Raw genomic sequence first — 72,089 nt, 5'->3', positions numbered from 1 at the left:
TCTTTTTTTTTTTTTTTCTTCCCCTCCCCCATGGGTTTCTGTTAAGTTTCTCAGGATCCACATAAGAGTGAAAACATGGTATCTGTCTTTCTCTGTATGGCTTATTTCACTTAGCATCACACTCTCCAGTTCCGTCCACGTTGCTACGAAGGGCCATATTTTGTTCTTTCTCCATTGTGTAGTATTCCATTGTGTATATAAACCACAATTTCTTTATCCATTCATCAGCTGATGGACATTTAAGCTCTTTCCATAATTTGGCTATTGTTGAGAGTGCTGCTGTAAACATTGGAGTACAAATGCCCCTATGCATCAGTACTCCCGTATCCCTTGGGTAAATTACTAGCAGTGCTACTGCTGGGTCATAGGGTAGGTCTATTTTTAATTTTTTGAGGAACCTCCACAATGTTAAATACAAATCAAAACCACTCTCAGATATCACCTCACGCCAGTCAGAGTGGCCAAAATGAACAAATCAGGAGACTATAGATGCTAGAGAGGATGTGGAGAAACAGGAACCCTCTTACACTGTTGGTGGGAATGCAAACTGGTGCAGCCACTCTGTGGCAATTTCTTAAAGACATCAATGAAGTCTGCTGCATTGATCAACTCTTTTATATATATATATATATATATATATATATATATATATATATATAACTCTTTTATATATATATATAACTCTCTTATATATATATATATATAAAACTCTTATATATATATATATATATATATATATATATATATATATATATATAAAAGATGTGCCATGTGATACTATTTGATAGTATTTTACCCACAGTAGAACTTCTTTAAAAATTAGGAGTCAGTCCTCCAAAACACTGCCACTCTTTTATCAATTAAGTTTATATAATATTCTGCATCCTTTGTTGTCATTTCAACAATCTGCACAGCAACTTCACCAGGAGTACATTCCACCAAGAAAGGACTTTCTTTGTTCATCCATAAAAAGCAACTCCTAATCCATTCAAGTTTTATCATGAAATTGCAGCAAGTCAGTCACATCTTCAGGCTACACTTTTTTTGTTTGTTTGTTTTCAATAATTTATTTTTTATAATTTACATCCAAGTCAGTTAGTACATGGTGCAACAATGATTTCAGTAGATACCTTAAGCCCCTTACCCATTTAGCCCATCTCCCCCTCCCACAACCCCTCCAGCAACCCTCCATTTGTTCTCTATATTTAAGAGTCTCTTATGTTTTGTCCCCTTTCCTGTTTTTATATTATTTTTTCTTCCCTTCCCTTATGTTCTCTGTTTTGTATCTTAAAGTCCTCATATGAGTGAAGTCATATGATATTTGTCTTTCTCTGACTAATTTCACTTAGCATAATACCCTTTAGTTCCATCCACGTAGTTGCAAATGGCAAGATTTCATTCTTTTTGATTGCCAAGTAATACTCCATTGTATATATACACCACATCTTCTTTATCCAGTCATCCATCAATGGACATTTGGGCTCTTTCCATACTTTGGGTATTGTTGATAGTGCTGCTATAAACATTGGGGTACATGTGTCTCTTCGAAACACTCAGGCTCCACTTCTAATTCTAGTCCTCCTGCTGTTTGCACCACATCTGCACTTACTTCCTTCACTGAGATATCAAACCTGTCAAAGTCATCAATGAAAGTCACATTCAACCTCTTACAAGCTCTTGTTTCTTTTGATATTTTGACTTCCTCTCATGAATTGAAAATGTCCTTAATAGCGTCTAGAATGGTGATTCCATTGCAGAGGTTTTCCATTTACTTTTTTAGATCAATCAGAGGAATCACTACCTATGGCAGGTATAGCCTTACAAAATGTATTTTTTAAATAATAAGACCTGAAAGTTTACATCACTACTTGATCTGTGGAGTACAGGTTGGATGTTCTGTTAACAGGCCTGAAAACAACATGAATCTCATCGTACATTTCCATCAGAGCCCCTGGGTGATGAGGTGCATTGTCAATGAGCAGAATGATTTTGAAAGGCTTCTTTTTCTCTGAGAAGTAGGTCTTAACAGTGGGCTTCAAATAATCAGTAAACCATGTTATAAACAAATGAGCCGTCATTCTGGCTTTGTCGTTCCATTTTTAGATCAAAGGCAGAGAAGATTTAGCATAATTCTTAAGGACCCTGGGATTTTTGGAATGGTAAATAAGCTCTGGCTTCTATTTAAAGCCACCACCTACATTAGTCCCTAACAAGAGTCAGCCTGTCCTTTGAAGCCTTGAAGCCAGGCATCTCCTCTCTGGCTATGACAGCCCTAGATGGCATCCTCTTCCAATAGAGGGCTGTTTCACTGATACTGAAAATTTGTTGTTTAAGTGTAGCTACCTCCATGAGTTACCTTAGCTAGATTTTCTGCATAACTTGCTGCTGCTTCCACATCAGCACTTGCTGATTCACTTCACATTTTTATGTTATGGAGAAAGCTTCTCTCCTTGAACTTCATGAACCAACCTCTACTAGCTTCATACTTTTTTTCTGCAGCTTTCTCACCCTTCTCAGCCTTCATAGAATTGAAGAGAGTTAGGGACTTACTCTGGATTAGCCTTTGGCTTTCAGGGAATGTTGTGGCTATTTTGATCTTCTATCCAGACCACTCAAATTTTCTCCATATCAGCAATAAGGCTACTTCACTTTCTTATCATTCATGTGTTTATGTGTTTACTGGAGTAGTACTTTTAATTTCCTTCAAGAACGTTTTCTTTGCATTCACAACTTGGCTAACTGGTACAAGAGGCCTAGTTTTGAGCCCATCTTCGCTTTCAACATGCCTTCCTCACTAAGCTGAATCATTTCTAGCTTTCAAGTTAAAATGAGAGACACGTGACTCTACCTTTTATTTGAACACTTACAAGCCATTATAGGACTATTAACTGGCCTACTTTTTTTTTTTTTTGAGAGAGAGCATGCAAGTTGGGTAGGGAGAAAGGGGGAGGGAGAGAATGAATCGTAAGCAGGCTCCATGCTTAGTACAGAATCCAACTCGTTGGCTTGATCTCACAACCATGAGATCATAATCTGAGCTGAAATCAAGAGTCAGATGGTTAACCAACTGGGCCATCCAGGCACCCCTGGCCTAATTTTATTACAACAGTAACATTAATGATCACTAATCACAGTTTGCCACAACAAACTTAATAATTTAAGTTTGAAATATTGGGAGAATTACCCAAATGTGATACAAAGTAAACAAATCCTGTTGGAAAAATGACACTGACAAACTTGCCTAATGTAGGATTGCCACAAACTCTCAATCCTTAAAAAGAAAAAGAATAAGCAATGACTGCAAATCACAATAAAGCAAGTATGCCTCTACTGTTTTCATATACTGATCTTTGTTAGGAGACAAAAAAAATATTACTTATGTTATTTTAACAGAAAGGGTTTAATATAAAGAATTAAATGAGGTAATAGATTTTTCTTTTAATTTTTTTTAATGTTTGTTTATTTTTGACAGAGAGAGAGACAGAGAATGAGTGGGGGAGGGGCAGAGAAAGAGGGAGACACAGAATCTGAAGCAGGCTCCAGGCTCTGAGCTGCAGCACAGAGCCCGACGCAGGGCTCGAACTCACAGACTGCGTAATCATGACCTGAGCCGAAGTTGGATGCTCAACTGACTGAGCCACCCAGGAGCCCCAGTAATAGATTTTTCTTAACTGGAGAACTGAAAACAAAAAAATTAAAAGAACAATAAGGTATCATGGGGCACCTGAGTGGCTCAGTCAGTTAAGTGTCTGACTTCGGTTCAGGTCGTGGTCTCACGGTTTGTGGGTTCAAGCCCCACGTCAGGCTCAGTGCTGACAGCTCAGAGCCTGAAGCCTGCTTCTGATTCTGTGTCTCCCTGTCTCTCTGTCCCTCCCCTGCTCATGCTCTGTCTCTGTCTCTCAAAAGTGAATAAATGTTAAAAAAAAATTTTTTTTAAACAATAAGGTGTCATGAAACTAGCAACTGCAGGAAGCATCTACCACCACTAGTGTTAGGAAAATAAAGAGAAGAGGTTGGAACTATTAAAATTTGAACAAAAGGCCCCATAGAGCAGATACTCAGAAAAGGGAATATTCCTTAGCTGGAGCAGGTATCTCTGAATTTGGCAGAGGAAGCCCAAAGGGCATAGAATCAGACTTCTCAGAAGGGATGTTTAATGGCAGCTTTGGTGTCCCTGAGAGACATGGTGAGACCTGGTTCTTCAAAGGTTGGAAAATCTGCAAACTGGATTCAATTGCTTCTCTAAAAATAAAGTCTCACTGACAGATTGAAGAAATGAGACTGTCATGATACTAACAAGAACCCAATTTGACAGCAAATAGGATGGACCTTTTTCTTCTTTCTCCTTCAGCTTGCAGTTACCTCTAGTGCCTCCTTTTGTCAGAGTCTCAGAGCCAGCTAGCAAAGAAATCCTCTTAGCAGAATCCAGCCTTGATATCACAAAGCAGGGATTAAATGTGAATTTGGACCTGAGACATAATTGCTGAATAACTGCTGTCATCTCCCCCTTTGGCCACTCAGCATCTATTCACACTCTTTCTACATATATTTGAACTTTCATGCAACAACAAAAGCAAACTCCCTATTTGCACCTAACATCATGGAACTATCCCTTAGACAAATGATATCATTTCATCCTCTCCCCAAAATAATGAGATTCAAAGTTCCATCAGTCATTGTATTCCTGAGCTATGTTAATTACACTTCAAATTCAGTCACAGCCACATGTAAACATTCTATATAAAGACTAAATTGTAAATTTTACCTCCAAAAAAACTTACATACAATTCTAAAGAAAAGGAAAATAAAGGAAAGTGTATATGTAACACACACAAGAAGATATATATAGCTGCTGCAGTCTTCATTTCTGTAATGGACATGCAGCTCTCATTGATATTTATAATCCCTTTCTTCTACATCTCATTCATGTTCCTTTGTCCCCATCAGGGCCTCGGCTGGTCAGGATCAAACCTTCATTTATCAAGATTCTCAATCTCTATTTGTCCTATCTTTTTTAAATTTCTGTAGTTTGCTATCAACTTAACCTTTTACTCTTGGACAGGAAGTACCAATAAAACTCCAAAGAATTTCCTTGGTTCCATATGCCTCTGCCATAGTCTGAATTTTTATTTCACACTACAAAATTTACACACTGAAAACCTGATACCCAAGGTGATGATATTGAGGGGGCGGGAGGCCTTTGGGTGTGATTAAGTCAAGAGGGCAGAACCCTCACAAATGAGATTAGTCCCTTTATAAGAGATATCCCTTGCTTTTCTGCCTTGTGAGAACACAAGAAGTCTGCAGTTCTAAAGAGGACTTTCACCTGCCCATGCAGACATCCTAATTTCAGACCTCCAGCCTCCAGAAATGTGAGAAATAAATTTCCGCTATTCATAAGCACCTCAGTACTTGGTATTTTGTTATAGCAGCACAGAAAGACTAAGAAATGTTCATTGCCCCTCTTGTGTAGCAAGGACCCAATTTTCCATTGAAAATCAGGATGAGTGTCCCCCAAACAGCAGAGTAACCTCCTTCTTGGCCTGTTAATTCAATGACATAAGGACCCAAGCAGCTAAGTGACAGTCTCAACTTTTAGTTTAATACAACCATTGTTGGGTCCCCCTTGGGAATCAAGACCACCAAACCATCTGTAAACCAGGCCCAAGGTTTTCTCCTCCTCAGACATAAATTCATAAGGAATTCTCCATGAATCCATAGGTATAGAAGAAAAAAAGGACAATACAACAGCAGTCAGTGTTGAAGAGTCAGGTATCTGCTCACACAACTTCCTTGTGCCTTTTGGCATAAGCTCAAACTCAATTTCTTATTTACCATTTCTATTTAATAATTGATTTCTGTGGCCCATGCCTAAATTTATGGCTTGGTAGCTCAGAGAACACCAAGTTTATAATGGGAATCTTAGGGCACCAATCACTTGATATCCAATGATTAGACATTCAGTTTCTATGGAGGCCTGGTAGCAAACCTGGAGCTATTCCCCAAAAGAATAGTTATCCATAAAAGAAAGCACGGATTTTCTCGAAACTCTAGACTTTTGCCCTATAATTCTCCTAATAGTACTTGCCAAAGACTCCATAGTGTATCCCTATACTCCACAGGCTTTTCAAGCATCATCAGATCTGTTTCATAAAGCTTAAGTGGAAAAGAAGTTCTCATTGCAGCCTGGACTTGTTGCAGAGCCTTTTTCTGCACTCCCCATTCAAAACCAACAACCTCCAGGTTATTCATTAGGAGGTATCATAAATACTCAAACATGTATATGTTGCCTCCAAAATCCAAAGAATTCTATCCAGCATTTTGCCTCTTTTTGTTGGTTGCTGGTACAAGATGCAGTAACTTGTCATTTACCCTTGAGATGGTTTATCTCAGAAATTTCACTGAGCTGGTGAGTCTCTGAATTTTCATGGGGTTTATAACATATTCTGTTTCTCAGGTGTCTTACTAAGGCATCTAAAGAACTTGCTATTTCCTACTCATCAGAGACAATGATCTCACCAATGTAGTGGAGAAATGTTAGGTTGTTTAAAATGTCAAGACAATCACTGTAGAAGATACTGTAACAGAAAGCAAGAAAATTAACATAGCCCTGAAATAGGAAAGTATATTGTTTTTCCTACCATTTAAAATCAAACTACTTTTTTGTGTGGTTCTTGCAAATTAATATGGAAAGAAAAGAGCATTTTTCAGGTCAATAGCTTCCCACCAATGTTGATTTGCTTCAGTTAAAGACACCACATCTCAAGCAACAGCTGCAGTTGAGCTGATTAAATATATGATATTCCAAGGTCACTTTCCAAGATCCACCATACTTCTACAGAGTCTAAACAAGAAAATTAGAAATCTGATTTGTTTCATTACACCGGCATGTTCCAAGTCTTTGCTAGTGGTAATAATCCCTGAAATTTCTCCAGAGATGTATTACTTTTGTTTACCATCCTGGCAGGGAGGGGCAATTCTAGAGGAATTCATTTGATTCTTCCTACCTAATGTCTTTACTTCATGAGTCAGAGAACCTTTGTAATGATTCTTCCAGTTTACAAATGTAATCTATCCAAATTATACATTCAGTAACTTAGGAAAGAACCATAGGAGTCTGTGGGTCTATTGAGAAGAAAGTAATTCAAACTTAGGCCAAATTACAGAGGTAGAGATATATCACTTGACCACCATGAGCCCTACCTTGACTAGTGGACCACAGTGGCATTTTGTTTCCCTTGGATTTAGCATCAATTCAGAGCCAGTGTATAACAACCTCTTCAAAAGTCTGGGTATTTCTTTTTTCCTAGTGTCCATTCACTCTAATAAAATGCTACAATTCCCTTTAGAGAAAGCTTAGAGGAAGATTCACACTACCTATCTGAAAATTTTTCTGAAGTGATTTTATAGCTCAAAAATATGTGGGGTTTTTTTGTAAAAGCATTTATGGTAGAGCAAAAAGATGACAAAATGTTCATTTTCTTTCATTGAAAATGTATTTGTTGAGTGCCCCCTGTGTACCAGGCCTTGTTAAAGTTGATGGATATAAAGAAATATCCTCATTGATCTCATGTTTTAGTAAGCAGAAAAAAAAAAATATCTCAGATAATTTTAGATTATGATAGGTTCACCAAAAGGAATAAAGATGATATGATAGAGATATCAAAGGGAGATTTGGGGGGAGACACATCAGATAAAATGGTTGGCAAAGGCCAATCTGAAAATGTAAGATTGAGGTTAAAATGTGAAGGAAACAATGGAACCAGTCATGAGAAGAACTGAAAGAGGAGGTTCCCAGGCAGAAAAACCAAGTCTCTCAGAGACCCTGAGTGGGGATGTGTCTGGGTCCCTCAAGCACGGTGAGCCAGAAGAGTAGTATGAGGTGAGGTAAGAGAAGCTGAGGGCAACATGTAGGTCCTTGTAAGTAAGAAACTTATGTAGTTAATTCTGGTATAATAAAACATATGCATTTCTAAAAACCACTCTGCAATGCAAATCAGACAAAAAAAAACCATGGGAAAACACAGGGCGAGAGGTAAAATATTTAAAATTTTTGTGACACGTTAAAAACTGATTAAAACCTAATAATAACAGCACATTTTTGCACACTTGTAATGATTAACTACATAAATACTACAGTAACCATAGCATACTACCTTAAAAAAGACCTGAAACTTGTTCATGGAAGCGGGCATCGGAAGCATTGCAGCGCTGAATTCTGGGTAGCGGAAGGAGGGTCGTCTGAAATCCAAGGGCAAATAGTAACACCTGATGTGGACAGATGTGGCCTATAACACACAGTGAACTGAGGAAGCTGGTGGGGGGGTGATGAGCTTGCATGCGTGCTCCATTCACCGAGTGCAGTATCTGCTTTGGTGTTTTTCAAACATTAGCAAATGTGAAACTCACAATGCTCAAATTGTTCTTAATATATCTGTCACTTTTTCAAAACAAGCATTATAGCAGAACGAACTGTATTTTACTCTAATTGTGGGAGACGCCACTGGAAGGTTTTAAATAGCAAAGTGGCTTCCTGAGAAACTTAACAGAAGACCATGGGGGAGAGGAAGGGGAAAAAAAAAGAGGTTAGAGAGGGAGGGAACCAAAACATAAGAGACTCTTAAAAACTGAGAACAAACTGAGAGTTGATGGGGGGGGGGGGGGGGGGGAGGGAGGAGAGGGTGGGTGATGGGTATTGAGGAGGGCACCTGTTGGGATGAGCACTGGGTGCTGTATGGAAACCAATTTGACAATAAATTTCATATTTATAAATAAATAAATAAATAAATAAATAGCAAAGTGCCATGATGTGATTGTGTTTTTAAAAGATCACTGGCTGATCCCTGGAGAATGATTACAGACCAGGATGAATGGCATTTTTACTGAATTGGAAAAGACTGAGAGAAGAGCAGACTTCAAGTGAAAGGGTATAGTGAGAATGATTAAGTCGGCAGGTGGATCTGCCTCCAACCTCACTGCAAAAGTCAGAGCTAGAAATATAACCTGCATCTGTAGAGCATCTAATGTAATGGGACCACCTGAGATAATCTGGGGGCGGAGGATGTAAAAGGCCCAGGGCCTTTCTCATAGCCACAAGTATGAATTAGAGATGCTATGTAGTTCTACTTATTGTGTTTGGGTGTCCAGTTTCTACATATGGTGACACCAAAACACAGAAAAAAGAGAGAAGGAAAGACTGAAGGGGACAGAAGTAGGGAAAAGACGAGAAAGAGAGAGAACACTGTAAGAACCAGGTCTCTGATGTATAATACAGTTTATAGAATAAAGCTGCAGCAATGGCATAACAACATTAATTGGTAATGGTCAATGCATCTACTATGCCTTCCTTCTATACACAGTTCTTTAACCCATTATTCAGTCTGGGATATTTTGTGGGGTTCTGAGAGAAATAAATACTGTTGTAGAATAAATAAATATATATGTATATATAATATGATATATAAATATATATATTTTTAGTGAACATAGGTGAATTTTTTGCCTTGAAACCTTTTCTTACACATTTGCTTATTCCTAAAGTAATCAGTATTGGGGCGCCTGGGTGGCGCAGTCGGTTACGCGTCCGACTTCAGCCAGGTCACGATCTCGCGGTCCGTGAGTTCGAGCCCCGCGTCAGGCTCTGGGCTGATGGCTCGGAGCCTGGAGCCTGTTTCCGATTCTGTGTCTCCCTCTCTCTCTGCCCCTCCCCCGTTCATGCTCTGTCTCTCTCTGTCCCAAAAATAAATAATAAAAAACGTTGAAAAAAAAAAAATTTAAAAAAAAAAAAAAGTAATCAGTATTAAAAGTTTCTGAAAAAATAAAGCAGTCACCTCAAAAAGTTTGTAAAATGAACCACTCTCTCCTGAGATAAGAGCTTAATAAAATAACAATATACCAATTTCATAAATTGTTTCAGAACACTTATTTTGTCACTGATGATGTTGCAAACAGCCTCCATTTTTGACAACCATTATCATGACTACAACCACCCAGATAAGCCTGTTGCCCAGTTCATGCACTGGTACATCTGCTCTATCTCCAGCCCTCTCCCTAATACTGGTTTCATCCCATCCCAGCTTGCTCTTCTTCTCCCATTCCTATGATACTTGACATTTTTTAATCTTTTATTTGTTTTTACTAACTTTTTATCTTAGAATAGTTCTAGAGTTTCAGAAAAATTGCTAAGATAGTTCAGAGAGTTCCCATATTTACCATATATTCCAGTTCCCCTTTTATCAATATTTTGCATTGGTTTGGTATCTATGATGTAATTAATAAACTAATATTGATATGTTATTACTAACCAGTGCCAATTCTTTATTCAGACTTCCTTAGCATTCACCTATTAACCTTTATCTGTTCCAGAATTCCACCAAGGATACCACATTACATTTAGTTGTCATGTCTCCCTGGCAAATTTGAGGATTATTGATCAGGTATTTTATAAGATGCCCCTTAACTGAAATCTATCTGATGTTTTTGTCACCACTGGAGTTATGGATTTTGAAAAGGAAGAGCACAAAGGGAAAATGCCATTTTCATCCCATCCCATCACGAGTATATACTATCAACATGACTTACTGCTGTTAATGTTGACTTTGATCACCTGGATGAAGCAGTGTGTGTCAGATTTCTTCACTCTAATTTTTTTTCCTTTTTTCCATACTGTACTCTTTGGAAGGAAGTCACTCTGTGCAGCTCATACTTAAGAAATGGGGGATTATGCTCCACCTCCAGGAAGAGAGGGCAAAATGGTACTTTTTGAGCATGGCCACCACCCTCTTCTAATACTATCGCCCTGCAAGTCCTAGGAAAAAGTAAAATTATGTTTTTCTCTGAAAGTTGGTCCATTGAGAATAATAATGAATGGAAAAGGCAGCCATGTATTACTAAGAGGGTAGGTCTGGTATGTGATGCCAGGTGACAAGATGAGAGCACTTATGTTGTTACATTAGCATCACTAATGACAAGCGCATCACATTTTCAGACTGGGCTCCCTGCATCTAATCTTCAGCCTTCCTTTCCCCATAGCCAGAATCATTTGACTTCTACATGCTGGCTCTCCCCTTTCCATCTCTAGGTACAATCCAGACCTTGGCATTCTGGGGCAAGCTGAACCTCAGCATTCAGTAGCAAGCCAATCTTGCCACCAAGCCTGGTTTCTTTAGCCCCAATTCTAGTCACTGGTCACTATCCCATGTCTATTCTGTTTTAGGATCTTCCCTTGTGACCCAAACTCTCTAAGACAGGTGGTCTGCTTTGCTACTATCATTAGATTCTTCTTTCCAGGTACTTTTCCTCATCAATTCAAGATTGTTAACACAAGTCTCTAATATCTATCACTCATCTCCCTTGACTTTTAATAACCTCCTATTTCTAGATTCCATATTGATGGCTTGTATACAGCTGCTGGGATACACAGTCTTCCTTTAATATGATACAGTCTCCCTATTTTATACCACTCACAAAGACTAACTCAAAATGGGTTAACTCAAAAAGACTTAAATGTAAGACTGAAAACCATAAAACTCCTAGAAGAAAACCTAGGAAAATAAAAAGCTTTTTGACATGGATTTAAGAAATACATTAAAGCACAAGAAACAAATTAAAGAATAAGTATGTGAGACTACATTGAACTAAAAAGTGTCTGCATAGCAAAAGAAATAATGAACAAAATAAAGACAATGTATGAAATGGGAAAAAATATTTGCAAACCATATATCTGATAAGTGGTTATTATCATCCAAGTTACATAAGGAACTCATGCAACTTGATATCAAAAAGAAAAAAAATCTGAATAAAATACAGGCAAAGGAACAGAATAGACATTATTCCAAAGAAGTTATATGAATGGCCAACAGGCACATGAAAAGGTGCTCAACATCACTGATCATTATGGAACTGCAAATCAAACCACATGCCTGTTAGAATGGTTCTTATTAAAAAGACAAAAGATAACAAATACAGGATGTGGAGAAAAGGGAATCTGATGCACTGATGGTGAGATTGTAAGTTGGTGCCATTACTATGGAAAACAGTTTGGAGTTTCCTCAAGAAATTAAAAGTAAAACTACATGATTTGGCAATTCCACTTCTGGAAATATATACAAGGGAAATGAAAACATTATGTTGAAGAGACAACTGCACCCCCGTGTTTATAGCAGCATTATTTATTATAGCCAAGACATGGAAACAATCTAAGTGTCTCTTGATGGATGAATGGACAAAGAGGATTATTTACACACACACACACACACACACACACACACACACACAAAATGGAATACTACTTAGCCACAAAGAAGAATGAAATCTTACCATTTGCAACAACATGGAAGGACCTAAAGGGTATTATGCCTAGGGAAATAGGTCAGACAAAAACAAATATCATATTTCAATCATGGGTGTCATCTACAAACAAATACTAAAAAAATAAATAAATAAATAAATAAATAAATAAATAAACCCTCGTAGATACAGAGAACAGATTGTGGTTACTAGAGGGGAAGGGGAGTGGGGTTTGGGTGGAAGGGGTCAACCCTCCACCATCCAATGGTGATGGATGGTAACTAGACCTTTGGTGGTGATCACTTTGTAGTGCATACAAATGCTGAATTATAAGGTTGAATACCTGAAACTTACATAATGTTTTATATATCAATTTTATCTCAATTTTTAAAAACTTGTTGAACATATACTGGCCAAGAATAAGATAAATAAAAATAGTAACCACTAATATAGGAAACCATATATAAAAAGATTCATGAGTCCTTGTTGGAATTAAATTCCAAATTCGGGAATGTAGTTGGACTATCTGTGCTCAAGAGCATTCTGCCCTCTAAGAGTAAATCTTGGTGCTTCTCTCTGAGTTCCTCTTCATTCATCAAACAAATAATTTATAAGCACTTCCTTTGTTCCAGGCACTGTGCTGGGCCCTAGGGATATAGGGATGATCAGACAGTTGTAATTACTTCCCTTAAAAAGCCTGCAGTGTAGCTTTTTACTTCTGTTCCTTTCTCAATAGGAAAGATAATTATTCGGTCACATTCTTCATTCCAATCACTAAATGTGACTATTTTTTCTCATATATGCTGTCTGCTTATAACACTTGTTATTATTTTAAGATAGTTAAATTATTTTATTTACTGTGAGAGAAGAAATATACTACAGAAGATCTTTTGTCCCTCCTCCCCACAAAGGCAGAACAAATTAATAGCCATTTTCATTGCCAAGAAACTCAAATGATTTTCTACCTCTTTAAAAATTATATTTAATGAAAAGAGTCATTTGGATTTCTTAATTGGAAAAAATGCAGGTATTATTTGTTACCAAGTGCATTTCATATTGCCTTACATCCAAAACTCAGGGCTGTTTCTTTGTTGATCATACTTTAAAATTAACTCTTAGAGCAAGTAAATACATGAAAATATTCATGGAATTTATGGAGGGTCTTAACTGAACTTGGCCTCATTGCCCTCTCATTTCAGTATCTTTTTCCCAACAAGAGCTTGGTACCAAGGCCTGGAATGTTTCAATGCAATTTTCTTCCTCTCTCCCATGCTTGTAGTGCTAGTAGTCCAGATCTAAACAAATAAAATAGAAATACCAGAATTGTACATAACAGAGTGTCCCAACACTTAACATAAAATTAATATTGCAGAGAGATAAGGGTTATTTTCAAAGTTAAATTCAACTTCACAAATCTCTTTTCCTTTTAAAATAATTAGACTGCCCAAATACTTTTTGTGTCAAAAATTCAGGTCTATAAAAAATTATGTCGAACATGCCCAATGCAAAATATTTTGCTTCCATTAAACATATTTATACAAACAATTGACCTAAGTGTGAGGGGAACTGTAATAATAAAGGTTTGATTGGAGAGGAAGATCCACTAGTACAAATATATAAAAGGCTTTTATTTGGAGGGTTTATCCCTACACAATTGTGGGATCTGGTTAAACAATCTATGTGAGGGGTGCCTGGGTGGCTAGGTCGGTTTAAGCATCCAACTTCAGTTCAGGTCATGATCTCACAGTTCATGGGTTCGAGCCCTTGGTCAGGTTCTGAGCTAACAGCTCAGAGCCTGGAGCCTGCTTTGGATTCTGTGTCTCCCTCTCTTTATCTGTCCCTCACCCGCTCATGCTCTCTTTCTCTCTCTCAAAAAATAAATAAGTGTTAAAAAAAATCTGTGAGTCTGTTGTTTCTGTGGTTCCTGAAGTCCACAGGGTGGGCAGTTGGGAAGGGAAGATGGACATGAAGTGGGAGAAGTAAGGGCAAACTAGAACCTGCTGCCAGAGTCTAGGATTTTAACCCACTTTCAACTAATAGCTTATTGTTCCCTGGATTGTAGTACAAGAACCTATACTCCAGGGTCAGAGATAAAATACTTGTTACTCACAGTACAGCAAGTAGCAGAAACATCATGCTTGTCTCAGTTCCTCTCGCTGCCCCGCAATTCCTATGGGTGCAACACAAAGGTACTCAGATGGATACTGCACAGGCAGTGAATTTGCTTCACAGGTGAGAAACATTGAATGTGGAGAATTCACCAAAGCACATATAATAAGCAGTAAGCAAGTCTATTCTTCATCCCAGAGTAAAATATTGTCTAATCATCAAGGTTGCTCACAGTAAATAAACACAACCCTGAGAAATAGCCAGGTAGGAGGAGACTTGTATCCTCGGAATACTCAGCAAGAACATCAAGGGACACCCAAGCCCATTGTGGATTGCCTCTTCCAATATTTTTAAGGCTTAGCTAGAACCCATATAGATGGGCTGGAACATGCCTTGGTCTTTCACTACCTCTGGGTCTTCAATTTTGTTGGTGAATGTGTCCTGAAGAAGACACTGGTATGTTTCATCACGAAGGTAACCAAATATTTGGCCCAGGAGTTGAGGAGGGTGAGGCAGGAGCTACAGTTAAGCAAGCCCCACTGCTGACCTACGCTAAGCAGATGAACCAAGGGATAAGTGATAACATGCTTGATCTACAACAGCACCTCACTAAACTTTACAGCAGAAAAAATCAAGATAACTGCTGTTCCGCTTTTGCCTTCCAAACCTTGTACAAACTAGTTCTCCTGACTCGTGCTAACCTAAAACATACAGGAAAGGGAATTCTAAAAAACACAATTTCAGACTAGTTAATACAATCTACCAGAGTCTATTGACAAATGGCCTCCATGTTACCTTCCGTCCAGGTCTGTTAAGTCTCACTGTCCTTCTTCGGGCAACAAGACTCTTATCACTCTCGTTTCATGAAGGAATGGCTGAGAATCAAAGGGGCAGTTGAAACCACTAGCTATGTTATTTCCTGGTCCCTGGCACCACCCCCACTTTCAGTGATTCTCTAGGGAAGATTCACAGGTCATACTCACAACTAGGATTAAGTGCAGTGAAAGGATACAAAGTAAAATCAGCAAAAGAAAAGTATGGGAAAACATGTGGAAAAAAACAGGCACAAACTTCCAAGAGTCTTCTTTCAGTTCCAGTGGAGTCCCACAGGATGCATTTAATTATCCCAGCAATTAGTTGTATCAATACATGTGAAGTATTGTGTGCCAGGGAAGCTTATTAGAAGCTCACTGACCAGGGTTCTTACTGGGGGCTGCTCATGTAGCACTCTCTGCCTAGCATGTACCAAAATTTCACACTGCCAGAAGGAAAGCGAGTGTTCAACATAAACCACATTATTTGCATAGTTTAGGCAGAGTGAACAATTCTTATCAGCTGAAGGCATGATGGGAACTCCCAAACCCAAGTTATCAGATGGTAGTCAGAAGCCAAACTTGCAAGCAGCCCTTTTTAGGAGAGTAGTCTCAGTGCTGCTATGTTAACTCTTTTTCTGTGCATGTGTCTTGATACAACAATAGCCAGCTCCATCAAAACACTGAATTGTTCTGTTTGAGTTTTGAAATACTATAATCCTCTTTTTTTAAACTTGTAAAAATAAAACACTTTTTCTACTCCCATTTTCCATAAGAAGGATTTTTCTCTAAGCTCCCATTAACTTCCCCTTTTCCCTTTACTCAACACTGGTCCTAAAGAGGTAGAGTGAGTTATGTGATTGCTAGATTTAGGAAGAATAACTGGGTGTGCTTGGCTTGCACCACCCTTGGTACTGTCCTGGCTCCAGGGCAATGATGCTCCTCTGATGTACCAGGGACTCTGCCCCTTCCTGAGAAGGACTTCTCCTTCCAGTATGACTGGTTTGCCTGCCTAATTCTGGGGTTCAATATTAGCAAACCCATGTGGCATGTGAGGGGCACATGCAATGCTTACAGCAGCACTATCAACAATAGCCAAAGTATGGAAAGAACCCAAATGTCCATCAACAGATGAATGCATAAAGAAGATGTGGTATATATATACAATGGAGTGTTACTTGGCAATCGAAAAGAATGAAATCTTGCCATTTGCAACCACATGAATGGAACTAGAGGGTATTATGCTAAGCGAAATTAATCAGAGAAGGACAAATATCATATGACTTCACTCATATGAGGACTTTAAGACACAGAACAGATCAAAATAAGGGAAGGGAAGCAAAAATAATATAAAAACAGGGAAGGGGACAAAACATAAGAGACTCAAATATGGTGAACAAACAGAGGGTTACTAGAGAGGTTGTGGGAAGGGGGATAGGCTAAATGGGTAAGGGACATTAGGGAATCTACTCCTGAAATCATAGTTGTACTATATGTTAACTAATTTGGATGAAATTCAAAAAATAAAATTTAAAAAAAAAGAAATGCTCTTGGAGGACAGTCTATTGGGGAAAAGATCTAAGTAGATTAAAATCACAAAACAATAAATACCCATCTACTTCATGATATAGGTAAGATATACTATTGAAACATAGAAGAAAGGGAGGTTCCTTTTGGCTGAAGTGGTTAGGAAATATTTAAATACAGAGCTGGGGTTTACCTGGGTCTTGAAAGCTGAATGGATTTTCATAGGGAAGAGATGAGGGAAAGGCAGTCGGGTAATAGACTGGTAACAACAAAGTAAGAAAGCAGGGGCTGTGGTTTGGAGTTAGAAATAGCAATTTAACTAGAGAGGATGATTTATGTAGGGACAGAAGTGGGAGCTAGGACTGGAAAGATAGTTGGGAACAAAATATGAAGAGCTGCAAACAACAGAATAAGGAATTCAGCCTTTATAGACTTGATCATGAGAACTACTGAAGGTTTCTGGACAAGTGCACACATAATGAAAATGGTACCCGAGTAGTAAACTTAAAAATTATAGCAGTGTTTGTGGCATCTGGGTGGCTCAGTCGGTTGAGCGTCCAACTTCAGCTCAGGTCATGATCTCACAGTCCTTGAGTTCAAGCCCCACATCAGGCTCTGTGCTGACAGCTCAGAGCCTGGAGCCTGCTTCGGATTCTGTGTCTCCCTCTCTCTCTGCCCCTCCTCCACTAATGCTCATGCTCTCTCTCTCTCTCTCTCAAAAAGTAAATAAAAAATTTTTTAAAAATTATAGCAGTGTTTCTTTTTTTTTTTAAGTAAGCCTCACGCTCAGTGTGGAGTCCAATGCAGAGCCCAACTTGAGGTTTGAACTCACGACCCTGAGATTAAGACCTGAGCTGAGACCAAGAGTCAAATGCTTAACCAACTAAGCCACCTATGTGCCCCCATAGCAGTGTTTCTTAACCTTTTTAAAAAATTATTGCCTCCTAACACACAAGGAGCTTTCATAGACATTTTTTTCCTCATGGCCACCTGTGAAATTTTAATACTGCAGATATGCTGTTTATCTATTCATGTACTATATGTATATATCTGTGCTGTATATTTAAAAACAGTAAATTTTTTTGGCTCCCAAAAACCAATTTCTACCCTCTTAAGGGTGTTAGTGTCCCCACTCAGGACATATAGATTGTAGAATAGGTAGAATTGGAGAGTGATATATGAACAGATGAAAGTACAAAAAATCTGTTTTCCTCATAGCAGTCCAAGCAAGCAAGAGGTGGAGAAGTTGGTGCCTAATGAAAGAAAATATGCTATGTCAGAGCACAGTTGGTGGCAGATTGAACTAACAGCAGGAAGGGCAACCAGGAGGATAAGGAAGCATTCAAAGAGGTGGCCACCTCAGGGGACATGCAGACAACAGTTTGTAGATAGATTTCCGGGAGAAGATATTGAGAGCCCAGTAACACAGATAGTATACAGTATCAAGGAATCTGCGATGGTGATTGGAGCCTGATAGCCCTGATTACTAGCAAAGTGACTCACAAGACCACCAATGGGCAAAGAGAAGAGGCCAATACAAAGTTGCTAGAAACAAAGAAAGCAGATGTGAAGTCTCAGGAGTCCCAGGAGAAGTTATGTTCTCTAGACAAATCTGGGATCCAGAGATCAGAACTAGGACTCCTGTCCACAGCCCAGCAGGACAACTATGATCATCCTCAGTGAGGGAGGTACAAAGGTGGTTTAAATACTACAGTTGTCCCTTGAGCAATGTGGGGGTTAATGGTGCTGATCCCTGTGCAGTCAAAACTGTGTATTAACAGTGTATTAACTGTGTATTAACTTTTGACTTCTCAAAAACCCAGAAGACTTACTCCTAACAGTCGATTAACACATATTGTATAAGTTTTATGAATTGTATGTTGTATTCTTACAATAAAGTAAGCTGGATAAAAGAAAATGTTATTAAGAAGATCATAAGCAAGAGAAAATAAATATACAGTACTGCACTGTATTTATAGAAAAAAAATAAACATATAAGTGGATCCACACAGTTCATACCCATGTTGTTCAAGGGTGAATTGTACCTTCTTTTGGTCAACCTCATTGGCATGATAATAGGAATAAGACTGAGGATTCTGGAAGGAAGTCACACCAGTCACACAAAGGGAAATAAGGTTGACAAGGGGATGGGAAATTAGGCAGGACTAGTAGAAGACACTATAAACAGCATGGGCACTTAAGAAGTCATTTTAGGACATTCAGTTCAAGATGGCAGTCTGAGCAATTATAAGCCCGGGACACTATTAAAATGAGGATGAATGCATTGAAAGTCTGACAATAAAAAGAATGACAGGGAAACCACCAGCACAAAAGAAATGTCATCAGATTTCTGGGAAATGGAAAACTGAAGGAAAAGTGATGTCTGATGAAGCCCTAACTGAAAACACACACAAAGGAGGCTACAAGTGAAGGTTCTAAGTGTGGATCTCCAGAAAATCTTGTGACATAGATATTAAGTGGCACAGAGGTAAGAATGACATGCAGGACCTAAAACAGAAGAATTAACTGAAAATCCAAATGTGAAACAAGGTTTATATACATACACACTATACCTTGGAGCTTAGAACCTCTCTTGCCAACCTTCTACCCCTGCCCTCAGCCAGAAAGAAAGAAAAGAAAGAAAGAAAGAAAAAGAAAGAAAGAAAGAAAGAAAGAAAGAAAGAAAGAAAGAAAGAAAAAGAAAGAAAGAAAGATGGATGGAAGGAAAGAAGGAAGGAAGGGAGGGAAGGAGGAAAGGAAAGGAAGGAAGAAGGGAGGCAAGGGGTGAAGGGAGGTGAGGGAAAGGAAGGGAAGGGGAGGAAGGGATGGAGATAGGCAGGCAGGAGGCCTAGAAAGAAAACAGTCAAATCAAAGGATTGAACTACAGGAAAGAAATCCCAGGAGAAGAAATTTGGCAAAGGTGCCATAGACTTCACAAAATGCTTATATATTACAGTGTATTACAAACACTTAAGGAACAATAAAGACTCATATCATGAGTGTGGGAAATACAAGGACAAAAGAAGAGAAATGAAATTATAAGTTAGCTATGAGTTGATAATCTGAACTTTTCTAATTCCAAATTGTAGAATCAACATATTGACAAATAACTATACTGACTTAATTGAGATTATAGAACAGAATATAAACAGAATCAACGCTGACAATTTAAAAAGCAAAATTACAGTTGACCAAAGTTGGAAGATGGAAAGGGGAGAGGAGATAGGAAGGGTAGAGTCTCTAGTACCATAGCCTTTCAAAATGAGGAGTCGAAAGATTCTTTCCATAATTGTTGGAACAAGAAATAAAATTGCAAACATATTGCTTAAAGGTACACAGGTAACCACGAGAGGAACTAAGAAGAATAAGTGTGCTGAGAGGAGGTAGAAGAGAAGATGAAAGGTGAGTACAGTAAATTAATCAAGATCTATTATAGCAGGAAACCAACTTGAATTGGATGAAACTTGAATGAAGGAGGAAATCGTCATTTCTATATATAACATGGAAATATAGGTAGAACCACCTGGAAGAAAATTAAAATGGAAATAGATAAAAATGTTTAAACTTTTGACACTTCCCTCCTCCCCTGAGTGGGTAATGGAATGGGGATGAGGAAGTAAAAACATATGGACTTCCCCTTTTCCTTGTGCTTCTATGCTAACTGGCTTTTAAAACTGGCGTGTTTATTGCTCTGATAAAAATAAAATTTTTCAAAAAAAAAAGTCATTCATGTAGTTCAAATAAGGTAATTTGTTCCAGAAACAGGGGAGCAGCAGGAATGGAAAAGCAGATGTAATAGACATAATGAAGGAAGAATTGTCTAGAATTGATAATTAATTTAACATGAAGGACAAAGAAAGAGTGAATATAAAATGCTCCCAGAGTTTTGAGACTGAATGAGCAGAATTTTAGAGCTACTACCAAAATTGGGGAATTTGGAAGGGCAAACTGTTCTGCAGGTGATACGATGAGTATAGTTTGAGACATCTGTGTATGAGAAGATAACAATGTTTAAAAAAAGGTGAACTTAAAATTTTAAAATATTCCTTCATTTTGAAAATTTTTTAATGTTTATTTTTGAGGAAGAGAGAGAGAGACAGAGTGTGAGCAGGGGAGGGGCAGAGAGCAAGGGAGACACAATCCGAAGCAGGTTCCAGTCTCTGTGCTGTCAGCATAGAGCCCGATGGAGGGCTCAAACTCCCGGACCACCATGAGATCATGACCTGAGATCATGACCTGAGCCGAAGTTGGACCCTTAACCGACTGAGTCACTCAGACTCCTCAAAAACATTCCTTCATTTTGAATATCAAAACCCAAGAAGCAAATTCATTCTTCAAAAGCGGATACTTTTTCCCCTATGTGCACCTCTGGTTGTCTAGAATTGATAGGTAGCAAAAATTGAGAAAAATACATCATCCATTAAAAATATCCAAAGTTTTTACAAGAGGAGGAAATGTGCTCTGTGCTCCATTGAAAGGTTGGGAGAAGGAAAGAAGGTGGGAATGAGATTTCAAAATATCTTGGGGAAAAGGACAAACCAGTGTTTTGGGGCAGGGAGAATGCTCTAAACCGGAGAAAATAGGATGATACTAAACCACAAGCAACAGATGATAAATCAAATACGGGATTAAATTTTAGATTGAGTTTTTGTCTGAGTGGTAGCGTGAGGAAGACTGTATAGGAATACCATGTGACACTGAAAAATTTTAAAGTTTGCTGCTATTAAATGGAAGTGGTTTGAATGTGATGGAAGTTAAGTTTATGCCAACAGCACCACCCACTGGGCATAAGAGAGACTGCTGCTGGTTTGGCAGATTCTTCAGAGCGCGGGCAAACACCCACACCGCCCCCCGCCCCCACACACACAGGTATATGAGGAAGGAAAAACTTGTCCCCGGAGGGTTTTGATTATTGAAATGAAGTACAAGTAAAAAATAAAGTAGAGAAATGCTTTTCCTTACTTATGTTAGCAGAATTAGCAATAGTACACTAAATGGCAGTTCTGCTTATACCTAGAATGTAGGGCAGAATTACTACTCTAACAGAGACTGTGTAGATTACAAAATCATTTTCTGAAACTATCTGTGGAAGGCACTAAAATGTCCCCCACCCAATATATATATATATATATATATATATATATAGCTCCATGGCTTATATATAAATATATATATATATATATATATAGCTCCATGGCTTATATATATATATATATATAGCTCCATGGCTTATATATATATGGCTCCATGCCTTAATCCTCAGAATCTGAATATGTGAACTCCTATTGACAAAAGGGAATTTACAGATATGATCCTGAGATGAGGAGATTACCCTGGATTATCCAGATAAACTCAGTATAATCAACAAGGGTCCTTTATTTTTTTTTTTTTTTAAATTTTTTTTTTCCAATGTTTTTTTTTTTTTATTGATTTTTTTTGGGACAGAGAGAGACAGAGCATGAACGGGGGAGGGGCAGAGAGAGAGGGAGACACAGAAGCGGAAGCAGGCTCCAGGCCGTCAGCCCAGAGCCCGACGCGGGGCTCGAACTCACGGACCGCGAGATCGTGACCTGGCTGAAGTCGGACGCTTAACCGACTGCGCCACCCAGGCGCCCCACAAGGGTCCTTTAAAAGGGAAAGAGTTAGAGTTGGAGAAGGAGATGTGAGGACAGAAAGCAGAAATTAGAGAATGAATTGATTGTGGGCTTTGAAGCTGGAGGAAGGGCCCCAGAGCTAAGGAATGCAGGTGTCCCCTAGAAACTGAAATAGAAAAGGAAATGGATTCTCCCCTAGAGTTTTCAGAAGGGAATATAGCCCTGCCAACACCTTTCTTTTATTCTTTTTTTTTTTTTTTTTTTTTTTTTTTTTTTTTTTTTTGGACAGAGAGAGACAGAGCATGAACGGGGGAGGGGCAGAGAGAGAGGGAGACACAGAATCGGAAACAGGCTCCAGGCTCCGAGCCATCAGCCCAGCAGAGCCTGACGCGGGGCTCGAACTCACGGACCGCGAGATCGTGACCTGGCTGAAGTCGGACGCTTAACCGACTGTGCCACCCAGGCGCCCCTATTTTATTCTTTTTCTAACACCTTTATTTTAACCCAATGAGACTGATTTTAGACATATGACCTCTAGAACTATAATTGTGTTATTTTAAGCCACTAACTTTGTGACCTATATAGATATATGTTTGATGTATACATATTAAAAATTATATACATTTGATCTTTCAGTTTAAAACTTCCCAAAAAAACCAAGACCCAAATGACTTCACTGGAAAATCTACCAAACATAAAATTTTCATGCCAATTCTACACAAACTCTTACACAATTCAGAACAGGAACGAACACTTCCCAACTCATCTTATGAGGTTAGCATTACTCTGATACCAAAACTGGACAAAAACATTTCAAAAATCAAAACTGCAAGCCAGTTGCCCCGTGAATACAGCAAAAAAATTTCAAAAATATATTAGCAAAACAAGCCCAGCAATATTTTTAAATGATAATACATCATAGCAAAGTGGAATTTATCCTGAGAATGCGAGATTGCTTAACATTGGAAAATCAATGGATATAATTCACCTTATCAATAGAAAAAAGAAGAAAACTCACCTCCTTCCACAGACACACCAATCTACTACTATGTATGGAACAATTTCCTCCAAAAAACAATCTCAACATCAAACAAACCTTCAGCACTTCTCCCTAGATTTGAGCCCCAGTAAAGGATTTGAACCCCACATTTGGCACCCCAACTTTTAAGACCTGTGCTTGAGAGATGTGCCCCCAGGACGTCTAGCTGTGAAAGCCAACAGGGTTGCATCCCCAAGACCCACAAGGCTACAGCGAACTGAGAAACACTTCTTCAAGGGCTCATGTGGACTCACCCATTCCAGGGCCCAGAGTGGAGGCAGCCAATGGAAAGGCACCCAGACTTTCTGTGAAAGAGGCCTATTTGTTGATCTTAAAGCATCGGCATGGAGGGGCAGAGATCTAACTGAACACACACCTAGGGAGCTACGGAAGTAATCTCCAAATATGGAGGTCTATGCTCTCCTTCTGCCTCACTCCAGGTCACCAGTAATCCCAGAAAGTCACTTGTACAGTCGCGTGGAGCCCCGATTTTTGCTTTGTCACCCAGGGGACACCCTTAGTTCACCTAGCTCTGGTGGATAGCAGGGCTTATGCTCACAGGTCCTCAAGGTCTATAATCAACAGAGAAGGAATTCTTACTGGGGACCACCCCCAGGGTACAGTAGAGAGACAACAGACTGGGGAGCCTAGACTCTGCTGAAGAGGCCTATTAGCTTATCATCACAGCTTCAAGCTGAGTCTTGGAGATGTGAATAAAGTACGCCAAAGATGGCCGACGAGGCTAAAACAGACTCTGGTCTCTAGCGTAGAGACCCCTCCTCCGGTTTCTTCTTCCTATGTTTGCTGTGTGCACAAAAACCCCCACAGATATGGAAGCTGACGACTATAAGTTACCCTCCCCACTTGCATTCGGCACTCAGAACTTTGGAGAAACAGTCTCCTCTGAGCCCACCAGTGTTAAATAAATCTCTGATACACCAAGATCTCCGAGTGCCGCTTGGTTTTTCCGCCAGTGTTCCAGCCTCGTTCTGTAAGGTACTTGGTTCCCTGACCGGGAAACCCAACCGTGCTGGCCCATTCTTGCCACTGGTTTGGGAGAACGGCGAGGTGGTGATGGAGACAGGGATCGCAAGGGCGAAGGCGAGCCTGACTGAATTTCGGCAGTCTCCTTCTTGGTTGCCTTGGGCCAGCTCTGCTCCATTGTTCCTGCCGGACTCAAAGAGACCTGGTAGGTGAGGACCTGGACCCGACGTCGGAACCAGTAAGGCCGGGGCCCCAAAGAAGTCAGGTCCAATCAAAAGGGTAGTAGGGGGACCTGATCAATTCCCAGAGGACTTAATAGGTCTCACAGGTAGAAAATTTTGCAGGAGGGAAGACTCTGGTGTGTGTGTGTGTGTGTGTGTGTGTGAATGTGTAGCTCAGCCAGGCTTGCCAGTCGAGTTCGCATTTGTGGCTCCACGGACAGTCACCCTTAAAGTCCCCAAAAGTCTATGGAGTCTGAATGGGCTCTCTTGTGTCATGGTGAGAGTATAAGGTCTAGGGCAGTACCAGATCAGATTCCGAATGCAAGTCACAAAGCTGAGTCTGCTACAGCCAAACCTCACCTAAAGTTTCCCTTGGGAACGCAACCAGAGGAGTATCTGATTAGTCTTCTCATCCAAGGGGATACCCTCCCCTTGTCTGTCTTTGTGACACCAAACACAAGAAAGAAATTAATAATGGGATAAAAACAGAGTAAGCCTATGATTTTAGAGGTCATTCTCAAAAATTTTAAAAAGGGATTTTCAGGCAATTACAGGATGAAAATGACACCCAAGAAGTTAAGGAACTTTTGTGAACTAGAATGGCCCATATTCAATGTAGGATGGCCCCCAGAAGGGACATTAGATTCTCAAATAGTGCAGCAGGTTTGGCTAATAGTCACTGGGAACCCAGGCCACCCTGATCAATTTCCATACATCAACTCCTGGCTTGAAATTTCCCGAAATCCCCCGCCTTGGGTGTGATTCGTTAGCAAACAGAGCCAGGCAAAGGTTTTAGCCACTTTATCTGGAGGCTCACCCAGGGAGCCAAAGAAGCGACCCACCACTCCTCTAAATTTAAAGGAGATGCAAAGGAAGATATTGTCTTTCCACCTCCTTATGACTTGCCAACCTCCCTCCCTGCTCCCCCTGAGCCCCTGCCTCTGCATTCCATGCCGCCCATCTCCCCACCCCTCTTGGACCCAGAGAATCCTCCCCCACAGGGGCCAGCAGCCAGAGTGCACCCCAGACCCAGACCTAACACTCTCCAAATGCCTGCAAGGGAGACAAGAGAGCCTGAAAGATAGAATGAGGACAGAACAGTCCAGCCCAGCCATTCCATGATGTACTTTCTCTACAACTGACCTCCTCAATTGGAAACACAACACTCTATCATACTCTGAAAAGCCACAAGCAATGGTCGACTTGATGGAGTCCCTCTTCCAGACCCACTGACCGACTTGGGAAGATTGTCAACAGTTACTCCACACTGTGTTTAAGAGAGAAGAAAGAAGAATGAGAGAAACACAACAGTACCTAAAAGATCACTTACCTCTGGGGATTAATGACCCTGCTGTCTGGGTTCGAGCTGCTGCACCTAAAGAACGCCCAACATGGGATTTCACCACAGAAGAAGGACAGGCCCACATCCGATGATACCAGGAAGCCCTCCTTCGGGAAGTCCAAGCTGGAGCCAAAAAGCCCAAGAACATGATTAAAATATCGTCAGTCACACAGCACCCTGGGCAGTCTTCCGGAGACTACTATGAAAGATTATGTGAAGCATACCGCGTATACACCCCATTTGACCCCGAGGCACCAGAAAGTCAACAGATGGTAAATACCTCTTTTGTGGCACAGGCTGCCCCAGACATCAGAAGAAAACCAGAAGTTGGAGGGCTTTGACGGGATGAATATCGCTCAGCTGATAGAGGTCACCAATAAAGTTTTCATGAACAGAGAAGTCATAGCCAAAAGAGAAGCAGAGAGAAGACTAAAAAAGAAGGCCACCCTTCTCGCAGCAGCACTAAAACAAACAGATGCCGCTAAGATAGGAAGGTCCCAACCACCAAAAGGGGGAAACCCAGAGCCTTCTTAGCAAGGGACCAATGTGCATACTGCAAAGAGAAGGGACACTGGAAGAATGAATGCCTGAATCAGAAGGGGCCCTCAAAACCCAGCCAATATCAGGAGGAACCTCGAGGCGAGAACCTCGTTGGTCTGGCCAGGGTAGAATCAGACTGAGGGAGACTGGGTTTTTTCTCTCTTGGCCCCCATGAGCCCACGGTTGAAATGAAGGTAGGGGGCCTAACAATAATTTTCATGGTTGACACTGGGGCTGAATACTCCATTGTTACTTCCCTGGTGGTGCCCTTAAGCCAAAAGACAGCAACCATACTTGGGGCTACTGGGACACAGGCGATGTAGCAGCCGTTATGTCAGGCTCGACAATGTGAACTTGAGGGTCACAAGGTCCGGCATGAGTTCCTCTACTTACCTGACTGCCTGATTCCTCTCCTGGGCCAGGATCTGCTCTCCAAACTTGGGGCCCAGGTAACTTTTGAACCCACTGGACACACTAGCCTCCAATTAAACCCAAGGCAGAAGGAAACCCTGGTCTTGGCGATTACCCTGCCAAGAGAAGAAGAATGGAGACTATTCTGCACCCAGGGTTTACCCTGGGATTCAGAATCCAGGTTTACATTCCCCTCTGTATGGGCTGAAGATAACCCACCTGGACTAGCTTGGAGTTGGGCCCCCATCATGGTTGACCTGATCCCTGGAGCCCAAACTCAGAGACAAAGGCAGTATCCCCTTCCACTAGAGGCTAGAATGGGTATACAAGAGCACCTGACCAAACTCAGAGAAGTAGGTATTCTAATTGAGTGCCAATGGGCTTGGAATACCCCACTCTTGCCAGTCAAGAAGCCAGGAGGAGGAACTGACCAGTACGGGATTTGAGGGCCATTAACAAAGTGACTGTTTCCTTACACCCAATGGTTCCAAACCCGTATGCTTTCCTCAGCCAAATACCAGGGTCAGCCAGATGGTTTACATGCCTCGACCTAAAGGATGCTTTGTTCTGCCTCCACCTGGCTCCTCAAAGTCAACCATTGTTTGTCTTTGAATGGGCTGAGCCTGTTACAGGCTCCAGATGCAGCTGACCTGGACACGACTTCCCCAAGGTTTCAAGAACTCACCCACTCTTTTTGGGGAAGCACTAGCTGCAGACCTCACCGACTTCCCAAGGGAAACCACAGGGTGTGTCCTCCTCCAATATGTAGATGACCTTCTCCTTGCCAGCAACACCCAAGAAGACAGTATGAAAAGTACCAAGGCCCTCCTGCAGCTCCTGTCCTACTCGGGGTATCGGACCTCTTGGAAGAAGGCACAGATTTGTCAGCAGCAGGTCCGATACTTAGGCTTCCTCCTCACAAAAGGAAAAAGAGAACTAGGACCAGAAAGGAAGAAAGTTATCACCACACTGCCACAGCCCCAAACAAAACAAGGCTTGCGTGAATTTTTAGGGGCTGCAGGGTTCTGTAGCATTTGGGTTCGCAGATTCTCAGCCATAGCGAGTCCAGACCAGGAGCCCCTCGCATGGACTTCAGAGGCAAGGGCCGCTTTCACAGAAATAAAGTTGGCTCTGGGATGAGCCCCAGCCCTGGGTTTGCCTGACATAGAAAGGCCCTTTAACCTCTTCTTACATGAAAAGGACAAAATAGCCCTTGGAGTGCTCACTCAGAGCATGGGGCCTTGCCAATGGCCAATGGCCTACCCATCAAAAAAAAACTTCATCCTGTGACTAAAGGACGGCCACTGTGCCTCAGAGCGCTGGCAGCCACAGTCCTGCTCATCAAGGAGGCAGACAAACTCACACTGGGACAAATGCTTAATGTTAAGGTCTCACATGCAGTCATGTCCCTCATGAGCACCTAAGGATATCGTTTCCTCTCTAATTCTCAGCTGACATAATACCAAGGCCTTCTCTATGAAAACCCACGGGTCACTCTCAAAACAGTAAGAACACTAAACCCGGCCACCTTCCTTCCCATGGAGGAGGGAGAACCCGACCACGACTGTTCCGAAGTAGTGGATGAAGTCTACACCATCCGCCCAGACCTCCAAGACTAGGCTATAACAAGCCCGGAGATCACCCTGTTCAGCAATGGGAGCAGCTATTTACAAGAGGGCAAAGAGCAGGATATGCGGTAACCACAACCACTGAAATTCTGGAAGCCAAGGCCTTGCCAGAAGGATGGTCGGCACAATGAGCTGAACTGTACGCCTTAACCCAAGCCCTCATCCTTAGCAAAGGTAAACGAGTTAACATCTACACTGATTCCCGGTATGCCTTTGTTACTGTGCGTGTACACAGGGACATCTGTAAAGAAAGAGGCTTCCTTACTGCTGCAGGGAAAACTATCAAAAATAAGGAAGAAATACTAAAGATTCTTGAGGCCGTATGGCTGCCAGACAAGGTAGCTATCCTACACTGTAAGGGACATCAGAAAGGAGACGACCCCATAACTCAAGGAAATCACCTGGCTGACAAAACAGCCAGAACGGCCACCTGTGGTGACCCAGGCAAAGCTCCTACCTACACTATGACTCTTGCGCCCCAGAGAGAAGACTCCCCTCCCCTGTACATAAACGAAGAAAGAAGTTGGGCCTCAACAGAAGGGGGCACACTAAGCAAAGAGGGATGGTGGGTCATGCCAAATGGACACATCTTTGTCCTGCCAAAGATGTGGGAAAACACATAGTGAAGGAATATCACCAACTCACGCACCTAGGGAAAACTGCACTAGAGGCCCTCCTCAAAAAGAACTACTGTATCAGCCAGCTGCCGGCATTATGCTGAGCTGTCAGTGAATAATGTGTAATGTGTGCCAAAAACAATGCTTGGTCTGCCCCACAGCCCCCGCCTGGCACACAAAAGATGGGGGCTGCCCCTTTCGAAGACTTAGAGGTGAACTTTACTGACATACAACCAAATAAAGGGTTCAGGTACCTTCTTGTAATAATCTGCACATATTCAGGATGGGTCAAAGCATTCCCGACCAGAACAGAACAAAGTCACGAGATGGCCAAAACCCTTCTACGGGAGATTGTGCCTCGGTTTGGTCTATCTTTAACCATACACAGTGATAACGGACCTGCATTTGTGGCAGACATTATACAAACCCTGACAAAGTCCCTCAACATTACCTGGAAACTACACACTGCTTACCGACCCCAGAGCTCAGGGAAAGTAGAGCGGATGAATAGCACCCTCAAGGAAACCCTGGCTAAGTTCCACCAAGAGACTAATCTCCCATGGCCAGATTTACTACCGCTGGCCCTCCTGCGTGTCCGATGCATGCCTGGGGCACTGAGATTCTCCCCTTTTGAGTTATTATATGGGTGACCCCCTCCATGTTTAGGAAAACTCCCAGGAGACCTACACCAGCTTGGAGAAAAGGGAATAAGAGAACAGCTCCAGACCTTGGGGGCGGGACTAAATAAGTTACAGAGATACACCATAGAGAGGGCCCCAATTTCCTTAGGGACCCCTGTTCACCCCTTTCAGCCAGGACACTCTGGGTGGGTTAAAGATTGGAAGAGGGAACCTCTTAGACCACAGTGGACAGGGCCTCATACTGTTATTTTAACAATTCCTACAGCCTACAGGCTGTACAGGTCATACTCCTACAGGTATCATCCCATGGGTCCATCGCTCCAGAGTTAAGAAGCCCAACTCAGAAGAACCCACAACCTGGCAAAGTGATCCAGATCCAGTCAACCTGCTTAAACTGACCCTCAAAAGGGAAACTGGCCCCTGAGACCTCCAGCCCTGCTCCAGCCACACCCCGGAAGCTGGCTGGCCTGCGCACGGCAGAAGCTTGAGGAATCAATGCATGAACCTAGCCCAAGGGTTTGGATGCAGCTCCGCCAGCCCTTGCCCCTTACTGGTGTAATAGCCCTAATCTTACTTCTTACTGTTTGGGCTGATAGAGACTACACTAACAAGCTAGACGTGGGACAAAAGATGCATACTGGGTCTCACATACCTCCTCTGGATGGGAGGATTATTAAGTATTTCCTGTATATTATGATAACTTCTCTCACCCTTACAACTGCCGCTTACCTACTTTGCCCCCAGGATTGTTATATGACAATAACAGGGTCAAGGGCGTTCAGCGCCTTCACCTCCCTCCACAAAGATTGCTTCAAGGGAAAAACACCCACTCTCTGTCAGTCACCTGGTGCCCCAAGGACTAAGTATTGGACCATAGAGATACCCCAAAATGTCAGGAACCCATTTCACAACAAGGGCCTCCAGAGAGGGAAGTGAGCTTGCTACACTTACCTTCCTCAATGGGGGATCTCAGACAGGGGAGGAGTGAAAGACAGGGCCCTTCAAAAAGTTATAAAAGACACCCAGGATAGGGTAATACAAGCCATAAAGGTGACCACTCCCCCGGCAGCCTACCAAGGTTTGAAACTTTCAGCCATCAACCAGATGCTTACCAATTCCCCATTCCAGCATTGGGCCAACACTACTCTATAAGTCCTCAATAAAATAGATAATCACACCCAAACCTGCTGGATGTGCTTGCCCCTCAGCCAGAGGGCTTACTTAGCCATTCCCATCCCTTTGACCTGGGAAGCTCCTGAAAATCTCAAAACCAACACCTCTGTCTTAATTGGACCCCTGGCCACTGGGATCTTTCTCACAAATGCCGACAATCTAGTCTGTACAGTCCCTGAAGGTATGAACAGTACCTCTCTATGCAGAAGAAATATAACCTTAAAGAGGAATGCAACCCTATGTTCAATCCCTGGGGTGTTCTATCTGTGTTCTAATTCAGCCTACCAACGCTTAGAGGCCAACTGGACTCAGATATGTTATTCCAACTTCCTAACTCCAGAGATATCCCTATACACTGTAGATCAGCTCCTAACAGCCTTTAGCCCCAAGTCCCAGGCTAAACAGACAGTCCTGCTACCCGTTCTGATAGTAGCAGGAATTGCAACAGGAATAGGAACTGCAATAGGAGGCATAGGTTCATCTGTAGGACTATGCCACAGACTATCTCAAGAGACAAATGAAGACATGGAATGGGTGGCAGATTCTCTGGTAACCTTACAAAGCCAAATAAACTCTCTTTGGAGGGCGGCAGTGACCCTCCAAAATAGGCAAGTCCCTCCATCTCCTCACTTCAGAAAAAGGAGGGACTTGCATCTTTCTGGGGTAGGAATGTTGCTATTTCGTAAACCAGTCAGGAATAGTTACAACTAAGGTTAAGGAACTCAAGGAAAGAATTCAACGTAGACAACAGGAAAGTATCAATCAATGGAAAGGATGGGATCTCACGGAATGGGCATCCTGGCTTCCTGCCCTGGCAGGGCCCCTCCTCTCCATAATTTTACTTGTATCCATCAGCCCCTGTATACTGAATGCCCTAGTATGTTTTATTGAAAACACTTTGGTGTTGCTCACCAAACTACTGCATGTATGTTAGCCTTCCGAGAATACCAACCTGTAAAACTGAAAGGTGATGCCTTCTAAAAGTTTTTTTAAAAGGCATCAAAGGGGGGAATGTTGGAGAAGTGAATAAAGTATGCCAAAGATGGCCGACGAGGCTAAAACAGACTCTGGTCTCTAGTGTAGAGACCCCTCCTCCGGGTTCTTCTTCTTTTGTTTGCTGTGTGCACAAAAACCCCCACAGATACGGAAGCTGACGACTATAAATTACCCTCCCCACTTGCACTCGGCGATCAGACCTTTGGAGAAACAGTCTCCTCTGAGCCCACTGGTGTTAAATAAATCTCTGATCCACCAAGATCTCCGAGTACCATTTGGTTTTTCTGCCAGCATTCCAGCCTGGTTCTGTAACATGAGGAGCAGGTTTGCAAATGAACACACATCCTAAAGGCTGACTGTAATCCTCTCCAAAGACCAGTCTTCTCATTCTCCCCTTGTGTGACCCAGATCGCCAGTGTCCCTCAGAGAGGAGTTGCACACGTGTCTGGTGCCTGCTTTTAAGGCTGCCACCCAGGAGACACCCTTTGGTCACCTGGCTCTAGGGACCAGCAGGGCTTGCATTCGTGGGTCCCAGGAGACTGGGACAAAGGGAGCAATGATGCACAACTGGCTACCACACCCAAACGCAGAGACGCTAGACCGAAACACACCCCCAGACTTTTTGTTAAAGCCTATTTGGTTGTCTTGGAGCTTCAGCCTGAGGGGCAGGCTTCTGGTTTAACACACACCTAGGGGCCTGCTGAAGTGCTCGCCAGTGACAGAGGCCAATGGGCACTATCACTGCAGCTCCCCTGCCTTGCTGTGTTTCACTGGGACTCCTGGATGGGAGCTTGTGCACTCGTCTGATTTTTACAGCTGCCACCCAAGGGACACCTCCCAATTACTTGGTTCTAGTAGTCGGCATGGCTTGTGCTCATGGCTGAAGGGCTGTTACAAATGGTGAAGTAGTTCTTACCCAGCCACCCACCCCAGGGCATAGCACAGAGACAGCAGAGTGAATAGTGCCCAGTCTTTCTGTGAAAGAAGCCTATTAGCTTATCTTCATAGCTGGGGCCTAACAAGTAGGATTCTCTCCTTTTTTTTTTTAATTCATTTTTGAGAGACAGAGAAACAGAATATGAGCAGGGGAGGGGCAGAGAGAGAGGGAGACACAGAATCCCAAGCAGGCTCCAGGCTCCAAGCTGTCAGCACAGCGCCCGATGCTGGGTCCCGTGCAGGGCTCGAACTCACGAGCCGTGAGATCATGACCTGAGCCACTTAACTGGCTGAGCAACGCAGGCGCCCCATAAGGGGTAGGATTCTAATAAAAAATACACCTAGAGGCTAAAATTCTCTCCACAAACCAGGGAGGCTGGCAGGTGCCATCTTCATTCCCTCCCTTGCCCCACTCCATGTTCCTGGTGTCCAAGAAAGGAGTTTGTGTAGATGTATGGTGCACCGGCTTTTGTGACTACTGCCAGAGGACACATCCCTTGATAGCCTGGCTCTGGAGGCCTGGAGGGCTCTGTTCACCAGTTCAGTGAGAGTGTACCAAACTAAGAAATAGTTCTTAACTGCCCGTCACCCTAGGACTCAGTGTAGAGAAAGCAAACAGAAATGCCCATCTCTCAGTCTTCCCCTAAAAAGGGGATTTTTACATGCTTTAAAAGCTTCTGCCTGAGAATCTGGATTCCAATTAGCCTGAATCTAGGTAATGACTGAGATTCACCCCCACCACCCTTTAGGACCCTAAACGGTCTTGGTGCACCTTCAACTCCTGGGAGCCACTAAGAATAAAAGTAGGCTGCTTGAACAATTACAAAGATTTGAGAGACAAGTCCATATTCACTGCAGAATTATTGACAAATTGCGAAGACCTGGAAGCAACCTAATTTCCATCAGTGGATGAATGGATAAAGAAAATGTGATATATATAGACAGCACACTATTATTCAGCCATAGAAAAGAAGGAAATCTTGTCATCGGTGACAACATAAATGAAACTTGAGGACATTATGCTAAGTGAAATAAGTCAGAGAAAAGATACTCTATGACTTCTATGACATGTGGAATCCAAAAAATGACAACAAAAAAACAAAGTTATGGAAAAAGAGATCAGATTTGTGGTTACCAGAGGTAGGGAATGGGGAACGGGGTAATTGGGTGAAAGTGGTCAAAAGGTACACACTTCTAGTTATAAGATATGTAAGTACTGGGGATATAATGTACAACACTTAACACTGTGTGATCTCACATATTTGAAAGTTAAGAGATCCTGGGGCGCCTGGGTGGCGCAGTCGGTTAAGCGTCCGACTTCAGCCAGGTCACGATCTCGCGGTCCGTGAGTTCGAGCCCCGCGTCAGGCTCTGGGCTGACGGCTCGGAGCCTGGAGCCTGTTTCCGAGTCTGTGTCTCCCTCTCTCTCTGCCCCTCCCCTGTTCATGCTCTGTCTCTCTCTGTCCCAAAAATAAATAAATAAATTAAAAAAAAAAAAAAAAAAAAAGTTAAGAGATCCTAAGAATTATCATCAAGGAGAAAACTTTTTTTTTAATTTATATGAGATCATGGATGTTAACTAAATGTATTATGGTAATCCTTTTGCAATATATATGTAAGTCAACTCATTATGCTGTATACTTTAAACTTACACAGTGATGTATGTCGATTATATCCGAATAAAACTGGAAAAAAAATATGTAGGCAATTGATTCTCAACTTGGCTCTGCATCAGAATTGCTTATGGAAAAAAAAAAAAAAAAGCAATGTTATATGTACATATAGTTTAAGGCTCCATGGTTATTCTGATTAGCAGCCAAGGTTGTAACAAGAACAAATTACTACTTAAAAATTTTCAAAGGGAGAGCAGTCCACTTATAAAAATGTCTTATTATTAGCAATCACATGCTTTTAAAAAATGCTTACCTAAGGGTGTCAGTGCAAAAAAGGAAACTGACACCAATTCAAGAAGCAGTTTGAAAGCAGAAAACTGAAAGGTAAATATTATAAGAAAGAAAGAAACTGCTTCTTTCTAACAGATGTTGCCTGCTTTTTTCTCAAAGAAGGTAGCAGATGAAAATAGGAAAAACAAGTTAATAATAGGAAAGAGAAAAGTATGCTCTGAATTTTTAGGTTGTTTTATTTTATTTTAATTTTTAGGCTGTTTTAAAATAGCTTTTCTACTAAGCAACTAGCATCCTAAGCATCACCTTAATTGATGCTATATATGCTATAAATCAATCAGAGACCCCTTAACCTCTCTCTCGTTCCACATGCAGAGGGATGCAGCTGCAACTCACGTTTATCACCCAAAAGTCAACTGCAAATTCAGCTGTCAGGTGACACCATTGCCAATGACTAGCTTGGAAAAAGATATCATTGCTAATGGTATTATGCTCAGTGAAACAAGTCAGAGAGAGAAAGACAAATACCATATCATTTCACTCATATGTGGAATCTAAAAAACAAATGAATAAACAAAGAAACAAAAAGCAGCACCAGACCTTAAGTACAGAGAACAAACTGACGGTTACCAGAAAGGAGAAGGACAAAGGGATGGGCAAAATGGGTGAAGGGGAGAGGGAGATACAGACTTCCAGTGATGGAATGAGGAAGTCATAGGAATAAAAGGCACAGCATAGGGAATATAGTCATTGGTTTTGTAATAGCGTTCTATGCTAACAGTAGTAGCTACATGTGTGGTGAGCACAGCACGACCTGTAGAGTTGCTGAATCACCATGTTGTACACCTGAAACTAATGTAACATTGTACCAACCATACTCAAATAAAAATGATTTTTAAAAAATTTTTCTGAACACATACAGATAATTCAGGAGGAAGGAAATGTTTATTTTTCATTAATCTTTTGAATACAATCTTTTGAATGAAACCAGGTTTAATTTAGTAGCAAACTTGATTAGTAACACTTCCAGGAGTTCATAATTTCAAGGCTAGAGTTCCGATTAAGGAAATACGGTTATCAATTTAATATAAATGAAGTTTTTTAAAAAGGCTAAAAGCGTCTCATCTTTTAAAAGAAAGTATAAATGACACAGACTTTAGACTTTAGTAACATAAGTACACTCCAGTACTATAATAAACAAAGAGAAAGATCTTAACTGAATATCAGAAAGAAGCACCACTATTTTTTTCTGCAACATGTATGTTTTGGTCATTAGCATACTAGCATGAATAAGGCAATGTGTCAAGCACCAGCATACAGAAAGTGCAGCGAGATGTGAAGGAAGGTCATGGCGGCGGTGGTAGGCACGGCACAGGAATCTCTTTCCAGCTGGTACCTCAGTCATCTTCTCCCCCACACAGCAGCAAGAGGGCTTTCTTATAGTCCCCAGACGTATCACCCTGAAACCCAAATGTATTCCGTTAAGCTCTGTGAGTCACAGAAGCCTCAGAAAATAAAAAACTAAATGTCTGGCAAAAAGTTTTATTCATGTGACTTTTGTCTCAAGTGGATAATCTCTGTGTATGTGACTTTCACATCAGGAATGTCATACCAGGAGTTTCCTACCAATGTAACATATGTTTAATTTCTAATTGCACCCCTTAAAGGCACAGCTCTAAGACAATGAAGTACGCTCTTCTTCAGTTAGTAATACAGAGAACAAGGAAGATTTTACAATGATATTCAAATCAAGGTTTCTAAACCTCTAAGTTTCTATCATATACTATGTGTCTGGCTAGGGGAGGCAATCCTGGGACTGTGTGACTGTTATGTCTTTGCTTCAAAGACAGAGGAGCAGGATAAGCTTTACCTCTGCTTATCTCATATACAGATATGTAGGATAAATTAATCTTTCAAGCTCAGAGTGCATACAAGAACTCTCCAGTGTCCTTCAACCCAGCCACACCACACACACACACACACACACACACACACACACACACACACACAAAGTTCAAAGCTTGCTCAGTTGAGATCCTGCTTTGCATATGGCCCACTTTCCCCTTTATTAAAAGAAAGAAGAGAGAGTGAAAAGAGAGAAAGGAAAGAAAGTCAAAAGGCCTTAAGCCAACTTTAAATTTAGGCCACAGTCTCCCTTGCTTTTAAAGAGACAAAAATGATAGTAATACCCAAGCTCTTTACTTATTTCTGATATAACCTGGTTGGCTCTTTCCTGAACTATGAACCAATACCACAGACAAGCTGATAACAGACAATAAAGAAAGGAAAGTCTGATATGGGAGGAAGGAGGAACTAATAAAGACAGCTGAAACTGATAAAAGAGAGAAAGAACAAACACCTTATCATCAGGGGCAGGGGTTGGGTTTGTTGAGTCATCTGTCACCACTACTAAATAATGCTGCTAGGCTCACCAAAAGCCTCAAGCCTTACCAAGAGCCAATCTTTCACTTGGGAGCCATCATCCGGACTTTAGGACACATTATGCCAAGTTTCATAAGTCATAGCTCTAATCACACGACTAAAATTGTAAACTTTAACCAAGAACTGGGTTCTCTCATCCATGTCTTACCTGCTATCTATTGGTCTGCTCTGGATTTCTGAACATAATTTAAAGAAAGATTCTACTACCTTAATCATGGAATAAAGAGAGGTGGCAAAATTCTTCCGGAACTCCTTCCTAATGTTAAACAAATCAATCTCGCTCCTGGACACCACGACTCTGATGAGGGTATGATCATCTGTCCCAGCTCCCTTTAATAAGGAAAAAGAGAGAGGCACATTGTTTAAAAATGTCAAATATGGCATCAAACTCTCCTGAGTTAGGATGAATCAATAAAGTAAAACAATTTGGTAGCATGTTTTAAGGGGAATAAAAAAACCCAAAGTCTATCATTTAAATCATAATAATATGCAAAGATAACTAGAAAGATAAATTAATTAGATGTAAGACTCCAGGTATGCACTTACCTTCATAGCATAGTAGAGGGTTTCTGCAAGGTAGGCAGGTATGCTTCGAATAGATTTCACTAAGAAAATAAATACAATGGTCAGATGCTATTCTGATAGGAAAAGAATTAAGTAATTAAAAACCAAAAGTTGCTTCATGTTTATTGCTCTACTTTACAAATATAAAAGTAACATAGGCTAAAAAACTGCTCATTTGCAAGCTGATCTGATCTCCTTATTCACCAAGTATTTTCTTAGCAACTGGGTTGAGATTTACTTAAAGTTCTGAGTTCTACATAGAAAGGTGTGTAGGACAGGGCACGTGAGTTTTTCAACTCCCCTTTGTTCTATGAGTACCTCTCTGCTATCACAGTTTGGGTGGCCTGGGCTATTACCCACAACTTTCTTCATCTTCAATAAATTATACAGGCATCCTAGAAGTTTTAAATCCAACACATTCAAGCAAATAACACAAGGTAACCACTCTATCTAACCTTCGACAAATCTTAGACTATCTTTCTATAGTCTTAACCTAGGTATTCTCTCCATATTCTTTAATATCCATGATTTACATAGAGCAGCATGAGACTTACCCAATTCAGTAGAAACACCCAGATAAATGGATAAGAGAAAAAGAGTATCTTCCCTGAACATATATGTATCTACTCTGTTTCAGGGCTGCTCAGACCTCAGTTGGCTCAACTTCAGAAACTATCCATATGAAAATTTCTTAATATACAGAAATAACAATCCATGAATTGGGGGTGGTGGAGTTATTCTCTCTTTTCCAACGCTTAAACAAAACAGCCACCAGTAACTAAAAATGTCATTATTTCAAATCTACTGTAATTATGAAGGGGCTGTCTAAAAGTTTTCTTTTAAAATTCATTAACTGCGGAAGTCAAACCAAAGGCTACTATTAGTGGTGGTTCATGAACGTCATTAGCTTATTCTCCAGAAAATAGCACAGAACTTGAGATCAATGCCAAGTACTCAGAACAAACAGCAGACAGGTTCACTCCAAACCCATATGAAAACTAGGGCCACTGGGAGCTCACAAACTAGATTCTCCCTGGATTTAGAGAGTATATACAAACTCAGTTCTTCAATGTTTCTAGATCATTCTGAATATTTAGCTGAAACCAATTTCTAAATTAATTTGAAAATAACCATTATTATATCTTCCATCATACAAAAGATACTTTTTCTAACTCAGATTCCAATTTCTCAGTCAGCCTCAAAGTTGTGAGGACAGTATTCAAAAGAATACTAAAATTCCACAAGAATCTGAAATATTTAAAAGCCTCTGAGATAATGCTGACACTTCAGATTCATAATAAAATAGTAATATTTTTAATGCAGCTTCAAAATGACTTTCAAACAATTGTTTCAGTATTTCCATGGGATTAGATGAACTAACCAGATTAATTCATTTCCAACATCAAAACAGACTTTGAATTGGAAATTGAGGAGTTTGCTTCACCCAAATATCATAAGACCTTCTTTTCATAAAGAAAGAAGTGGTTCTTTTCAGATACACCTTCAATTGAATAAATGCTTTAGCTCTTAACACCATAAATTTTATATACATTGTAAAACTACCTACCAACAGCAAGGAGTAGTTGCTCCAAATTACCAGAAGTCTCTCGGTCAATAGTTTCCTCAATTTGGAATCCTGATATAGTCATGTATTTATCAAACACTATAAGAAAGGAAAATAATTTCTTAATCATGTAAAGATCGTTCTGCAAGGAAAGAAGGTATTTACTCTAAGCATGTATTGTCCTACTGAACACAAATCTCCCCTTTTTCCTTGCTGACAGAACCTGGACTTTGTTGTAGAGCCTCAATATGGCAAGCCCTCAACAATGGATTATAAATGTTCTTTGTTCACTGATTTCCTGGCCTCTACTTACTAGTTACAACCAATGAGACCCAAAGGTAAATCTGCTGGAGAGGAGTCTGAGAAATTTTTCTTTCCTTATTAAAAAGTGATAAACAGGGGCCCCTGGGTGGCTCAGTTGGTGAAACATCCAACTTCGGCTCAGGTCATGATCTCATGGTTCATGAGTTCGAGCCCCACATCAGGCTCTGTGCTGACAGCGCAGAGCCCACTTCAGATCCTCGGTCCTCTCTCTCTCTGCCCCTCCCCTGCTCGTGCTCTGCTCATGCTTTCTGTCTCTAAAAAATAAACATTGAAAAAAAAAATTTGTTTTAAGTGATAAACAGGTATGATTGGTTTGTCCCTTTCTTCTTGCTATTAAAGTGATTGATAAATTTGGAGCTTCAGTAGCCATCCTGTGAAAATGAGGTACAGAGCATGAGAAAGAAAACCCCAAAATACCAAGGACAGTGGTGCAGAAAAACAAAAAGAGCCCAGGTCTTGCCAAATCAGCCAAGGAATGCTACCTACAGAAAAGCCAGTTTTTAAAGCCCCGATTAGTAAGGCCACTGAACTCATTCCCACTTGATACCACAAGAACTGAATGAATGTCTAGAGATGAGGTCATGCATCCCACTACTTAGGAGGAAATACTGAAGTGAACCACACACAGCTCAGTGATTTGTGACAATGAGAGTGACAATCTAGAGGCCTAGCTCCCTCCTCACCCTCTGATTGCAAAGGGGAACTAAGGATCTCTAGTTCTGTAAACACAACAGCAGCAAAGAGAATTGTGAGATTTCTCATGGCTACCAAAAGGAAGAAATACAAAAACTGATTCACTCAGTAAGTGTCTGTTAAACAGTACATATTTTGGCACACTGGCTCCTGTACTTTCAAAATTAACCAAAGTACCAGCAGCATACACATTTTTTTTTCACTCACCCCTTCTCAAATGAGACACACTTCGTGTTCCAAAGATGGTGATAAACTTTTCTTCATCTGTCCCCCATTTCAGTTCTCCAGCTTGAAACAAAGCCTGTGAAAATTTCAACCTCAATTAGTATATTGTCCCTCCCTCTCGTTTCCAGGTTCTGAATCATACCTGTGTTTTATTCCCTGTACGTTAATGTGCCCGATTCACCATCTTACACTTTTCATTTCTGTTTCCTAAACTCAATGAGGTGAGTATGGAGCTACTTTGGAGCTTGCCACTGAACTGTGCCACAGATTAGTGAGTCAAAGGAATAAAGCACAACAATGGGGCAAGGTTAAACGGTCTCAAAATGTCTACCATGCTGTGTCTTTCAGGGGCAATGGTGTGGTTGGCAGAAATTTCTGATCACTTCACTCTTGACACATCCACTTACAGACTGGGAAAGAATTTAACTAGAAGCTAAATGGTCTACATTTTCTGTTTTGCTTACTCAGCAGCTATTCAGGAACACATGATAAAAAAATAAACTCCATATTTTCCCTTTTCAACTGCAGTTTAACCAAAACTAGCTACAAAGAGCTTTCACATTTCTAAAAGATCACAATGGGGGTGGGGGGTGAGCCTCGGTTGCTCATTCAGTTAAGTGTCCAACTCTTGAATTCAGCTCAGGTCATGATCTCAGCATTCGTGGGTTCAAGCCCCAGGTCGGGCTCTGCACTGAAAGCATGGGGCCTGCTTGGTTCTCTGTCTCTCTCTCTCTCTCTCTCTCAAAAATAAACAAATGCACATTTAAAAAATAAAATAAAAATAAAATATCACAATGACTTTTTAAAAGGTTGGGGGTAGATCACAACACTTGGCATACAGCAGGCAATTAACATATACTTGTTGAATAGTTTGTCCAGATTTACTTCTTAAATGGAGACTATATGGTTTTTAGTATTCATATAATTGCTAAAAAAAATAAAATAAAATTATATATAAACATCATCATTAAACCTGATCCCACTTATTGAGATGTGGATAATTTATTAAAACCCAATGCATCAATCTTTAAAATGTCTATACTACCCTTTTATTCATTTCCAGGTAAAGTATACCTATTAAGCCAAGACAAATGCAATTTGCTGAGCCTTCAGCTGCCTTTATGCTCACAAGTGGCATACCACATAAGGACAGAAGGTGATGAGATCACAGCACGTGTTTAGATGTAGAAATTTTGATCATAGTGTGTTTAAAAATGTAGATTATGGTGATTATAGATCTAGTTTTTGTTATATTTCCAGGAAATTTTAAAAAATGAGTCACATCTTTACACTCAATTTTGAAAATGATTTATTTTAATGATAAAAATAAATAATACCAATCCTGGTCATGCGAGCATGTTCTTCAGAACTGAAAAGAGTTACAACGAAAGTTGTGCAAGTATCTAAATTTTAGAACTACATCATGGTGTTATAGACCTGTCTTAAAATAACTTTTAAACCTAATTACAAAAATAACACATGTTCACTGAGAAATTTTCTATAACAAAAGAAAAAAAAAATAAGAAAAAAAATTACCATGAATGCCAATATCCTAAAGATATCAGTTACTACCTCTACATTTTCTACACATAGATAAGATATACATACACATTGACACCTAAAAGAGGGGGTGCATTCTACACAATCCTGCAAGTATTACTGAAGTACTCCTTTCTGAACAACTATTCCATATTTCTAGAAATTTTCTCTAGCAGGTATGGCAGAGTTAGGCCTGTAATATGGAAATCATTTGCAAAATGGCTATTTAAAATCTCTTGGAGTGCCTGGGTGGCTCAGTTGATAAAGTGTCCGACTTCAGCTCAGGTCATGATCTCACAGTTTGTGAGTTTGAGCCTCACATCAGGCCCTGTGCTGACAACCCAGAGCCTGGAGCCTGTTTCGGATTCTGTGTGCCCTTCTCTCTCTGCTCCTCCCCTTCTCACACTCTGTCTCTCTCTCTCAAAAATAAGTAACATTCAAAAAAAAAAAAAAAAAAACTAGAATCTCTTAATTTTCTTAAAAGAATTATGTTTTAGATCAATACATATTCTAAAACTACTGAGTAAATCATATGCAGTAATGATAATCTTCACATGGAATAATGATTTTAAAAAAAGTTTTTTTAATGTTTATTTATTTTTGAGAGAGAAAGAGAGAGAGAGAGCACGGGCAGAGAAGGGGCAGAGAGAGAGAGAGAGGGAGACACAGAATCCGAAGCAGGGTCCAGGCTCCAAGCTGTCAGCATTAGAGCCCAACGCAGGGCTCGAACTCAGGAGCCATGAGATCATGACCTGAGCTGAAGTCAGACGCTCTACTGACTGAGCCACCCAGGCGCCCTGGAACAATGATTTTTTAAAGTTTTGGTTTTGTCTTGTTTGAATGTTAAGAGTCCTTTCTTCTAAATGAGGATGGCAAATATCCAAGGAGCTGCTCTGGATGAAGGACCCTCACACCTTTTCATCCTCCCCTCTTCCCTCAGAGTGGGCTTTACAGTTTAGCTCAGTTTGATAACCCCTGGTTCAGTGCAAAGGTTTTAGAGTCAAAAAGATTTGGTCCTTGTCCTTATCTATGAGATCTTAGATGAGTTACTTAATCTCTTCTTGAGTCTCAGTGTTTTCACCTACAGAGTAGGAATAATATTTCTACAAAGGCGTTAATGCAGATTATGTAACTTATATAATGACTACATCAAATAGTATCAGGTCATCAAAAGCAGATACTCGGTAAACATTGATTCCTTCTCCTTCCCCTCTCTTCCCCCTCCTTCCCCTAGGAGCATAGCTTTTTCTCTACGAGCATGAAACAAGAATTTAGAGTAGGGGGGGGGGGGAAGAGGTAAAATCAGTTTAAAGCATTAAAAATGTAAGAGAGTGAAGTAGATTATCCACAAAAATGTTAATTTCCCAGGTGAATGACTCACTGTGACTTATCAAATTCCTGAAACAGAATGAATTCTCTTAGCGCCAGGTTTCGGTAGAGAAAAAATTCAAAAGCTTATAAAAGGGCCAAGTGCCCTTTTTTTGTCTCAGCTTACTCTCAATTAAGAAATCTTAAATTCCCATTAGTGAGAACAGTCCAGCTGCCCTTGCTACAAGAATTAGGTGTGTTCTGTTTCCTAAGGATGAAAGGATAATTATTTTTAACAGGCTGAATTAGTTAATATATTTCAAAGAATCAAAAACTGGGGTGCTTGGCTAGGTCAGGTGGTTAAGGATTGGACCCTTAATTTTCGCTCAGGTCATGATTTCCTGGTTCACGAGATTGAGCCCCCTATCAGGCTCTGTGCTGACAGCATGGAGCCTGCTTGGGATTGTCTCTCGCTTCTTCTCTCTCTGCCCCTCCCTGCTCATACTCCCTCTCTGTCTCAAAATAAATAAATTAAAAAAAAAAAATAATAGAATCAAAGACTGATGGCCCGTATAGCATGTTCTATGTTGTTCCTAATCACCGAAAGTGTAAAGAAAACCTGGATTCTATTTCAGGGATATTTTAAAGTAACTTCATAAGACAGTTTTCGGAGATATAAAGTTTCCCCTTCAGGGTTCTGAATGGTCATATCTTCTGCACAGCAGCTAAGTGACACCTATATAGACCCGGTACTCAAAATGTGGTCCCAGAACCACAGAGGTATCACCTGAAAGCTTGTTAGGAATACAGAATCCCAGGCTCCACCCAGACCTACTGAATCAGAATCTGCTGTTTTAAGGATATTCCCAGGTGATTCACATGCACTTAAAAGTTCAAGAAGCAATGCTATACACTGAGTACTCTGAGGAGAGAAATCAATGAAATTGAGGTAAAAATGCACTGTTTCCACTCCCTAGCCTCACACTGCAGCAATGCTCTCATTACATCACCAGCTATGCTGAGAAATCAGCCTACTGCTAATGTAAGACTCACTGCATTCATCTGAGACTACTAGAGTTGGCTTCTTCCACAGTGACCACTAAAAAGCACCTAGCACTCCTACTCTTGAGAGTAGGAGTATGAGAATCACATTGTTTCCTACAAAACCCACAAATAATTAATGCTTGGAAAGCAATAAGGTCATTTCTAATAGTCAGGAGTACAGGTTTGAAGGGATGACTAGAGCTTTCTCCTCAAGGAGCCAAATTTCTTCCTTCAAGAATGTAGAGTTAAGCTAGACCTGTGCTTCAAATCTATATTTAATAAACCTTTTACATGGTACAGGAATCAAGGGAGAGGAACTAACAGGTAAAAACACAGACTGTTGTCTAGTTGAAAGAGAAAGAGCTTGAGGGTTAGACTGGCAAAGGTATGAATCCAGCTCCACTAGTCAGTGGGAACCATGGGATTGATTCTCAAATCCCTGAGCCTCGGTTTCCTTATGGATAAGAGGAAAATCATCCCCTCTACTTCACAATTATGTACTAATCCATTCACCAGTTATATACTGAATGCCTACTAAATGCTAGATCCAGAGGATACAAACCAAACTGACAGCTCAGAGTGCCCTGGGTAAGCAGACAAGTGAATAGGCAGCTTCAATATAAGTTGGGTGGACTGCGACAGGAAGCTGGAGATTCTACAGTCTTTCCTAAGGGCACCTGACATATACTTGGAGGGGTCAGGCAGGGAGATCTGAAAAGTAGCTAACCTGAAGACTGACTCCTGAAGAGGAAATAGTCAGGTGAATGGGTGGAGGAAGGGGGAGGTGGAGAAAGAAAGCAAGAGAGGCTGGAGGCATAAGAAAGCAAGGGATAACAAAGAGGCTTATAAACCATATTTAAGGCTTGAACTTTACTCTGAAGATAATGGATACACTGAAGTTTTAATGTTTTATATAGGGCTGTGACACAATTGGTTTGCATTCTATGGAGGACAGACAGTAAGAGAAGCATCAAATACTGCATAGACAGTCCTCAGTAAATGATCATTTGCTTTCCTTCTGTCTCCAGCTAGACAAAAAGATGCTAACATTCCAAAGCCATTACAAAATCAACCCACCCAAAAGAATACTAACACCTTCTCTTTCCCATTACCAAAGTCAGATTACACATCCAATGGTTGTTTCATAGAGAAGTCAACTGGAGGAGTGAATATGACCCTTCCTTTTTCAATGGTGTAGGACCAACAATCAGAATTGTATATTGAAACATGTGACCAGAGAGACAGGACTATGGTATATGATTCTAGGAATGCAAATAATTCTTTCATTACCAATTTCCAGTTTTCTAGTCTCATGTTTCAAAAATTTCCTAACACTATTTCCTACATTTAATTACTTATTTTTTTAAGTTTTTTATTTTAATTCCAGTATAGTTATCATGCAGTGTTATATCAGTTTCAAGTGTACAATATAGTGATTCAATAATCCTATATATTACTCAGTGCTCATCATGATAAGTATACTCTTTAATCCCCTTCACCTATCTCACCCATCCTCCCACCCTCCCATTCACCTCCCCTCAGGTTACCATCAGTTTGTTTGATTACTTATTAACCACAGTAAGACTATACTGGGGTTTAAAAGCCATTTGAGTATAAAATTTCATTTGGGAGTCACTAAAAAGCAGCTGACAAGACAACAATGCTATTCGGAATTCTATCAAAAGAAAGGTGGGTGAATTCCCAAGTACTACAATAACTTGTAATCTATGTATTCAGAAACCATTTATCACTAAAACACCTTATTTTCTCTTTTGTATCCTCTCCTGTCAAGACACCTACTGCCTCACTGGCAGTGGAATCAATAATACCTGTGCTTTTTGGTAAAATTATCTATTTTGTGAATTTCCATTATCACACAAAAAATACCATATCTAGGTGAAATTCACTATACGTAATTCATTTTATTTCATTTCAGTTTGGGGACAAAATATTTTACTGGCCAGATCAAAATCAGAGAAATATACTTACATGGGTCTTATGATTTATATAGGGCCCATAAATAAGATTATTTTAGATGCTATCACAATATATATTATGATTTTCCATTAGCATGGATTCTTTTTTCATTTATATGTCATTATAACGTCACCACATATCACATCTCACCTGAGCATCTTGTTCAACTTGCGCTTCATCAATTCTAGCATCAGGGTCTCTATTAGCCTTTAAGAGATAATACCACATTATTGAATTACATGAGCATTTTTATTCAAAAGGCAAATTGATTCCACCTGACGGTTGTGCACACAAAGCTCCTTCTCTTAGGAATAATATGATTTTAAGATAGCAATTTACAATATTTCACTCATCACACAGCAGTGTCTAAAACCAATTTGACCCTCTTGATTTTAAATCCTATGAATGAAAGAGAATAGTGATAACTTAAAAAAGCAAACAAACAAACAAACAAACCTGTAAGCTAGCTATTAAAAGTTTAGGTCAGATATTCTGAAACACAAACACAGGCAAGCAAGTACTAGAAATCTATTTAACTAGATTCAGACCAGTCCAGCTTCAGATTTTTTAATCAAACTGTAAAATATTCTCCACCCAATACCTGAAGGAGAACCACCAACATCCTCTGGTAGTACCCTGATGTATCCCCAACCACGTCATCTTCCAGGCTTGAGCCATATTCTGCAACAGAATTATTTCATACTTATTTATAGCTTCTTTCAACTAAAAAAAGATATCCTGCCCCATTAATCAAATAGAAGAGACATAAAGAAAGAAATACTTGATTAGTATAAACGTTCTCTACTCCACCTCTGAGTGCTCTAAAGACTAAAGGCAAATGCTTTAGGAGTGGCTGGTAGAAAACAAAGTCTCCCAAAAGTTCTCGATTCAAGCTAAAATCCATGACTCAGCCATTTAGAAATGCTCTCAACCAATGCAGTTATGTAGACAAGTGATGGTACAGGAAAGCCTCCAAAACACAACTGATCATAATTTTAAACTTTGTATTGCTTTCTTTCAAAGGTTTTACATAATTAGTTTCCAAAGAAGCTCTTCTATAATCTAAAATTCTGAGTTTGTTTTTTTTTTTCTTCTGGCATGGCCATTCTTTCCCCTAATAAGATATTTTTCCTCTACAACAAATAAAGTTAATAGCAGTGATATTTTAAAACATGCCCCTTCCTGCCTCTATTTCCAGTTATTTAACATAATGCCATAGTAAAGAGGAGAACTGGTATCTACAAAAGTCTACAAGCCCTTTTCACTAACTTTCAAACAGCTGCTATTGAAGGCAGCTCAAAGACACTTAAATACTTAATCATTATCTGAAAGCAGACAAACGTTAAAAGCTTGGCTCTATTTCTAAAGGTCTAAAAGCTCTAGGGGTGCTTGGGTGGCTCAGTCAGTTAAGCATCTGACTTCAGCTCAGGTCATGATCTCACAGCTGTGAGTTCGAGCCCTGCAACAGGCTCTGTGCCAACAGCTCAGAGCCTGGAGCCTGCTTCAGATTCTGTGTCTCCCTCTCTCTCTGCCCCTCCTCTGCTCACTCTGTCTCTCTCAAAAATAAATAATAAAACATTAAAAAAAACAAACCCTCAAATGTGATTTTCTGCTGTTAAGATACATGTATCCCCTCTGCCTTAGTGGTTGGGACCTATCCAACTGTAAAAAGAGAAGCAGGAAAGAAATATCCAGCACTGAATAGGTAACTATTCAGTTGCTATAAATTTCACCCTGTTCTGACTTGCTGAGTTACAACATAATTTCCAAGATTAATAAACTAATTCCAAGATAGGGACCCATTTTCGTAGCTGAAGGCATTCATCCTGTTGGTCTGTTGACTAGGCTGACCATCTGGATAGTCTGCTCCTGCTCAGTCAGGACAAAGAGTCTGATACAGAAACTTTGAGGAGATGAGAAAAGAACACTCTACCTTTACTTTTTATTTCATTTTCTTGGTCCATTCACATTCAGATTGAAATACAGATTATTTTTTCACACACAAAAAGTAAGGTACACCAAGGCAAAAAATTAAAATGCAGAGTATTCAAGCATTACCATTAGCTAAAATGACACGTTTACTCAAACATTTTTATCAATTCCAATTTGGACACAGTTTCTTTTCCAAAATTCCAAAAGGGCCTTTTAGAGAACTCTTAACTTCTAGTAACTTAAAACTAATTTTCTGCAGGAAGCAAACCCACATCCATCTTGAAGTTAATGTAAAAGAAAAGCAAACTGTAGGTCTCTACGCTAGTTGCAAGTTCAAAGTAAAAGTAAACTTCCATCTTCGTCAAATGAGTCTCCTAAGTACCAAAACAAATACAGGTATAGTAAAAAGCAGTCTTTTCTTCACTGAAGAAGAAAACTATCTTGAATTGTTGCTCAGTCATTCATTCACACACCCATTCCTCTAGCAATCATGTATGGCCTGCCTCCTGTAATTGTGAAGAACTGTGCTCACTTTAGAAAAGTGAAAAAATGACAGTGGAGATGAAGAGGAAATAACATTCAAAACACTTACCTTCTTCATAGACTTGTTTTATGGCTCTCAGTTCTTCAGGTGTCCTCGAAGCAATAATTTCTGTCAGTACCTTTTCATTTGTCCCAGCTCCCTGTTTGGAAATTTATTTTTAATAGAGAAAATATGTTAATAAGATGAAAGAAATTTATTTTCTAGAATAGATGTTACCCAAATTGCATAATTACATAAATATAACATATAAACTATCCAATATCATATTCACTTCTCTGTATACAAGTTCTATTAGTTATAGAAAGAAAAAATTACAAATTAATTTTTTCTCCAAAGACATGTTTTTCCTTTTTGGTCTAATGAAAAACAATGGTTATTGCATGTGTGTGTGTGATATATGACATGTAACAGATTCTACAAACTCATATCAGTTTCACTCCAAATAGTTTAAAAGCACATGCGGATGAACATGAAATTAAAAAGACTAAAATAGTAAAAATGAAAACTCTACGTAAATTTACAAGGAGGAGCAGTGATACTTAAACAATCTGTACCTCAAAACATAAACCCTCTACCTCAAATTACATTCTCAGTGGAATTTCCAAAGGGAAATTCTGTATCAAAGGAAATAATAAATGTAGCATTGCTTAGTTATTAGGAACTAGATCAGTACAAAAGAATTAAAATGTGCTTTCTGGATTTTAGGAAAATACAGTTGACCTTTGAACAATGTGGGGGTTAGGGGCAATGACCCCACCCCCAAGTCAAAAGTCTGTGTATAACTTTTGAGTCTCCAAAAACGTAACTTAGTAGCCTACTGTTCACTGGAAGCCTTGCTGATAACATAGAGTCGATTAGCACATATTCGGTATGCTATATGTATTATATATTGTATTATTACAATAAAGTAAGCTAGAGAAAAGAAATGTTATTAAGAAAATCATAAGGCAGAGAAAATGCATTAGCCATACTGTACTATAACAAATCAATGTATACACAGTTCAAACCTGTGTTGTTCAAAAGTCAACTCTAATTTTAGTTGGTTTTCCTTTTTCTGATTATAAAAGTCGCATCTAAATTAGAAGATACAGGCAACAATAGAGCTGAACTTAATTTTTAAAGATAGCATATTTAACTCTTACTCTCTTTATATCTGTTTCTTTCCCAAAAACCAAGCACTGAAAAATCTACGTTTATGCTCTGGCAGAATTTCAATTACTGCTGAGATTTCAGAAGTACTCTGCAAAAAGGCCCTTTTTCAATAACTTGAGATTTTGTTTATTCCAAAAGAAGCACTACAGAAAAACAAAGAGAAAAAGCACAGAAAGCCTCCTAACTTGATAAGCCCCCTTCTTTCTTCCACTCCATAAGTAAGAATCCCTGTGCTACATTATCTCCTTGTTGTTAAATCTCACTTTGCCCATTCAAAATCTACTACCAATTGTACTATTTCCTGCCCCAAAGATCTAAACAAAGGTTTTAATGTAATCATATTTATACAATATTCCAAACATCAGTCAAGGGAATACACATTTAGTTATTTGCTACAATGAAATTATAACAAGTTTACCAGCCACTATTTTAGTATTATCCTATTTTAGTATTTAGAAGTACTACAGGAAAGAAGGAAAGGGTATTAGAAAATCTTTCCTATATGAAAATTTGCTCTGTAGCTTTATTTTTTTTAACCTAAAATCATTAACAACATTGTTATTTCATAATCAGGAATTTTTAAAACACATCTCAAAATCAGAAAACAGGCATGAAAATATAAAAAGCTATAAAAATATTAAAATTTTAAAAAACCACTACTACTGAGTTAACTATACAAAAAGATTAAATGATGCACTTGTAATTTTCTCCCTCCTTTTCTTCTTACTGCCTTCTACACAATTTTGTCCCCCAAGAAACCCTCACAGAAATAACTCAAAAAATTATAAATGTAATTACCAACACAAAATACTATTATTCATGACAGGAATGTCCCTCTCAGTAAACGTTTTACCTTAAGAGCATGCTTTAGTTCATAGGCATCATAAAGCCGAGAGGGTTTCATCAGAGCCACGATTAATTTTTCAAATTTCCCAGTCAGTTCTGATTTCAGGTCATCCAGAAGATCCTAAGTCACAGAAAATACAAATGTGCTAAACAGGCAGAAATTTTAAGGAGATTCTTCTTAAATATAAAACGTAGCCCTTTGCTCTAATGAATTGTTTACATTGCCATCTCCAAGTAGAAAAAGGCACGAGTTAAACAAATCCCCATAGTTTTGAATATGCACCTTTGACCTCTGACCTAAAGCTTATGCTAAAGCAAAGCCACTTCTGTATCAAGGCATTTGTTCTTATGAGATGTTTTTCTTAACATCAATAGTTAAAAAATGAAAACTCTTAAAAAGTAGGTTAGAGATATTTTTAAAATGTTGTTCTGAGAAATGTGTATCTTTAAAAACCATTTCCCCAAAATAAAATCATAAATGCATTTTTACAAATGACAAAATCTGGCTTATCATAACTATACAAAACAATTTTTTCTCTCAGTATCAAATAATATTTTAATACATAAGGAATTATGTTTACAATTATGCTCCTGACCACTGAGAGACAGCTGCTACTATGGAGAAATTGTGTATATAATGATGAAAACAAAAGCAGTAGTCCCTACCCATTTCAGTGTCAGCACACAGGCAACTAGAAATTATATTTAGAATACTTTTTGTGTGTGTGCTTTGCATTTATTTTGCAATGAAATGATGAACACAAATTTGCAGAATAACAAAACTGTGTTTAAATAGGCAATAATTCATTTAAATAACAAATGTGATTTTTATGTTAAATTGTTAATCAAATAAGAGCATTTAAATCAATGAATTAGAAGCTCGTTTATTAAGATACCACTCCAAAAGGGAACTGAGACTGTGACCATGTCACAACAAAACATACTGTAATACAGGTTCACACCTAGAAACTAGATAATAAGACAGTCCTCAGGGGGGAAGCAGAGAAGGATAGAGGCAGCTATCACCTTGGGATTGTGGGGCACTTGCCTTGCATCAAGCAAGGAAAAACAATTATGAGGATAAGTTGGGTGAGCACTGTAAACCAACAGCTGATATTAAGAAACTAAAAAAAAAAAAAAAGGAATAGTAAAGTCAGAATAACAAAATGATGTTAACAAAAGAATACTAATAGAGTTCAAACTAGTCTTAAAATCATAGAGGGGCTCTACATTCTAACTTAGGATGAAGTGCAGTCTTACCCTGCCAAACAGAGTTTTAAAAGCTGTGGCGATTTCCTGACGTTGAGCATTGCTTCGGGATGTCAACAGAGTCAAGATGCTCTCCTCATCGGTGCCTGCAATTTATGTTCAAAAATTATATCTTGGCTCCCACACACCCACTGTCTCAATAACCTTTGTGACCAGCCCCCCCCCCCGTCACTTCCTTACCTCAAAAAACAGATTTTATTAAATAATTTATTAAACTATAAAATGTATAATTTATAACATGTTATATTTTCAATATAAACTACCCCCTATTCTTGAAGCATTTTTGTGAAGTAGGAAATACTCCTGAGTTGTTAAAAACTTAGTGCATTGAGTTTTCTTGCAACAGATAGTTACTCAAATAATGGCTATTCACAAGGCACAATTGTTGGGTGTTACAGGAGATTAAGAGGGGAGGAAAATAGATCCTGGTTTCAAGTTCTAATTTAGGGTAAAAAGAAAAAAGAAAATGCAGAGACAACCTTGAGCTAAGGCAGAATGTAACAAATGCCTCAGGAGAGGTCTAGGTGTTAAATGGGGTTTCAAAGGAGGTTCTCATAGTCGACAGGTGGAAGGAGGTTTGGGAAAAGCTTCATGGAGAAGGTGACCCCCTAAAGAGTCTTGAAGGATGGAAGGGTTTTGTCAGGCAGTGATGTAAGGAAGGAGGATAGGCTTTTAGGATGACGGAAAAGCTCAGCAGTAGGAACATAGGGCTTTCACAAATAGCAGATAATACAAGGAGTGCTAATGTGAGCTGAGTCCGACAAAGTGCGCTGGGATACTAAGGAAGGCCTTGCACAGCCAGAAAACTAACGCTAATCCTGCTACGACAGGAAATCTCACAAGACGTTCAGCATGGGAAGTGATGGGGTCAAAGCCAAGTGTGGAGAAGGCAGATCCCCACACACAGACACTAGCGCAGAAGGAGGCTGAGGACGGTGGATGAATTCTGTCTAGAAATCCTCGAGATGAGAGGTTTATTACACGTAGTTAGAGAAGCGTCCAGGGAAAGAGAAGACAATTGAATGCAAGAAGCCTGCAGAACCAGACAGCTGATTGGGCAAAGCAAACAAAGACCTGCAGAGCTGACCACTCTCAGGAATATCTGTTTATCTATTCAATCAGCTGCCTTCCAGGTAAACCTGAAAAGTTGAAAAACAAAGGGGCTGGACTTAACTTTCTGTTCAGTTCTAGAGATGGATTATATTGTATATCAGTCATACTATTTTGTTACTTTCACCTATCTTTTCTCTTTCTACACATTTCAGATAAAAATATTCTAAAATTAATCTTATTGTAAATCAGTGACTTTTTGTTTGGAAAAACAAATGTCATGTTTTTTTTTTTTAAGAACAAAAGAAAGGTTGAATTTACCCAGGCCTTTCATGGCCTTCCGAAGAGTTTCTGCATCAGCCCGCTCATCAAATCCAGGGAAGGGAGTCACAGTGCCCTTAACCTGAGACAGGAAACACAGTGATATTATTCATGGCATGACTAATATGACAAAGCAAATGACACACAGAGCAAGCCATTGCTCTATATCATGCTCAGTCTTTAAATAAATTTCCGTTTGATAACCCCATTTGAAATGGGAAGACGACCACTTCCAGTTTGGATTAGCAGGACCAATTCAGTACATGAGCTATCCCGGCCCACCTGCAATACCATTAATGGGAAGTCTGGCTCCCAAGGCTCTCCTCCCAGGGGCATCGCCCCCAGTGATCAAGCCCCAGTGATACCACTTGATTCTCAGAGGGCACTTCCTTGCAGGATTCCTTCCGTTAAGTCTCTTGCCACTTTGCTTGAGAAGCATGCTAAACCTACATTAAAACTTGATGTCCTAACCTAGACACTCAACTCCAAGCAATGTTCTTACTGCATAATTTTAAACCTAGTCCTGTTTCTTTATATTTACTTAGGGATTTTAAGACAACCTGGTAAAGCCTGAAAATATGTTTGGTAATTCATATGCCAAATCTTTAAATTTATAGCTTTATATATAAAGTATACTGGAAGACATTCTTCAAAAGGTTTCCCATTATACTTACTTTGTCATATGTGTAGTGCTTTTAATCATCAAAATGTTTTAGTATTTTCCCCTCAAAATTTGTAATAGCACTAGTTCTTTACAATCAGAAGGCTTTATGAATACTCAGTCATAGATTTTTCTGTTCTGATGAAAGGAGGATGCCACCATTTACTTTTACTAATAAATGTTTTTGAAGTCCTTCAAAACTCCCATTAAGGTTCTATCTAAAACTGAGGAAAAATCAGTTATAAGGGGGAAGGGGTTGAGAATACTTGTCTGGTTTATAATCATGCGTGTTTTATTATGAATGCATGGAAGCACAATCACCTACAAGGAAAAAATTTCTGACAATTTCACATGGTTCAACATAATTAGAAGGAGCAATAGGTTGAGAGAGAAATTAATCAAGATTTGAGAAAATGGTCCTTTAAAACTGGCATGGATTGGGAAAGCCATATCTCTCAGGTCAAACTGCAGTCTCCCTCTGTTTAGTGGGACCACTTCAAATTGATTATGAAAACACCATCAATATATCATCATAAAAAATTAATAAATACCACAGGTTCTCTCAATGGTGAGAACTTAGGATATACAGATGACTTAGTTCACCAGTCTGTTTATTCATTCACTCGATAACCATTCTTTGAATGCTTTCCACATGCCAAGTATTGTACTAATCACTAGGAAAAAGTGATCTCTAAAATCAAAAGGAAATGAAAGGTACATAATTAACAAGTGCAGTTGAGTACACACACACACACACACACACACACACACACACAGGTTTCATCAGGGTACATATACACATAAAGGAGGGACTGAGCTGGGAAGGATGCAAAGAAATCAGAAAAACTTCCCAAAAAATGTCTTGAAAGTTGCCTGTGATTTTCCAAGGCAGGTTCAGGAAAGTAGAGAAGTACAGGGAGGTGTAGTCCAGCATGCATGAAAACATGAAAGAATGAAAAAATCTGGTGCTTTGGACACAGGGTTGAGTTTGAACAGACTGCAACAAGAAGTGTTTACATAGATAAACAAATGAGGGGAAGGTCTTGGTGGGGGGTGAGGAGGAGCTGGAAAGCCACTGTAATAAGTGCAGACTTCATCCTGTAGGCAAGGGGAAGTCATAGAGGATCACAGAGGACATCTACATGGGGAAGAACAACATCAATTCTGCACAGTAATATTACTGGGACTGCAGTGGAGACAACAACAGAACGGACTGTGCGAGAGTGGAGATAGGGACACTATTTTAAAAACAACTAACACAGGAAGAAGATAAGACCTGATCGAAGTAAGGAGCAGTGGAAATGTAAAGGAAAAAGACATGGGAAGGAGCAGTGGACACAGAACAGGATCAAGGCTGAAGGGAACCAATTGCAATGATTCCTTTCTTGGATGGGGAATAGGATCACTGGTTTTACATTTCTCCCCAGTAGGCATACTGGAAGAGAAACAGGCTTTGTCAGTTACCAGGGCACACTGGTGGTAACTGGAGCTGTGTGAGAAGGCTATCACAGAAGCAATATTAGTGGGGTGGAAAGGAGGGCTGGCAGAGAAGGGAAGGTCACCTACAATCACAATGGCAGCTAATATCTGCTGAGTGTAGCAACGGGTCAAGCACAGTGCTCAGAGCTTCACACGGATCATCTCACTGAAACTTCATTTTACCTTAGAAAGGCTTAAAGAATCAACCAAGGGACCAGGAAGCAAGTACCAGAGCTGGTACTTGAATACAGGCCATGGGACTGGGGGCTACTAATCATGAAGCTGCCTAGCCTCCCAAAGACAAAAAGAAAATCTCCAAAGAGGGTGATGGCATGGAGAAGACAAATGAGAAAAATGTACTAGGAGGAAAGGAAGAAAAGGCAGTGTCCAATACCACAGGGAAGTCAAACGGGTGGTGCGACTGAAAAGGGTTCCCTGGACTTAGTAATGAGGAGGTCTTTGGTGGCAGTAAGAGCCTGACTGGAGAACACTGAAAAGTGAATTGTAAGGCAAAGCATCTCCATGAACTCCAATTTTACAAATGATGGGGTTTTTTTAAACATGCTTTTATATTTTTTTCATGTTTTATTTATTTTTTTTATTTTACAACCAAGTTAGCATATAGTGCAACAATGATTTCAGAAGTAGATTCCTTAATGCCCCTTATTCATTTAGCCCATCCCCCCTCCCACAACCTCTCCAGTAACTGTTTGTTCTCCATATTTAGAAGTCTCTTATGTTTTTCCCCCATCCCTGTTTTTATATTATTTTTGCTTCCCTTCCCTTATGTTCACCTGTTTTGTATCTTAAAGTCCTCATATGAGTGAAGTCATATGATATTTGTCTTTCTCTGACTAATTTCACTTAGCATAATACCCTCTAGTTCCATCCATGTAGTTGCAAATGGCAAGATTTCATTCTTTTTGATTGCTGAGTAATACTCCATTGTATATACATACCACATCTTCCTTATCCATTCATCCATCGATGGACATTTGGGCTCTTTCCATACTTTGGCTATTGTTGATAGTGCTGTTATAAACATTGAGGTGCATGTGCCCCTTCAAAACAGCACACCTGTATCCCTTGGATAAATACCTAGTAGTGCAATTGCTAGGTCATAGGGTATTTCTATTTTTAATTTTTGAAGAAATCTCCATACTGTTAAACAAGCTTTTAAATACTCACTTTAAAAAAAATACTGATCACCTGGGTGGCTCAGTTGCTTAAGCATCTGACTCCTGATTTCAGCTCCGGTCATGATCTCACAGTTTGAGTTCGAGCCCCACATCTGGCTCTGTGCTGACGGTGTGGAGCCTGCTTGGGATTCTTGGTCTCCCTTTCTCTCTGCCCCTCCCTCATTCACATTCTCATTCTCTCTCTGTCTCTCTATCTCTCTCTCAAAATAAATAAACATCTAAATAATATTTTATCCAGTTTATAGGCTATGAAGTTACTAGTAGACAGGTTAAGAACAGGGGAGACAAAAGCGATTTGTCTTAAAAATACATCTGACCCCTGAGACTGAAGGAAATGAGGTGAAAGATGGAAGGAAGAGGAGTACCCTCAGAATCTCAGCTACTAACTATGAAGAAATAACTGCTGGTTGTATTTTTGAGAGCTTTCTAGAAATTGGGAAACACGTGCTACATTCCACATGATCCGAGTCATTGTCAAAGCTAGCCAAAGCCACGTAGTGGTAGTAACGGACCAGATGTGAGTCAGACATGAGTCACAAGGGCAGAAACACTGCTTGGACATCCTGTCCAAACTCTATCCCTGCCCACACAAAAATGTCTATCCTGAGCAAATGTGTCTTTCCATGACTCATATCGGAGGGCTTCTCCTTCTTCCCATTAGTACCCACTGGCCTCCAGTTAAACATTTATACCTTACCCAGGTTAACTCCAACTATAAGTAAGTACTATTCCCTTCACCCATTCCCCAGCTTGTGCTCAATTACCTTCACTCCCAGCCACCAGTGCCTGATCAAGGAAATTATATATCCTCAGATGATACGTGGCCAACACATATAATTCCCTCTTTTAACTCTCACCTTCAAAATTATCCACTCTTCTAGCTCTATAATTTTGTTGGCTTTTTTGTGCATTTATTCTAAATGAATAAGTTCTTTACCTTCAAAGACTAGGCATGCCAAAATAAAATGAATACAATTAAACCTAAACACAAGTGAAGGGTTGCTTTTCTAGATAGAATTTAAAGAAACAGGAAAACAACACAGAAATAACTTCAAATTTAGGGGCGCCTGGGCACTTAGTCAGTTGGGCATCCGATTTCAGCTCAGGTCATAATCTCACGGTTCATGGATTCGAGCCCCACACTAGGCTCTGTGCTGACAGCTCAGAGCCAGGAGCCTGCTTCAGATTCTGTGTCTCCTTCTGTCTCTGCCCCTCCTCCACTCACACTCTTTCTGTCTGTCAAAATAAATAAGCGTTTAAAAAAAAAAAAAGAAAGAAAGAAAGAACTTCAAACTTAAGGATGAGAAAACATTCACCTGTCTGGAATATTTTAAACTGAAGCTTTTCTGAAGGCACAGAAGAAAACTTAAAAGCCCTCTTTAAATCTGTCTTCCAGTTCAGGGTTATCAATACTTAATCAAACACCTTACCCAACATTCCACATTAATACTAATTAGGAAGCAAGAAACCATGAAGCACACCACTATAACCGAGCAACTGCTAAGCAGCTGTACAGTAATTTTTAAGTATATTTCTTCTGAGGCTCAGGTTTCACGAAAAGCCCCTGGAGGCCGCCAAGAATGTTGGGGAAAAGGAAAGTCAAATGGCAGAACTCTGCCTTCACTCCCCAGTCAGAGCAGTTCAGGCCTTATCTGATGGACACTGCACAGGCCCATTAATATTTCCTATGATAATGGGTCCCACTGATGAGCAAAGAAAAAAATTAAAAATCACCGTACCAAGAAAGAAATGAGATGAGCAAGAAAAAAGGGAAAAACCAGTATGACAGACATGATTCGGATCTAAAGTGCAAAGTAAAGTAAATATCAGAAAAAAAAAAAACAAAACTAGAACCTCCAAGAGGTACAAACACAATCGGGGGTCAGAAACAAAATCTCAAGCTCTAATTCTAAGCCTTGCTCCAATTCCATCAAAAAAGGTGAAAGTTCAGGGTGCCTGGGTGGCTCAGTTGTTAAGTGTCCAACTGAGGGCACAGAGCCTGCTTGGGATTCTCTTTCTCCCTCTCTCTTCCCCTCCCCTATGTACACATGTGCAAGCACTCTCTCTCTCAATAAATAAATACACATTTAACAATAAAAAAAAGTGAAATTAAATTCAAAGACTTAAATTCAAATTGGCCTTTGACCATTACCTTTGACCCCTTTCTTAAAATCAAGTGTAAGGGGGGGGCGCCTGGGTGGCGCAGTCGGTTAAGCGTCCGACTTCAGCCAGGTCACGATCTTGCGGTCCGTGAGTTCGAGCCCCGCGTCAGGCTCTGGGCTGATGGCTCGGAGCCTGGAGCCTGCTTCCGATTCTGTGTCTCCCTCTCTCTCTCTGCCCCTCCCCCGTTCATGCTCTGTCTCTCTCTGTCCCAAAAATAAATTAAAAAAAAAAAAAAGTTGAAAAAAAAAATTAAAAAAAAAAAAATCAAGTGTAAGGGAAAAAAGTATCACTATAAATAGTTTAAGTTATACGCACAGAGGTAGAAAAGACATTTTGATAACAAAATAAAGGTTTTCAGTATGATTTAGGTTTTTGTTGTTTCTTTAATGCTCCCATGACTATGACTATTTCCCACCTGGATAAGAATGCCTTCCCTTGGCAAATACCAACAAATGGAAAGCTAAACTGTCTGTCAATAATGGTGATGCCTTGAGGTAGCTGAAGTGGGCAAACGCATTAGCTCCCAATGAGTATATGTTTGATTTGGGGTATGTAGGGTTCCATTTTACCTAACTGTTCAACTGGGAATTCTGTGAACAGTACTTGAAAAGCTGTATCACTAACCAATTCATTCACCAATGCTTCAGAAAATAAGCTTATAGATTTTTCATATTAGAGAAGAGTATGCATGGATTCACAACTTTATTTCCTTTTGTATCTAAACAAGGGGCAGAAACCTAATAAACATGGCTGGTCCTACACAAAGGTAGGAAATGTTAGACTCAAACCATTTTTAGTCATAGGAGAGAAACAGTACATAAATAAAAGACCTACAGAAATGAAAGAGGATTTAAAGATCATATATATCCTGCTGTTTACTAGACAGCATCTCCTAAACGTTTTATAAAGAACTCGAATTCAACAAATTCACTACTAACTCCATCTTTTCCCGCACCTCAAACCTGCATTCCTTCCTCAAAGAAAAAGACAAACCACTCAGTGAAGCAAGCCACTCATCTTGACCTGACCAAACCCTTCACCACCTACTACCACCCCACTCATGCACCCAATCTGCCAACTCTCTCCATCAGTCCCCTATCTAAAGCCCCAGCCACTGCCTAGTTTAAGTCTTTAAGATTTCACTGGGACCACAGCAGCAGATTCCTAAGTGATCTTCCAACATCCAGCTTCTCTCTCCTTCCCTCCCTCACCCCCTGAAACACCATGCAGTCTCTGCAGCCCTCAAATGCAACATCACACTGGCATCAGGGTGATTTTTGTGAAGTGTAAATCTAATCATGGCATGCCCCCACGTACAACTTTTTGACAGCTCTCCTTATCTACAAATGGTTCCTACCCTTCAGCTCTTTCTGGCATCTGTTTCCAAGACAGGGCTCCATGTCCCCACCTGACTGCAGCTTCACTCAAACAATACCATACTGCCTGCTGCTCCTGGCCATGCCAAACTCCTTTACACCCCTGAGCATTTACTTTTGCTGCTGTTGCTTCTACATATAATGCCTTTCCTCCTTGTCCCATCTGACTAATGCTAGCTAGGTAACCTCATTTTTCTCTTCTGTGAAATAGTAATACTTATATCTGAAATAGTATTATGAGCACTAAATAATGCAAACAATGGACTTGGCAATGCATCTGTTATTTCACTAAACTTGCGTTCCATTTCCTCTTTAATTCCCGTGTCTAATGATACCTGGCACATAGTGGGAACTCAAAACTTTCATACGTTCATGAATGCATGCATGAATAGGAAGTAAAGAGAACAGTTAGGAACAGGTGTTCAAAGAAATGATACCAACTGCAATATGTATTAATTTCCAATAAATCAATTATATATAGGTTTACATATTATATAAACTACTGAATTGAAAGGCTGGGTCCAAAAAAAAAAAAAAAAACACTTAAAACAGAGGCCTTAGGAGCACAAGTTTTTGTAAAAGATCAACTAATGTGTTTGTGAAGCTTTAGAATAGTATTCAGGTTATTTGAATAAAATTTATTTCAGAAATCGATCTATAATGTAACAATATTGTTATATTTCTACCATTTTATATTTATATTTATATAAATTTATATAAATAAATTTATATAAATATAAATTTATATAAATAAATTTATATAAAAATAAATTTATATAAAAATAAATTTATATTTATATTTCTACCACAGATTGCCTGTCACTAGCTTGCCACCTATAGCCAAGGGGTACCAGATCGAGATAAGGGAATTAAGGTTTGCTGAATCCCAATGAATTGCTCAGTGGCTTGCAAAGCAGCCACGCAGTTTTGGATCTAGTTCTTTCTCGGCATGCAAAATATAAACAAGATTGCACTCTCAGACAAAGGAATCAGGAACTGAGACACTAACCCAGAGCAGTACAGGTCATAAGTAAACAGGTAATCCTGACCTAGGACCCCAAGAGGGATCACTACAGACAGATTTGATTTTAAGATGAATGGTGGAAAAGATGCAATCAATATCTGATCGACCCCTCTAGCATGAAACTCATCTCAAATCTATTTATTTACATTGATCCTGCTGTTCTTTATAAATTGTCACAGTACAATGATTTCAAACCAAGAAAAAAAAAAAATTATAATCAAACCTTGCACAATTTAAATATGTATAGGAGAGAGAACTCTGATGTTCATGAAGTCTCTAGTGAAAAATTATGTAGCCTGATTTTGCTTCATGACATGCCTGCTGCTCTAAATTAATTCTTTATTAACATTATAAATAAAGCTAAGTTCAGATTGGCCAAAATCTGTATTTTTAAAGTTGCATTCTCATAAAGAAAATTAGAGATATAAAAGACTTAAATTGAATTAAAATGTGTTAAATGGATCATTCATCTTTGAAATACATCCAACTCTTGATTTTTTGAAACCAAAGAATATAGAAGTACAGAATGTACTTTTAAGTACCTAAAATAAATTAGAATATCTGTGAAATAATTTGGCTGTAGCTAAATAGTGATATTTTAAAAACCTGCATGAGCAAGTTAAGCAATAAGAAATAGGTCAGCGTCCAGTTTAAGAAACCCACCCCAAGATATGGTTAAGTCAGATTGAGGAAATAACCCTAAAATCTAATTAAAAATTCACATTTATATAATCACAAGCTGACCGTTGCAAAGATGAAAGGATTCAAAAAATATTTTACTATATATAAATAACTCAGGCAATTAACAGCTCTTTGGCCATTCCTTAGTAAATATCTTGAGCTAGCTTATACCCAAATTTAGCATAGAAAAATGTTAGTGGTCCAATAATCATAAAAATTTACTATTTAGCAAGGTTTATTCTAAACATGGAAGTTGTGGTTTTAAGCCATATAAATCCAAAGCCATTCAAATGAATGATTTGAAAGATAAAATATATATATATATATATATATATATTTATATAGTCCAGGAACTGTTTACATGCAGGTACATTTGTAATTCAGATTTTTCTTGTATGTCATGGAGAAGATACAGTTAATCATTATGTTACCTTTGAGAAAGCCTGGGAAGCCTCATGTTAGACTCCTTCTCTCCATAGTAACAATCAGTTGGTAGACTCCCACATGTTTCAATGCTAGCGGATGAGGACTAGGACCAGAGAGAGAAGGGCAGAGCTCAAGTGGTGGTTATCCCACAAACACCGCCAGCTCTGAATGTATTCACCCAACAAGACAATATAAATCACTTTTTTAAAATTTTTTTAATGTTTATTTATTTTTGAGAGAAAGAGACAGAGTGTGAGTGGGAGAGGAGCAGAGAGAGAGGGAGACACAGAATTGGAAGCAGGCTCCAGGCTCTGAGCTATCAGCACAGAGCCCGACCCAAGATTCGAACTCACGAGCGGTGAGATCATGACCTGAGCCAAAGTCAGACGCCCAACCCACTGAGCCACCCAGGTGCCCCTAAATCACTTTTTATGTAGTTCACAATAGTTGTCATGGCTTTGTCCCCCTAGACTGACATCATCAGGGTAAAATTTAACTAAAATTTTTCATTGATATAAAAATATTAATATAAATATACACAAGAGTATAAAGTATTCCTAATATTTATTTATAGAAAAAAAGAAACTCCAATTATCTATCAAAGATTAATCAATGCTTTCTCATTAAATTCTTAGCAGGACAGTCATACACAGAAGTTACCTATATAATTGATTTCCTGGATCTCTGTAAACTCTGATTGGCAAGGAGGTGGTCCCAAGGTCAAATACAAAGACAAAAACACCAGTATGGAAGGTACAGGTTATAAACATGAAGAATAACTGCTGTTGGAGGCGACATTTCAATTCCTCAATAAATAAGAAACAATATTTAAGCATACATTTTAAATTACTGAAATGTACACCTCTATATCTCAGGCATCTCATTTCACTACTCTACAGATGGCCACGGAGTGGAGGTCTCTGGCTCCCATAACCACAAGGCAACGAAACTACTACCATAGAAACCGTTTGAAACCTAATACTGAAGCTACTTCAGCCTTCCTACAATTACACTGGGGTCCAAGGGAATTTTTTTTGACAGTAAAAGTGCAATTCCTTATTGTGGGCATTCTGCACACCATCAAATATAAGTATAAAGACAACAAAACGTTATCCTAGTAGTAAACATTTTAACAAAATGCTTTACTTCCATGGTTTCCAAGGATAACTAATAACAAAGTAAGTGCAAAATTCAACACTGTAGCTTTCTTAACACTACTTATAACTTTTACGATGACCAAACACTGTGGTTTTGACAGAAAACAGTCCTGGTGTTATACTGTGATAAAGATCATGCACATAATTTTGTAATATAAACCACCATTCTCCCAGATTATACATGTATAGCAGCTTTTATACTTTTCATTATTTTACATTATTAATGTCCACAGTTGGAAAAATGTGTTCCTTTATGCTACCTGGAATCTACATAATTAAAAGGAATTGATTGAGGGGTGCCTGGATGGCTCAGTCAGTTGAGAGTCCAACTTCAGCTCGGGTCATGATCTCCTGGTCTGGTCCGTGGGTTCGAGCTCCACATCAGGCTCTACTGACAGCTCAGAGCCTGGAGCCTGCTTCCCATTCTGTGTCTCCCTTTCTCTGCCCCTCCCCCACTCACACTCTGTCCCTTTCTCAAAAATAAACAAACATTAAAAAAAAAAATTTTAAAGAAATTGACTGAAAAACTTCAGACATCACGGGGTAAACTTACAAAAGAGATTCAACAAACAGCCGAATGAGCAAGTATAAAGGGAATTATTCTTTGATGCTTGTTTCATCGCCATTTACATCACCACACCAACAATATCAAGATAAGAAAAATAATTCTCAATGAAGGAAAGTTAGTTCCACATAAAAGTATCCTTTATATGGGGAAGAACCTAAACCAAAGTTTCCACTTGAAGTAACAGGAGACTGTTTATTGTAATATTCCTTAAGTGTAATAGAGGAAGTAAGAATGGAAGCACTGTATAAATTAATAAAGTTACCAAGTCATCATAATCCTCCCATTTTTCTCTTGGAAAGAACCGTGAAACCTTATTCAATTTTGATAAGAGTTTTTGTTTTTGTTTTTGTTTTTGTTTTTTTTTAATTTTTTTTTTCAACTTTTTTTTTTTATTTATTTTTGGAACAGAGAGAGACAGAGCATGAACGGGGGAGGGGCAGAGAGAGAGGGAGACACAGAATCGGAAACAGGCTCCAGGCTCCGAGCCATCAGCCCAGAGCCTGACGCGGGGCTCGAACTCACGGACCGCGAGATCGTGACCTGGCTGAAGTCGGACGCTTAACCGACTGCGCCACCCAGGCGCCCCATTGTTTTTGTTTTTTAATAAATGAAGAGTATAAAGAGAGGGCTTTGTCTGAGCAAACACTTGTTTAAAAAAATGTTTGAAAAAAAAAAGGGATCTGGACTCTGACAAGCCAGTTAGATTGTTGAGATCTGTAAAATTAGTTTTGGGGTGGAGTTGTTAGCACTGATATTTTATTCAGAAAAAATTGTCAATTTTTATTCACAAAAGATTGTCAATCTTTTAAAGTCTGCTGTATAAATTAAACTATTTTTTTCTTTCCTACACTTTTTTAATGTGTATTTATTTTTGAGAGAGAGAGAGCAAGAACAGGGGAAGGGCAGAAAGGAGGAGACAGGATAGGAAGCCTGCTCCCACTGACAGCAGAGAGCCCCACATGAGTCTGCAAGTCACCATCCCCTGAGATCATGACCCGAGCTGAGCAGGAGTCGGATGCTCAACCTCTTAGCCACCCCTTCCCTGCAATTTTGATAAATGTTAAGAACAGAAAAAAAAAAAAAAAAAAAAAAAAAAGGCTAATAATACTAGGTAATCGAGTTCTGAAACAATCTCAAGGCAAATTCAATTTAGAACTCGTTCCACGAGTTCCTTAAGAAAAGCACCTCTTCAGTTTAATCTTTTGCATGAAAAAATAAAATCCTACCTACAACTAACAATAAAATTGGGTTGAGCAACTGGAAAAAGCTCACTAGAGTTCTACTGGAAAAACACCAAGGCCCACTCACTGTATTAAAATAATACAGGAAACGGCAGGGAACGGAAAGGGGAGGAAAGGAAAGAAGGAAAGGAAGGGAAAAAAAATGAAGGGAAGGGAGGGAGGCAGGCAAAGAAAGAAAGACAAGGAAAGAAAGGCGTTGGGCTCACATGACCGCTACGCGCTGGTTCCTGCTCTGGTTCTAATTTTAGCGGTTCTTTGGATTTGGGAGGGCGCACTTTTACACACTCACTCACGAAAAGGGAGTGCACACAAATCCGGCCACGTCACCCGCGGCAGCGCCCCACCGGCGGCTACCGGGCAGGTTCCGGCGGGCACTCCGCGGAATAAGCCGGGGCACAGCGAAGGGGTCGGGGGGAAGCAACGAGAGAGGAAACAGGAAAGGTGTCCCAGATTTCTCCCAGGCAGATTTCGCTTTCTCCTAAACTTTTTTGGCTTCCAGACGAATTCTACAACTCCCTTGACACAGCTTACGAAGTTGGCAAATGCGAGCGCTGCGCGGGGGCGCAAGGCCCTACCTGTGCCATGGCGACTGCTCAGGTCAGGAAAAGGTGATGCAAACCTGCAAGAGAAGAGAGGCACGGAAGGTTCAGCGAGCCGCAGACCGGCCCTCCCCGCAGCGCCCCTCTCGGGACGGAGCCCCCACTCCGGCTGGGCGAGCACTCACCCAAGCGTGACAGAGGGACCCAAGTGCTCCGAACCTCCGGGAAAGCCGCGGAGCGCGGGGCGGCGGCGAGCAGGGCAGGGCAGGGATGCAAGCGCAGTAGGCTCCAAGCAGCTGCTCGCAGCCCAACTCCAAGCAACGGAAACACCACCCGCCCTGCCCCGCCCGCCGCCTGCCACGGGGACCGGGCCCGCCCCTTCCCCGGCCTCACTGCGCCTGCGTGGGGCGCCACTGGTCCCAGTCCTCGCACGCCGGGTGGGGCCGGGCTGCAGCTGCGTTGGAAGCGGCAGGAGGCGGGCTCCCCAAGGGCCGCTGGACCGCCCTGTGCTCGCGCGCGGGAAGGGCTTGGGGACTCTGACCCAGGCTCTGGTTTGGGGGTCGCTGGGATCTTTCTTCTCTCCGTGGCCTCACAGAGCTGCTCAGACAGCGTGGCCGAGTCGACTTTTTGCAAGGCGAGAAAGTCACTGCGGCCAAGGACAGTGGGTCTTTGACCATGGTATAGAATAAGAGTGAAGTTTTGAGAGCCCTTTCCCAAATTTGTTTTTAAGTAAACAAGCAAACAAAAAAGTGTCAGTGGTTGCTTCCTAGATAACGTATATAGCTTGAATGTAGATACCTCTTTGGTAGCTTATGTAGGAAATTTCAAAACCTCTGCTTGGATCAATTCCTATTTTACAAACCAGCCTAGAACTTTACCAAAACTTAAATTTCAACTATACTCTGTATTCGTTCAACATAAAATATGTAAGTACATGAGAGAGACACACAAAGACTGACTCCAAGATATTGTACTAGATTGGTACAGGAAAAACAAAGATAGTGCCCTTCATAGACTTCCTGGTGTGGGGGAGGAGAGGCAAGAGGACAACCTTGCAACACTAGACTGCATGAGATATTCTCAGATGAGAAGAGCAGTGCTGTGGAGATTCAGGATAAGAGATTAGAATCTAGTCCGCTTTGGGGAATAAAGAAGAGGTCTTGTCAAATTAAATGGAGAACAAATATGATTCTTGTATAGAACATCTCATTAGCTGGCACCCCTGGGTGGCCTGGTCACTTAAGCATCCGACTCTCATTTCTGCTCAGGTCAAGATCTCATGGTTTGTGAGTTCGAGCCCTGCATTGGGTGGGCTCTGTGCTGATAGACGAGAGCCTGTTTGGGATTATGTCTCCCTGTCTCTCTGCCCCTCCCCCACTTGCGCGCGTGCTCTCTCTCAAAATAAAAATAAGCTTCAAAAAAATTATTAATAAAAAACAAAACGAGCATCTCATTTGCTTTCACCTGTTAAGCCACATGTTTAATAGGCCCTGACAAAGTCCCAGCAGAGTGGTTGTTTACGGGATAGAAAGGCAAAACTGAAAAGTGTGTGGAGCTTGCAACATACACATACCGTCCCCTTTCAGCTTGCCTTCCCTCTTCTCTGGGAGCCTCTTTTCAACCAGCCCAACATCACTATGTGGCCTCCAGTCCCCACAGCATTCTTTTTCTTTTCCCCCACAGCATTCTTGACAGGCCCATGCACCTGAAGGCAGCCCTTTCTCTGCATCTCTCCCTCCTCACACGCTCTTTGCTTTCTCTCTGCCTTTTGCCTCCAGCATTCTTTTTCCCATACACATCTACTTGAACTCCATTTCTTTTTTTAATATAAAATTATTTATTTATTTAGAAAGAGGGAGAGAGAACATGAGTGGGGGAAGGGCAAAGAGAGAGGGAGAGAGGGAATCCCAAGCAGGCTCAGCACCATCAGCCCAGAACCCCATGCAGGGCTCGAACTCACAAACTGCAAGATCCTGACATGAGCCAAAACCAAGAGTCAGATGCTGAACCAACTGAGCCGCCCAGGAGACCCTTGGCCTCAACTTCCACATTCCCTGTCTCACTTCCTACTCTCAGAGTAATGAAATTCCATCAGACCTTATTGATTTTATAGGGAAATGCCCAGCGTGGGTTAATGACTTGCCCAGTGTCCTACAGCTAAATAGTGATAGAAATAATCAATTATTAGATCCAGAGTCTTGATATATGCCAGTTGATATTCCTTTCACTTCCAGTCACATCAATTTATTCAACTCCTGCTCTGGACCAGGCACAGGTCTTGATGCTGAGCAAAGGATGATGTAGTAAATGAAACAAAGTAGGTCATACACTGGGTGGAAGAGACAGAAAATAAACAAATATCTATTATGTCAAGTATGATACATGCTATAAAGAAAATAGAGCAGGGCTAGGGACCGGGGGTGTGGGGAACACTATTTTGCAAAGGCAGTCTGAAGGCACTTCTTGAGAAGAAATCTGAATTATTAGAATTTAATTGTATTTGACAACTATCTACTGAGCACCCAAAAACGAAAACAGGAGACACACTGTATATTATGAAAGAAATGCAATTAAAATGCAACTGGTTTCAATGGAGGGACAGCTAATATTTTCCCAAGGGATTTTAAAAACGGATGTGACATTTGAATTAGGCTTTGAGGGAGGATATTTTACCAGGCAATGAAGAATTGAGAAAGAAAGGATGATCTGGTTAGGTGTACAGCAAACCAAAAGAAGGAAAGTACCTTTTTGGGCATGGAGTGAAAAGTGCATAAAGAGAAACTGCCACTTAGATGCTGCTTTGAATGGTATATTTAACTGATGAATTTTGAATGACCGATTTTTTTTTAACTCCTGGGTATTATAAATAATGGGCACTCAGGAAATTTCCTTTACTATCTCTTAAAAACAAGTTTCTATCATTCATTTCCAAAAGTCCCTGGTCAGTGTCCAAAAGTCAACCTCAGAATCTCTACCAGATGGTTCAGTTAACTCTCTCATCTTCCTAAGTTTTCTCTTTCATGCATTTAAAATCAAAATCCTTCTCACTCAGTGTATTGTCTTTATGTTGTGTTAAATTTAAGTATTGCATAATAATTTGGGGTTGTTTGCTGTACTGTTCTTGGATACAAATAATAGATGCCAGCTATTTTCTGATGAGATAATCATGTTGCATTCCTACCTAAAATTTTCTTTTCATTGGGGAAATATACCAAATGTCAAATAACTGATTTACAAATGAACATTTGAAACTCAATTTATTTGTAAACTTGGGATTTTCCCGCTTTCACTCTTGTCCTCAATTATTTGGACCACTCAGGAACTAGCCAATTTATTGTAAACAAGTCACTGAGCTTCTGTGTGTTGCAGTTTCTGCATCTCTCAACTCTAGTGTTTTGATCATATATCCATTGACCTACCGTTACTCTTAAATATATGATTGCTAAAGAGAGAACAAATGGGTAATCGGCTTTGCACAAGTAAGTACAAGTTTTCCCTAATTTTAGAAGAGTGGGAGTCTTGTGTTTTAAACTTGTGTTTAAAACTTTGAACTACTCTACTTTTAAAATCAATTTTGTTTAATAAATATAGCTGTTGCAAACTGTAATTATTTAAAGAAGAAAGAAAGAAAGGAATGTGAATTTGCAATAGGCAGAAAGAAACAAGAGAATGCCTGAGGGGCAAAGTAGGGGATAGATACAAAGGGAAAGCAGGAATGTCCTGCCTCTCAGACAAGAGCTGGAAAGAACATACCCCCTGAGGTCAGAGAGACCTGGGTTCAAATCCCCACTGTGCTGTGCAGCAGGTGTGTGATCTTAGGTTTCCTTATCTAAAGTGCTGGTTAGGGGGAGCACCTGGGTGACTCAGTCAGTTGGGTGTCTGACTCTTGATTTTGGCTCAGGTCATGATATCATGGTTTGTGGGTTTGAGCCCCACGTTGGGCTCCCAGCTCCAGCTCCACGCTGGCAGTGGGGAGCCTACTTGGGATTCTCTCTCTCTCCTTCTCTCTCTTTCTCTCTCTGTCCCTCCCCCACTCATGGCATCTCTCTCTCTCTCTCTCTCTCTCTCTCTCTCTCAAAATAAATAAATAAATACTCTTAAAAAAAAATAAAGTGGTAGTTAGCATTAAATGAACTACTTTGTGAAAGTGTCTAACAACTGGTTTGAAAGATTGGTTTCATTCCTCATGTTCCTTCCTCCTTCCCAAAACTTTATAATTCTCAGCTCCTATTCTGACGATTCAGCCTCCACCCTCCCAATGAAAGCAAAATTAACCTCCTTTGGTGCGACTGCTCTACTGCAGCAAGGCCTGTCTTATTAGGTCTGGCAGGCCCCAACTTTTGGGGGCCAACCTGATGATTCCTGGTGCCATTTCCCTTCTGTCCCCCATTCTTCCTCATCCAGAGTCTTCTGTCAGTGGCCCCCACTGACATACAGCTAACCTAGTCTCTTGACATGCAAGCCCCCACAGTCCCCATCTGATGGTGCCAAGGACTCCAGAAGCACCACTTGGAATTTAGTTCAAGCCACCTACCTGGCCTCAGCTCATCCATCCATGAGCATCTTTGGGTGAGAAGTGGAGGTGAGGCCACACTCCTCTGGAGATTTTGCCCTGTTTGCCTCATCACTTTGGCATTCCAGCTGTGATCCTGGAATGCAGAGAGCATTCCGGTGGCTCCTCACTCATCCTTGCCCTTTATATTTAAAGTGTGTGTAGTATCCTTAAGGAAAATAAGTCCAGATTTACTTTCAGAACCTTTTCCTGAGCCAACTGTGTTATATTATTAGAGGACTCTAATCTCCCCTTATTGAGATTCATGTGCTCACCAGAAAATACAAGCAGAGATTCCTCAGGAGATGCTTAGCTTTAGATGTCCTTCCACTCTATTTATTCAAAACAATATTTGTATTTACCCAATAAAATGCAAATCAACTTCCTTAGCACGAGATGGGAATGTAGGTCTTGGATAAATAGGTAAAAAAGATTCTCGTAGGAATCTTTCACACAGAATGTTTTAAGCTTGATTGAAATCTTCAGAGCTGTTAGCAATAACAAGCAGTAAAAATACTCAGCCTACTTATAAAAGTACAAGTATCCTGTCTCTCTTTTTCTCTTTCATTGCTGAACCCCCAGCGCCTAGCAGAGCGCCCAGCACTTAGTAGCTGAACATTGAATATTGTGAAAGGGTGAGTGAATGGATGAATCAATCCATTGTGGTGTGGGGTTTTTATGTTTAACAATGGTTACTATTAACTGCAAACCATTGATATTCAGAATGATGAGGAAGATTGAAAAAAAATTAAAAGGAAACCTTGTAAGAGAATTTTGTCAAAAGAATAGATAATATTCTCAGACAAGGATTCTGAATTCCGGAGAGGACTCATCCTTGGGCGGGTAAGGTTTTGTTTTGTGATCTTATTAGTTTGTGACCTTGGAAAACGATTTGATTTTTCCTAATTTGGGTGGTGGATAGGATGAGATGAGATCATTTATTTAATGCCTAAAAATAACAGGAAGACTGGTTTCAATTTCTAATCCCTCATTCTGCCAAAAACTCTCACCACTAAACCCCACCCTCATCTTCCATGCTGATGATTCAGTCCCCACCCATCCCACTCAAAAACCAAAATTAAGTCCCTATGAATCCATTGTCCCACTGCTACAGGCCTTTCCTATCAAAAGCTAATTTCTCAGCACTGACCTCCACCCCCACCCCAGCGTGCTCCCCACACCTGGGGTCAGTTTATGGTTTATCTGGGGCTTTTCTTTATTCAACAGATTTATTGTGTCAGACCCTGGCATAGTGAGGATACAGTGATTTAAAAAAAAAAACAAAAAAAACAAAACAGATACACAGGATCTATCCAGTTAGAGCACTCAATCCAACAGAATAAATGAGATGACACAGCAGAATCCCATTAACATTCGGGCAGAGGTCAGAGAATAAGAAACAGGCTCTTACAAGGAAAGCCTTTGTGGGGTGGGTATGTGTCCATCCCGGAAGTCAGCCTAACGGGGA

The 72,089-nt window shown here is 40.1% G+C and overlaps 1 protein-coding gene and 1 pseudogene across 1 annotated transcript; both read right to left on the bottom strand.

The window, feature by feature from the left end:
• Nucleotides 1-1,181: 1,181 nt before the first annotated feature.
• LOC131506146 (tigger transposable element-derived protein 1-like) lies at nucleotides 1,182-2,874 on the bottom strand (annotated as a pseudogene).
• Nucleotides 2,875-35,687: 32,813 nt separating this feature from the next.
• ANXA5 (annexin A5) lies at nucleotides 35,688-66,406 on the bottom strand. The gene is made up of 13 exons (XM_058721485.1): nucleotides 66,255-66,406; nucleotides 66,106-66,149; nucleotides 53,556-53,637; nucleotides 52,176-52,270; nucleotides 50,923-51,036; nucleotides 48,966-49,056; nucleotides 47,043-47,122; nucleotides 46,592-46,648; nucleotides 40,556-40,649; nucleotides 39,335-39,430; nucleotides 37,750-37,808; nucleotides 37,411-37,533; nucleotides 35,688-36,221 (listed from the first exon to the last, which is right to left on the bottom strand). Exons 2-13 carry the CDS (start codon nucleotides 66,112-66,114, stop codon nucleotides 36,159-36,161), a joined length of 963 nt encoding a protein of 320 aa, XP_058577468.1. The 5' UTR covers nucleotides 66,115-66,149; nucleotides 66,255-66,406; the 3' UTR covers nucleotides 35,688-36,158.
• Nucleotides 66,407-72,089: the final 5,683 nt, after the last annotated feature.

This window comes from Neofelis nebulosa, chromosome 3 (assembly GCF_028018385.1).
Source record: "Neofelis nebulosa isolate mNeoNeb1 chromosome 3, mNeoNeb1.pri, whole genome shotgun sequence".
NCBI lineage: Eukaryota > Metazoa > Chordata > Mammalia > Carnivora > Felidae > Neofelis > Neofelis nebulosa.
Note: the sequence above shows the minus strand (reverse complement) of the source record. Positions and strands in the feature narration are given on the sequence as shown.

Excerpts from the sequence above, each read along its gene's own strand:
- ANXA5 (XM_058721485.1), bottom strand. Across the intron at positions 37,809-39,334 it reads GCAACTACTCCTTGCTGTTG|TGAAATCTATTCGAAGCATA; the intron begins GTAGGTAGTTTT and ends TTATTTTCTTAG. Across the intron at positions 36,222-37,410 it reads CTCTTTATTCCATGATTAAG|GGTGATACGTCTGGGGACTA; the intron begins GTAGTAGAATCT and ends TTTGGGTTTCAG.